We start from the raw sequence: 72,089 nt of genomic DNA, 5'->3' as shown, positions 1-72,089 counted from the left end.
GCAACTTGAGCATTTCTTCCCTTTCTTGTGTATTGCATGCTTTCCCTATTTGGACCATCCTCGACTCTTCTTTAGTTCCCAAGTTGTATTCATCACACTCCTCAATAAACTTTTTTTAGATTGTCCTTTCATTAAGTGCTAATTCATCACGATCAAAAATGCATTCTAAGTCAACCATCCCCTTGTGAATAGTGTTAGTCTTTAAATTCAAGATCCCATTTTCATCTTCAATTTCATCATCCTTAGGCTTGTCATATAGATTGTCATCAATTTCTTTCCCTTTAAAGTGACCATTGCACATGATAAATTCAAGTATGTGTTGATCATCCTAAAAGACTTGAAATTTTGTAATATTTTCCAGAATAGATGGGGCAACAACCAACTCTACCAAAAATCTTTTCAACTTTGTTCTTCCAACTAGTTGTAATACACTTGTTGAAATAGTGAGAGCATTTTCCACCATGTTCTTCCTACTTGGAATGGATCTTATGTTTAAAGCTTTAAAATCATCCAATAAATCCCATACTATCTTCCTGTAAGAAAGTAACCTTTTGTCACTGCAAGAGTATAATGATTTTACTTTCTGAATAACCAGCTGAGAATCCCCTTTGATTATGAGAGTTGTGACTCCTTTCTTGAGTGCAAAGTGAAGTCCTTGGATCAACACTTCATATTTTGTAGCACTATTAGTACATCTAAATTGTAATTGATATGCTACATAAAAAGATTTACCTTTTGGATTAACCAATTCTATACTTGCTCCAGCCCCTAATTTGCATTTAGAATTGTCAAAGTGAAGTGTCCAAATTAGATCTTCCTTGGGCTTCTTAACCTTGCATTTCTTCATTCTCATCTTCTCTTTGATCTGAGAATTGAAGGATTTTTTCTTGGGAACCCATTACAACTTCTCACGGGGTAGACTTGATGATTCCCCTTTATAATCTATAGATAGAGGAAGTATATGTTTTTCTTGTTTATCGTAGATTTCCCCTATCAATTCTTCGATTTCCTCAACTTTAGGTTTAGGATAAATGACTACTGAAGTCCATCCTTTACCTTTCACATATTACCTTCTTCTTTGGACTTTAATCATCCCTAGAGGAGGAGAAGACAAACTCCCCCATCTAAAGAGTTATCACTATATGACACATTTAGATCTTCAATTTATTCTTCAATTTGCCCTGCCGACTTAGTTGAGTTTATATTACTTTTATTTCCCACATATCCCTTTCTGGAATGTGGTTATCCTTGCCTTGCATTATATGCGTTAACACCTTTAGAACTACTTCTTGGCATGATGAGCATTCAAACTTAAAGTGACTAATTTTGTGTAATTGACAAAATTTGGGGAGAGGTAAGATGCTAGGATTAGCTTCTTCTCCCAAGCATTGTAAATTAGTCACCCTATTATCTATAGATTATATCACAATCTCATCCTTTGGGATTGGTATCTTGAGTTCCTTATCTTAATCTTGGGATGCTTTGATTGGAATAGAGTCAAATGCCATCACCTTGTATGAGCCCAAATCTGATTGTAAGAATACTATCTCATTCGAGGCATTGTAATCTATAATCATCATTTTCAATTTGGGTTCTACATCTATCTTGATTTGATTGTTCAATCTTTTGCATAGTAACCATAACTGAGTGAAATCCATAGAAAACCATCCTCTTAGGAATTTTGTCCATTCTCTACTCAAGAGCAACCCATACGTCTTTGGAATGTCCACCACATGTATATCAATGACATATTTTATTTGGGGATCAACTATCAGCTATATTCAAATGTCTTTCAACACACAAATGACTCTCACCTTCATTTTGTCCAACTGTATCACTATCCGATTGGAAGGTTGAGGACTTACCCCTAACCTTTATGCTATTGATAGTGGCATGACATTACATGAGGCTCCTAAATCAATCAAGCAATTGTGGAGATTCTTTCCATATATCCTGATGTTGAGAAAAAATGAGGGTAATTAAACTTTGTCTTTAAACATAGTAGGCATCATTTCTGCAACATTGGCTTGTTGAGATACTATCTTTTGAGCGACAATATTCATGTAATGGGGTACCTTTGTCCGATCTAGAGTCTTAATAAGTGGTTCTCACTATTGTGGACAATTTTGTAGCATGTTGAACATGGAAATATTTATGTTGGTTCATTTCAAGTGTTCAACAACACTATGCTTATCAATATACCAAGCAAGATTTTTTAGTATTGTTGGTACATTCACTTGATTCTAAATTATTTGTCCTCCATATGGTGGCCTGATTCGTTTTGGATTGTTAATCACTCTTGGATCAGAAGGAGTTGGTTGTAAACCTGGAGGAATCCCATTTGTCAAAGGTTCCTTTCTATTTCTCAGATTATATGTATTTTGATTGTAATTGCAAAAAGCAAACATCTCATCCTATTGAAGATCAGGTTCCTAACTGAATGGAAAAGAGAACTCTTTGCTAGCTAGTTGTTTCACAAACACATTTTGTGTAGAATCATAGGATTCTAGTAGCATAGTGTTAAACTACACAAGAGGAGCATTATCATTCGCTTGTGAACTTTGAGCCATCTCTTGATTCCCATTGTAATATGAACCATCATTGTTGGGTGCATTCTAACCATCATCATAATGATTGATATTTTCATACTAAACATTATTATTGTGTTGTTAGTAGGAATGCTTCCATTATTCAGCTGAGTGTTCCATTGTTGGTTCTATCTTTGGAGGCCATTGTTATGATTAGGAGGATTGAAATTGTTCCCCCCATTGTTGTTCCCTACAATATTGTTGTTGTTTCCACTAAAGCTCTTGTTATAATTTTGGCCATAATGTTGTTGTAAGGACTACTGTTGTTTCTTTGGAAGTTTTTGTTCTATCCTTGAGACAACCTAAGATGAGTCAGTTCGTTGTTCATTTGATACATAGTCTTTTTCATCTGACCAAATTTGGAAACAAAACCATTTTCTGCTTCAGCAGGTGCTATTGCCTTTTCCTCAAAGAAGGAAACTTTTAGAGGTTCAAACCCTAGATACATTAGAGAAAGATTTTGCAAATTGGGTGCCTATTGTAGTGGAACTGGATTCATAGGTATGAACTAACTAGGCATTGTGGGTACCCTAGCAGGGTATGTTGGCATTACTATGATATATGGAGCTGGAAGCATTAATCCTCCTCCATTAGGATTAACTTTCTTAGTGAAGGTAATTTCCTATGCGAAGACTTTATCCAATGTGGCAATATTTTATGTAAGAAGTCTTCTCAAAAAAATCACATTAAATGGTCCATAGCATTTAGATAAATATGAATAGCGGCTTCAAATAGTATAGTGTATGGAATCTCTAGCTTGTGATATGCCATATGAAAGTGATGGTCGAAGCAGGAAACTATCTTAGTTGGGTCCTTTTTTATTGATATGAATTGTTGATGTATCACAGCTAGGTTGATGAATGTTTTGAATTGTTCCAAGAACAATTTTTTGAACGTGTCCCAATCTCCAATACATCCAAGTGGAAAATTGACATACCAATTAAAGGTAATTTCCCCCAAAGAGTAGGGGAATAAATGAAGAACTATGTCCTCATTAACAACCTGCTTGTGGTTGCAAATTTCCTTGAATACCTTAATGTGATCTTCAGCAATTTGTGTCTTACCATAGATGAATCTTGTGCAAAACTTCTCGAGATTCTTAGGTAGGTCATGGAGTGCACCTCTCAAGTTTATTGGCGAGTCCACAACATTTATGAAAAAGGCTATTGGAGTGTTTAGAAAACCTAATGATGGTTGTTGATGAGTAGCTATTGGAATATGTGGTGGTCCACCAGGTGGTTGGAGTGGAGGTGGAGTTGAAGAAGATGATGAAAGTTTTAATGGAAGTGGTTGAATGAGGGCTATTCCCTTGTCACTACATGGTTTGCAGAAGTGGGTAAGCTCAAGAAACTTGTGTGCACTTGGCGTAGACCTTAATGCTTACTAAAATGGGGATTTTGGATCAATATCCTCCAGTTTGCATCAATTTTGGAAAAAGTGCACCTCTGTAGAAGTTCACTTTCTTACCTCTCTAAATTTTGTGCACCATAAAGCTTTGCAATCCTATGCACCTGCAAAGTTATGGATCTACTGACTTGCATACCTATAGACCTACATACCTATCAAGCTATAGAGCTGTGGACTTGAATTTCTCAAAACTCAAAAAAAAAATTGAACTTGTGTGAAGCATAGATTTTTTGCAAAAGGTACAGAATTTTGAAACTTTGGCAAATTTTACACTTTTCTACAAGATCTAAAAGCATTACCCTACTTCTAGTGCCACTTCTATTGAGCTATCATTTTACACGATGCTAAATGGAAGGATTCTTACAAATTCCTCTCTTGAAAAGCTAATTTTGTAAAATTGACTCCAAGGTTTTTGGTGATCTTGCGACCTATTGGAACCCACCTAGTTGAAGATAAATGTGAATCTTCATGAGGAGACCTTTGCTGGTTCATTTTTATTTTGGTTGGAATGTAGAATCTGCACACTGTTTCAAAAATAGCACACAAAGAACTATATTTTTGTATTTTATTTTTTTATGAATGCAATCTAACAATGCAACTAATAAGAGCTCCTATTCTAACAAGGGGTTAGCAAAGAAAATAACAGAACTTAAAAGAAAATAACATGAAATTAAAAGAAAATAGTGTGAAATTGAAATCCTAACAGACATAAACTATAGAAAACAACACATTGCAAGTTAAGCCTTCAAAGAAATCAGTGGCTAACCAATGAAAATAGGAGCAATGCTTCCTAGATTCCACTAATACAATCGTCGATGGGAAATTTCAATAACCAAATGATGTTTCACTCTTCATCAAATCGCAAGGCTACAAAAAGTGTGCTCATGTGAGACAAAGAGTTATGCAGGCACAATTTGGTGATTTCTACTTGAGCTTGATATCTTAGCAGAATTTGTAAATCTTTAGAAAACACCAAAACTAAAAGATCACACAACTAGAAACAATGCAATAAACCTTTGGCTCAATCATAATCTCATGAACAAAATTCAAAAAAAAATGACACATTCAAGAAAGAATCACTACATTCCAAATGCGAGCACCAAAAGCATAATTTTATTACATAATAACAGAAACCCTTGTTACATATTCCTCAATTTGTGTGGAGAGTGAGAGATATTCTTCATGAAATAAAATGCTTTTGAACAATAAAACAAACTAAATATATACAATCTAACAATCTAATTGGTGCTTAGTAGGACTCCATCTATATTTTATTCAGTAATTGGATGCATGAGCCTTCTACATGTTTAAAACAAAGAATATATGAGAGAAGAATGAGGAGGAAAGCCCTCAGTCGAAGTAGAAGTCTCTTAAAGTGCCAAAAATAGAAGTTGGTCCTTTACTAGGCATGTGTTTATGTTAAACTATCATCAAAATGCATTCTCGATGCATTTAAAGTACTATTTTTGGAACAAGATGTTAACTATCGATCCACCTCTAAATTATAGAGCTACGGACCTATGGACCTATGCACCTCAAAATTTTACTAAGTGTCAAAATTGAAATTCTGGCATCTGGGTTTTGTTCTTCTTCATCCCAAAGCTATGTGTGGATGTTTACCCTTGAATTTCTCTATCATCTTGGTAATCTTAGCTACATCTGGTAGATCTAAAGCCTCATATTTATCTTTAAAATTTTGTTTTTAATTGAAGACCTCAATTCGGGTATCAGCAAAATCCCCAAGTTTGGTATGCAATTCTAACAAGGCTTCTTCTATCCTAAAGTCTTGTCAAATGTCCTCATCATGAACAACCTCCACAAAAATATTCTTGAAATTGTCAATTACTATCTCTATAGGTAATAAATTTTCTCATTCCTCATCTTCAAAAATATCCAAGCATGCATCACTATAGTGTCTCTCTGCTTCCAAAATTTACTGTCAAGCTTGGTCCTTGAGCTGATGAATCTCCTTCTGTAATGTTCTGATTACTTTATTACTATTTGTTATCTTTTCTATCCAGTCATCAATCATATCTAATTCTTGTTCGGTATATACATCAATCAAAACCCAGTATCTTTGGCCCTTTATGGCTTGTAGAGTTTGCAAATCCTTACTCTAGGCTTGTACTTCATCCATAATATTGAAGTCCTACTTCAAAATTGCTATGATTTTATTCACATTCTCCTACATAACATGTAGTAATTTCAAATTCCTTGTGATGATCAAGATACCTTCCTCCTCAAAATTTTCCCACCACTGCTAATAGACTTTCAAAATGGATCAATGTGCACTACTCCTCCTTCTTCGAGAAAAGTATTCAAAGTCTCCTTAGGGTGTTTAGGATCTAGAGGACCAACTACTTTGGTTAGATATCCTTTTACGATCTCAACCTACCTTTGATGTATTTGGAGTTTAGCCTCATCTTGCTCCATGTTCTTAAGGACCTCTTTGACCTCCATGGTCATCATCATTCAAGTTGAATCTCTTGTAGGCCTTCCCAACATAACATCCTTCAATTTTTAATCCTCGAGACCAAGATATTCTGCATCTGTGTCTTCTAGAGGGATAGCCACTTGTGCAAACAATTCTTGGCTCTATGTACTAGTGAAAAATGTCAATGGTGTTGCCTCATGTTATGTAGACTTAGGTTTATTCAAAATCTTCACAATGTCACAAATGTCTTCTTCTGAAGCATGAAATTGAGGCTTAGTACTCCCCATTCTTTCCTTCTAGATCCACCTAGGGATGCACCCTACTATGGACCTAGCTCTTGATGACAAAGGGGTATGTTCTGCAACTTCCTTCCCTTTGTCACTCCTGCTCAAAGTTGTCTCCTATTGGGAGGGCTCCTCTTCTGTAGCCTCAGTCTCACTAGGCCCTATGGCCTAAACCTCAATATCTTGGGAAGGCAATTGAGAATATTCCACCATTTGTTCCTCCTTAAACACTTCATCAATCACCATTTGTTCTAGTCTCTCCTCCCATGATAATTCCTTCTAAACCTACTCTTCTTCTGAACTCTGAGGTGGAGGAGTCACTGAGCCCTGTTCTACCACTGCAACTCATGGTGGAGATGGAGGAGTAAGATCAAGACCCTATGTATCTTGTGACATTTGCATCTAGTCTTCCTATTGAGGTTCACCTATAGAAATGTCCTAATATTATCCCTAATCAACTCTATACCCATGGGCATAAAATCAAAATTTGATATTGAAAAACTATCATCACCCCCTTCACTCTACTCATCCACCCACTCCTATAGTTCATCTTCCAAGGAACAGAGTTCTAAGTGTTCTGCTTGGGTGGATGGTGAGGTACCTGTGGCACTCTCTCTTCTTTGTAATTTTGTGTCTCTTGCTAGCTGACTTCTTCCATATAGGGGCACTTGTTCCTCTTCCTCTTCTGATTCTTCTTCTTCTTCCTCTTTTTTTTTCCTTCAGAATGCTTTTAGGAATAGATGGGGAGGCACCAATCTTCTATTCATCCTTTGCCTCTTTTTCATCTAGATCTTAATCCTCCTCCTTTGTTTCATGGAGGTAGAAGGAGAAGTTGGTTCTTCTTGCACAAGAGGAATGGAGGCCTATGGAATCTCTCCCTCTTTTGGTTGGCTAGGTACAATGGGAAACAATTGAGGTTCATCCTATTCTTGAGTAGCTCTAGTATCTTCAAACCCTTGTGCACTTTGTTCTTGCTACTAGGGGGTACTTTTTCTTTAACCTATTCTATCTAAATCTTCTAAGGGGAGGTCCTCTTTCTTTTGTTCTTTCTCTTCCTCTCTAGATGGTGATAATATCCTACTAGGCAATCAAGCTAGTACATTGTGTTTTGGCCTGATAGGAGACTAGGCCATAAAGGTAGGAATTGTTACTTTCTTCCCTCTACCTCTTTTTGGGTGAGCATGTGAATGGCAGATTGCTATATTAGGAATTGGATCAAGTGGAAAGGGTTTCTTGATCCAATCCTTTGTCATTCGGATGACATGCCTTGCTTGATGATTAATATCATCTACCTCCTCCCTATCAACCTCAGCCTTCATAACGGGTCTTTCTCCTATCTTGTCTGAGTTGAATAGGGGGTCTAGTAGCTCCTTAGAGTCTTGTTTCCTTATCACCTCTGAGATATTCAACTGGACAGCCTTTTCTACTAGATACAAAGTACCTACAATAATCCCTTATGCTGACATCGTAGTCATTTGTGGCATTCATCCAATGATATTCAACAACATCCTCATGATGGAAGTCTTTTCCTACTAGACTCTCCACTCTCTCAACATTGTCAAAATAGGGTTAGGGAGAGTTTTCTTCTTCAAGGGGATAGTTCTCCCACTCCCACTCGAATGATAGAATATCTTGCTTCCGCTTCACCTGATATGGTCCTATGACCAATAGCCATGCCCAAAAAGGTCTCTGTTGTCTCTTTATCTTCTCAAAGGCTGACTTAACTTGCCGACCAATCTCCAATAGTACTAGTTTGTCACTTGGATATCTCAAGAGCCTCTTAGGATTGATAGATGCATTAGCTACTCATAGATATGTGAATGTCTTGAACTGGATGAAGTAGGCTCTGAGAACTATAATTTTTGCTTTGGATTCATTAGATAACCTCTTTCCATAATCCTCCTTAGTGAATCAAATGATTACAAAGATGAATGCATGATTGACAATTCTATACTTCTTTCTCTATGTTGAGAGCTTCTTCTTCACCAACTGAGGTTAGACTATGTATGGCTAGGCATTGGGATCCTACATACTACCCCTCTTGTACAAACTAGGGAAGTTTTTTTCCCTCACTGCAAGCAGGTATACCATGTAAGAAGTCATGTAAAACTTCTTCTTGTACTTTACCATCCTTAGTTGCTCACACAAGTTTTCACTTAGTGTGGTGGCCTAGTCTAGTGGTATCTTTGCTACTCTAATGGTCTCAATGAAGTGACTATGAAAGTGCTGAGGTGGCCTACTGTGGGTAGACCCATGACTCTTTTTAAAAGAATGATAAAACATCCAATGTCCTCCTTCATGTATCCCTAAGTCATGCCAACATTATCTATTATTCTTCCCCAAGGAGGCTTCTCAATGAGGTAAGAAGATTGTATGATGTCATTTGCCTCCTGCTGGTGCTCCCTATACCATCTTTATGTTGTTTCATATGAGATCCTAATGAACTAGTCTGCTCTTGGAAGATGGAAGACCCTCTCAATTTTATCGGCTCGTAGATCCAACACAACCTCTCCAGTGACCGTCTTGAGCACTCTTTCCTTAGATATAGAGCATTGCACCGAGGGTATAATTAATTCTGTTGATTGTACTGACATGGGATGTGATGTTGCATTCACCAACCCATAATGGATCAATGAGGATACTAATGAAGATCTCTCAGTTGGTTTGTTATAGATTCTAATGAATTCCCCTAGATCTATGTGCCCTAAATCAATATCCCTAATTTTTGTATGGTCATCATGAAATCTTGACTTCTTGGGAATGCCTTGGAATTTGAAAACTATGGGCTTGGGTGCTACTCTAGATGTAGTTTCCTTTTGATCACCTGCATGTCATTAAAAAAAATGCTTGTCAAGTCAACAATAAAATTTAGAAATAAAATGTAAAAGCTTTGAATTTTAAAGAAACAAAAATGAAATGCCCAATTTGGGCATTTTACTTATTTATTATTATCTTTTTATATATGTTATGTGTGTGTGTGTGTGTGTGTGTGTGTGTGTGTGTGTGTGTGTGTGTGTATTTATATTTTCCATTTTTTATATTTTATCATTTTAGAAAAGAGTGTCTGTGTATGGCACAAAAGCATGCATGGAGGAGAGTGTGCACACAATGGGTATGAGGTGCCATAGGCACAGAGCAGAGGCATAGGAAGTTCCATGTTTGAAGTGGGTGCACGGACGCTGAAGGGCATGCACACATGGCCTATGGCACACAATACAAAGGGGCATGCAGCCTATGACACACTGTGCCAAGGGGCACATGGCCCGCAGTGCGATGCCAAAAGGCACACGGCCCATAGTGCAGCACCAAAAGTTATGGGGCTTGTAGTGCACGGCTTGTACTATTTGTGCAGCTCAACGGCACCAACAAGGAGTGTGGTGCCTACACATTGCATGACACGATGGCACCAAAGGCACGAGTGGAGGATATGTGGGCACAAGGTGTGAAAAAATTGAGTGTGTGTGTTGTTTTGAAGCATGTGGCACTTTGGGCTATTGCATGGGCAAATGAAACTAGTTCGAAGGGTGGGGCACTAAAGAAAGACTCACCTTGCATGTGCCAAAAGCTCCCCAAACTCAGTTCAAATAAAAAGAAACAATGAAGTATGAGTGAGGGGGGCAAGAGGGCTTTATAACCCCCTCACAGTAGTGGACCCGTACAGGTGCGCGAATGTGCAGTGTGCACTTGTGGGCATGCACACAACAATTATTCTATTTAATTTATTTCTTTTATTTTAAATTTTTTAATATTTTTTGAATTTTTGAATTTTTTCATCTTTTTTTATTATTTCAATTTTTTGATTTTTTTTTATAATGATTTTTGACTCTAACACTTTTTCCCAATCTCGAACTGTGAGTTCAGGAGTTTGAAAAAAGTAGGGGGTCCCCATTCCTAGCAAGGAATGGGGCATGTGTTGTGGGACAACAATACTGATTGACTTACATATATGGGCATTCAAGTTCCCAATTCCATCTTTATTTACTATGGTAAAAAAGTGCAATAAATCATTCCTAAAATCCTTTCATGTATTCATGTAAAAACCATATTTCCATATGTTAGAATTTTTTTTAAGGATTACACTAAAAATAGGTTTTGAGGGGACCAAAAACTCCATACAATTTTTTTTTTTTAAATTGATAATTGAGCTAAAAGTTCCACTAGGTTTTACAAGGATCTGGAACATACAAGTATGGAAACAAGCAAAAAATAGGTTTTATAAGAATTAAAACATAAATATAGTCAAATATATAGATCAAAAGCTAGAATATAAAACCTACTAAGCATCCAAAATTAAGAGCAAGGACCTGACACCCCGACGAGCAAATAGAACCTACAAAAAAAATAGCAACCTTACACCAGCTCCTTTGTTGTCTTAGCCAATTCATTATCATTATTAACAACGTCTTGAAGTAGGTCTTTGACAATTAAATAGGAGCAACATCAATAGTCCTTTTTTTACTTTTCCTTGTCCTTTTGCATAGGCCACCAATCAACTGGGCATCTATAGGGGAAATAATTTCTTCATTTCTTCTCTGTCTAATTCTCATCACTACTGCACATAAGCTAGAGGTAACCATGTCCTTAACTAGTTAACTCAATACTTCTTTATAGGCCACCAGATTCTCTAGGATGTTCCCATCTTTACTCTCCATCTTGATTCTTTTGGTAAACAAAATTTGCCTGCTAATCTTCACCTCCCCATTATTCCCATCAATCATATTGTCCTTGAGATAATCAATGTCCTCTTGGGCACCTTTAGGCATTAACTTTCTCTCCCTAGTTGGGGCCTCTTTATCATCTTCAACCTTCTAATCCACAACATCAATTTTTGTCTCATTGTTTTTCATATTTTTTTGGTCATTTATAGTTTCCATAGGATGCCTCTTCTCATGACCAAATTTCTCTTTAATAGTTATGTTTTTGTCCATAGATGGGTTTAAAGACCCAGTCTATTCCTTTGTCCCTAAATTTGGAGAACCCACATTTCTTTCCACGCCATTGAATCTAACCGAGAAATCATCCTAATTATGAGAATATCATTCATTGTGCGAACTATAATCCCTACTCTCTATCTCCCTCTCCTCTTCATTATCATTCTCCTTCTCTAAAGTAAACTTCTCATCCTCTAAAACTTCTTCAGGTCTGATACCCATCTAACTTCTTGACTCTATCTTCCTTCTTACTATTCTTATTTTTATTTCTCTTCACAAATTCCTCATCACCTTTTGAGTCTCTATTCCACTATATTTTTGTTCCCTCTCTACTTATCTCCTGAATCTTTGCATTATGAGTCTTTATTTTTTTCACACTAGACTTGTTTAGATTATTCCAAAAAAAATTATTTATTTCTCTGCCTAAAGGAAATGGCTCACAACATTCTCTTTATAATATTTTTCAATTAATAGAAATAAGCCTTCCTGAAGGATGGGCCTACAATATTTTTTCCCATGAGCACTAAGGTTGTTTAAGGAGGAAAATTTTAGATAAAAGGGAAAAGAAACCCTATCCTTGTATTTGAAATGATTAAGAATAAAAAGTAGAAATTATACACACATTTTGACCACCCATCTAGAATGAACTGCTCATGAATTCATAATAAAAAATCCTACCAAATTTCCTTAATCTAGTCATGATCTAAGAAATCCCCCTCCTTTGCCAATTTATTTTCTTGTTTAGGGGCTTTCAGGCATTTTTTAAGTGCAACATTCAAAAGTTTAGTCTCTTTTATAAATTTAAGTCCCCCCATTGGAAGCTGATTTATTTCAGCTATAAACTCTTTGAAAAGAGACATAGTAAGCCCATGCAAAGACACTTTCTCATGCCTAACCAATTCTTGAAGAAATCCTTAGTGATTTGATTTTAGAACCATGTAGTTTCTCAAGGTAAACAACAACATAATGTTTCATTTGCTACAAGAGAAATTTATAGAAAATTAATCAGAGATTGATATTGTACCTTCACAAGCTCAACTATTGATGTTATTTTTACAAAATCACTACATTAAAAAACATTTGAACATTTTCAAATATTATTGGGATTTATCTCTCAAAATTTACTTGGTTGAGCTATGCATTTAATATGGGGGAGCCTTCTCTCCACAAGTCTCAACTAAGTTTACCTCTCTTAGATGGAGACTTGCATGATTAATAATTTGTTGGGGTGCATTGTATTTGTTAGTAACATGTCTACTATTAATAAGCAGTAATGCTCTTTACGAGAAGTACTATGATATTGTTAAATAAGTTTTGTGTAATGGAAAGAAAAGTTCTAGAAGGGTTCATTTAGTATGAATATTTTGTCATGAAATAAAATGAAATCTGTTGAATAAGTTTAATATAGGTTTTTCTATGAAAAAAAATTATTATTCAAGTTTCATTGTGGAAGATTTTGAAATTTTCCATTGCCTACACCTTATCCTAATGCAAAAACTATGACATTGTCTAGTTCAAACATGGGTTTATTTTTCACCAAACATAAATATTTTATGAAGAAAAACAATTTAAACAAATTATGGTTGACCTAACTCAAGGGTTTCTTTTGAAGAATCTTCTTGAGATAATTTTTTTTTAAATGGTAATTTATTAAGATAGGTTTAAGCTATTTGGAATATGTGGAAAACCAAGTTGTAAAATTTAGATGTAAAAGTGACATTTTATTATTATTATGATGGGTTAACCATAATTTATCTACGAGTATATGCATGAGAATTTGGTGTAAGTACATGTTTATGTTTTTAGGTAAATAGTTGTGTCTATTGGATTGATTCAATATCCCACGATGATATGTTTCCATTGGTCTTTTGATTGAAAAGTATAAATGGATTTGTGAGATGAGTAGTATTTTGATATTGTAAAAATTGTAATCTTGGAAGTTCTTTGTGCTCTTTACAGAATGAGTTCGTAAATATATTGTAATGATTTGAAGCTTAGTGAATCAACAAAGATACATATTTTTTCTTTGTTTTTTCTTTTGATGACAAAGCCTTATAGGCTTTGAGGGTTTCCCTCTTAGAAGAAAGTTTGTGTTATATGTCTACATTCTTTAAATTGTATTTAAAGGTTATGTTCATGATATGATACTTTAGATTATCTTGTTCATTCAATTTCATAATCTTCAAATCAGCAAGATCCATTTTCCGAATATTCAAATTGCCAATATTTTTTGTCTTATTAAACTATGAGGTTTTTATTAATATCTACATTGAAATACGTTATTGAAAATCATCAAGGGGAGATTATTTTTCACTACCAAGTTAACTATTTTACTGTGTGCATAAATTTTAAAAATATGATTCATTATTCATCAAGATTGCTAATATTCTATTCAATCCATTGACCCTCTCCCCCTGCACCCCCAAAAGAGTAAATCTACTTCCAACAATCATTTGAGAAATAATTAAATACATTTTAATAAAAACATAAATGCAAGTGTAAGAATGGCTTTTTTTATTCAATCTAATCCCTTAAACATTATATCAATGTTCCATGTTGAATATGATTGCTAACATCACATCACAGGACTAGCAACATAGAACATCCATCCTAGCTCTATCAAGATGATATGAAATATTAAAATTAAAGTTTGCAAATTTTTATTTAAAATCTCAATATTTGTGCAAAACCAATAAAAGAAAATGTGAACAAAAACTACATCTAGTGGATCTAAACAAAAAAATTCTAGCTAGATGGTTTCAAGGTTAAAGTACAAAGTTGTGTGACCTTTCACACTAACTTATCAGAATGACTAAATTTCACTATTTCTATCCAAAAATTAATATTGTTCAAAAATGTGATCTAGATAAATTCATTCTAGCCAAGTTATATATGGTCTCACACTTTTCTAATTGGAAATGTTTATTAAATACATGTTTTATACTAGTTTGTTTCCAATTACTAAAGAAATAAAATTATTGTAGAAAATGGACATTTCAATAACTCACTATTTTTTATGATATTTTTATTGACATAAACACCATTTTATAGAGTTCAAAGTCAAGAATATTCTCATATAGATTTTATAGTGTTTTAATTAGATGTAGTTATATTGTAATTAAAAAATTCTACAAGCACATATTTTAACAATAAAAAAGGTGCCAATTTTGAGAAAGAAAAAAATATTAAATCATATTATAAAAAATTAAAAGTTATATGACATTCTAAGGGAGAGAGTCATCTTTTAGAATGTATAATTTTTCTTCTAGTTAGAATAGATTTGTTCTAAAAAATATGGTGGGAGATGAAAGCTATCATTTTAGGTGAGTTGAAATTTTCAAATCATTATAAAAGAGAAAATATAGGTCTAAAGTCAATTTTTCTTTTGAATAGTTCTTAGCTATATATATTATCTATAACATAGTCTAAGTTCAAATGGAAATAGGTTTATTTCCATATAGTTTTATGGTGGGAACTAAAACCCTAATTTTCAACATTTTTCATAAACTAAAAAATTATCTATAAAAAATAGGAAAATATATCAATTCTTGTTCAAAATAATTATTAAAAATTCTAATTCTAAACTTCATCCATTTCTACACATTTCATTAGTTTACTTCATTTTTAAATTCTAGATAATAATACCTATTTTATTTCATTGAAAGTGAACAATTATACATTTTTCATCCTTTTCCTTTACAAAAGGGTGACAGAGATTTGTACTTTTACCTCTTGAGGAAACATAAAAGTTTCAAGCTATCCCTTCTGACTTTAAAACTCATCAAAGTTTAAAATTACATAACTGATTGAAAAAAAGAAACATATAAACATTGTGACTAAGATTAGCTACATGAAGGTAGTAGAAGCTATGTGAAGACTTTTGTCCAAGTTGCACTAACAAAATATGATAAAAATCTAAGTCAAATTACAAGTATACTTTCCCAAGGCTTGGTTGATCCAAACTAAGCATTCAATTTGACTATTTTGTTACTCAAATAAAGTAAACATCGAAACATGAATAGTTGATCTATAAACAAATACAGTAGACAAATAAAATTTGACCTTTTTCAAATAATAATTATCACACCATTTAAGATCTCATAATATGGTAGTCTATTAGAATAATAACATAATATATTGGTTTCTATAAAAACTAGGCTAAAACCTAATCTATTATATATTTAAAAGTGGTAGATTATGTGATATAGATCAAAATATGATAATTTAAATCACGTTTATTTATAAGGATGAGTAGGGAATGTTATTTAAACTTTAAGATAGGGAATATAAACCTAAAATAAAGCATAAGGAGAAATTAAACAACCATTTGATATGAAAATGTACGAATTTGAAAAACAAACAACTATTTGCACCAAACAAGGGGAAACAACTCTACACAACAATAAGGCAAGAAATCAGATATGTTAACATTAAAGTGCTAATTTTCACTCTTTTATGTTTCCTTTTATTTTATCATGCACAATTTTATCAATAGGATGTTTTGACTTTTGGAAAGGCAAATTAAAAATGTGATGCTACATATACAAGACTTGAGTGCATCTTCCAATTTAGTTTTAAAAAAAAATTGTTAAAGTTGAAGTGCAAATTTTCACTCTCTTTTCTTTCATTTTATTTTACTATGCATCATTTCAGCTATACAGTGTTTTAACAAATGTGTAGGAAAAGCAAACAATGATGTAAAGCGTTGAACATCTTTGAATGAAGACATATTTCATGAAATAAAAATCAACCTAACCCTCCAAATAAATATACTAGCGAGGATCTATGTAGTTTTCTAATTCTATTCAAGTTCAACACAAGTGATCATATAGTCTTTGTCATTCATAGTTATAAAAGAAAGTCTGATTAAAAATTGTGAAAACTAGACTACATTCAAGCTATGATAGATTAAAAGAATAAAAATATTGTGAAGGCAAACCACCAATGTCATTTTAAGAAAGCATTTTGAAGAGATGCACTACATTATCTTTTCTATTTTCTACACATTCAATTGAATATTACACTTTGAGGATCTATTTGCTAAACATGTTTTTTCTTATTGTAATGAGGTAAAAAAGAATTATTATTATTACTAATGAAAAGAGAAATTTCATTTTCTATAATTATTTAATCATATGATCATCTAACCATCAATCTTTGTAGTGGATTTTAATGTTAGATCATTGAATTGTCAAACTAAAATTGTATTTAGGAAAATTCGTCTTGAATAAAAGAAAATCATAAGATTTTATATAAATCAATAGAAAGAATCTAAAGAAATTAATTATGGTAAGACATGCAGCTCCTAATGAAATAATCAACAACCCCTACAACAATCGTAAATATCAAAGGCAAAAGTGAGCATGGCCTAGATTTTAGTTTGCACAAGCTTCTTTAGTATGTATCTTATGTGATTACTTTATTCATTTGTTTGAATATATATATATGTATGAATTCTGACTTTTTCTTGCTTGGTTTTTCCTTCACCCCATAATTATAAATGGCTCATATTGGCTTGATCCATCACCTCTCCCAAAGATTTATGTTAGGTGTTCCAAAAGACCAATCTACAATTTTTGACAAAAGAATAAGTCTACAAAAGACAAATGAGCCACTCGTGTAATGTCATAGAATAGAGTAATGGCTCAAACATTTATATGAGCAGATGTTAGAATTGCATGTGAATACTAAGTTCGAATGTATGCACTACACCATCGACTGGTGTTAATCTATGGATTGTGTAGGAGAACGAGTGAGTTGATAAGGAAAAGCACATGATGTTGTTTTGAAGGGACAAATATGAAGATGCCACCTATGAAATGTTCGCGTCTTGGTTGCAGCATGGGTATGATTAATTTCTCCATACATTATGGTGGCTCACTGCTATCTGTGCAGGCCTCTCTCTCTCTATATACACCTGCTCATGCAAAACATGCAATGTTAGTTGTGAAGCTCCCTAATTACATTCTTCATCTTTTGAATTGAATCAATATTTTTCATAAGGCATCACATTTATTCATTCCAGCACACACTGTCAAACACTACAAATCATCTTCATGGATCAGAGACTCTGTATGGCTGCTTACATGATACTGGTGATCATTCAGGCCACCACCTTGTCTACATCCATTCCCTCATACAATGTGGTAGACAATTTCTTGAGAAGAGATCCAAACTATGTTGGAAATTAAATGTTGAGAGCCTACAAGTTGTCCTTGAGCCCCATGCCCATCTACCCTGCCAGTTTGTTTCTCGCAGGAATCTATGGATGACAGGCATTTATTTTGGTAGGTGATTTTGAAATTTGAACGTTGAGAGGGAAAATGGAATATGACAAAAGGAATGTTTTCTACATTCATTTTTTCAGAGAGTCAGTTTAGTAGAGCATAGAAGATAGAAGTTGTAGAGTACAGCAAAGTAAAAGGAAAGAGATCAGCAGATCCAATTGGCATGTGTTTCCCTTGTTCACTCTGTAAGTTTTCTATTGTTGGTTTTGTCCTATTGAAGTAGAGATTTCTCTAGGCACCAGTGTATGCTACCATTAGAACTATAATTTTAAAGTTCATTGAAGTTTGAATTTTTACCAATTTAGGATTATTTTAGTGTTTTCTAGTTGAAGCCGAATGCTCCTAGATTTTGAATTTTTTTTAATCAAAGTTGAATAGAAAGCAAGTAGGCATACTTGAATCCATTTCTCTTCCTCTATTCCTTGCATTTGAGAAGTTTGTTTAGAAGCTTCAAGCTTTGGCTCTCTAGTTTTAATGGTGGAAACATTCATGTTGAAATTACTCTAAGTTATAATTTTTTCAGTCTGAGCCAAGCTCACTCAGCATCCATTGTTGCTTGGCATTCCCCTTTTTGTGCTGAGCTCACTTGACTTCTTTGTGTGCTGAGCTTACTCAACTCCTTCTTCTACTGAGCTAACTTGGCACCCATTGCCTGTCACTCGGCACTTTCACATGCCAAGGAAACTGCCACATGGCTCCTTAAGGTGCTGAGCAAAATGGCACTCGACAATAGTTAGTGCTAAGCAAATTGATGCAACAGCATCCAAAGGTATAAGGGCAATCTCGTGTCACCCAAAAAATGTACTTAGACTTAGTTTATATTTCATGTGTTTTCATTTTTGGACACCCATTTGGGTCAAATAAAGGTTCCAACTCTCACAGTTCCACTATCAGTGTGCTAGAAAATCCTAAAAAAATAGGAGCATGTAATTGGGCCATCATTTTGGTAAACTAGAAGGTGTGAATTGGCTAGATGAATGTAATTGTGATTTAGAACATTCCAGAAAATGAATCAGGTCAAAAGGCCCCACGGTTTGAAAGTTATTGCAATTTTTTGAGTTTTGGAGACCTCCTAAAAATGATTCAAAGTCAAGTTAGGGGCATTAAATGATCTCAAAAAGGGCCAAAAAATGAGGGATGAGTGAATCTTGTCCATAGGGCTATAGAGCGCTTTCCAAAAATGTAAACAATTCATCAATCGGAGCTACGGTTCAAAAGTTATGCCTCCTGAAAGTTCGGTTACCATTTTTGGATTCTTCTAGATTTGCACCGACTTATAATGCAGCTTTTGGAGCCTTCTATTTGGTTGGTGGATGCCTACTAGCACCTTCTAGAATGTATTCCTAGTCCTTAACCCTTCGAGGTCTATTTTAGGAGATTCATGGCATTGTAAAAGGCAGTTCAGAGTGGAGTTTGAGAGGAGGTACTGAAAGGAGAAATTATCTCCACATTTATGCTATTGTAAGCCCTTAGGGCATGTTTTGAAGTTTATTTTCTTTGTATTGAATGTACTAGCTTATTTTTTAGTTAATAAAATTTCCCTTTTCTATTATGTCCATTCTGTTCTTCGGTTGTGTCCCCATCAAGAGGTATTAGAGCCAATTTTCCTGAGTGTGTAGACAGAGTGCCGATTGTGAGGCAGTTTGCAAAAAGACTGTGTGGTTGTGGGTTTGAGTTAGAAGATGCCTCCATGAAGAGAGTGTGGCAGAAGGGCTAGAGCTATTAATCCTAAGGAGGTTAGAGCCCTCCAAAGGTAGGTAAAGGCATTGCAAGAGGAGCTCCGTAGAGGAGCAAATGTTGCCACAGGTGACGACAGTGAGGATGATAATGAAGAAGAAGAAATGGGACCAGAAGGGGAATTTGATGGGGAAGTTCTAAATCATGCAGAGGAAAGGCTTTTTAGTGCCATTACTAAGTTTGGGAAAAGACCTACCATTGAAGTGGGTATATTTTTAAGAAATCTAAAACCAGATGAGTTGATCGATTGGATCAATGAACTAGAAGAATACTTTAAGTATGAGGATATCAAGGACCCAGATAGGGTTAAGTTTGCAAAGGCCAAACTAAAAGGCCATGCCAAAATCTGGTGGCAAGAGGTTCAATTAGAAAGAAATAGAATAAGAAAGGAGAAGATCACAAGATGGGATCGCATGGTGGACAAATTGAAGAAGCAGTTCATTCCTATGGACTACAAGCTTGATTTGTTTAAGAAGATGCATGGGTTAAAGCAAGAAGGAAGATCAGTCCAAGAATATACAGAGGAATTTTATTGACTCTTGATTAGAGCAGGGCATGCATAAGAAAATAAGGAGAAGGTTTCTCGTTATATCAGTGGGTTGCGACCTAGCATCCAGGAGGAATTAAGTCTGGTAAGAATGACCAGTGTTGAAGAGGCATACCAGTTTGCCCTACAAGTTGAAGAGAAGCTTAATAAAAGGTTTGAAGGAAGACAAAGAGGGAACAGTCAAGGAGGAAGGGGAAGCGGTAGATCACCTAGAGGCCACAATGAAACCCAAAAGAAAAATGAAGATGTGGGTACTAGCAAGAACTAGAGGAATGAGGGTTTCAACCGCTCCCATGATCAAGACTTTGGAAATCAAAGAGGAAGAGGTAGAGGATATGGACAAGGAAGAGGAAGCTTTTGTGGTACCTGTTTCCATTGAAATGAAGAAGGTTATCATGCCTTTGAATGCCCTCAATGATAAGGAAGGATAGATAGGAGAGCTGAGGGCCAAGCTAGGGTTGCTCATGTGGATGAGGATGCATAATCATCACATTTAGAGGATGCAGAAAGAGAAGAGACCTTGGTAAATGAAAGAGTCCTACGAAGTGGTGAGATTGAACCAAGATAATGGAGGAGTTTTTTTTGTACCAGATGCAAGTGTGAGGATAAATGTTGTGACGTGATCATTGATGGTGGTAACATTGATAACTTGGTATCAGAAGAGATGGTCTCTAAGCTGAAGCTCAAGAGGGAGAAACATCCCCAGCCCTATCAAATTTCTTGGGTAAAAGATGATCATAAGGTCCTAGTAAGTGAACAATGTTTAGTGAAATTCAAAATTGGGAGTTACCATGATGAAGTTTTCTATGATGTTATTCTGATGGATGTTTTCCATCTATTGTTTGGTAGACCATGGTAGTTTGATAGACATGCAGTACATGATGGGCATGCAAACACATACTCTCTGACAAAGGATGGAGTTTGCCACAAATTGAAGCCCATGAAAAAGGAAGATGAAAAGGTACGTAGCAGTGCTAGGATTTGTCTTGTTGATGGAGGGAATTTTTTAGATTGCATGAAACATCAGCATATGTGCTATGCTTTGATTCCTATGAAAGATAAAGAAGGTAGTAGTGAAATACCACTTGAAGTTTCAGATTTACTAGGGGAATTTGGAGATATTATCTCTGATAATGTTCCAGATGGATTTCCACCAGTAAGGCAAATCAATCATCAGATAGATCTGATTCCAGGAGCTTGTTTGATTAACAAGGCTGCGCACAGGATGACTCCTGCTAAAACAAAGGAGCTAAATAGACAGGTTTAGGAGTTGTTGAGGAAGGGCTTAATTCGAGAGAGCTTGAGTCCATGTGCAATACCTATAGTACTCACACCAAAGAAGGATGGAGAGTGGAGGATGTGTACAGATTCTCAAGCTATAAATAGCATAACCATCAAGTACCAGTTTTCTTTGCCAAGGATGGATTATCTTATGGACTGCTTGAGTGGAGCTCAGTACTTCACAAAGATAGATCTCAAGAGTGGCTATCATTAGATACAAATTCGAGAAGGAGATGAGTGGAAAATAGCCTTCAAGACCAAGGAGGGTCTTTATGAGTGGTTAGTCATGCCCTTTGGATTGATGAACGCCCCAAGCACCTTCATGCGGCTCATGAATGAGGTACTTAAGAAGTTCTTGGGAAAATTTGTTATTGATTATTTGGATGATATTTTAATTTTCAGCAAGACTTTGGAAGAACATTTACTACATATTCATAGTGTCCTTGAAAGGCTAAGGGAAGAGAAATTGTTAATTAATCTAAAGAAGTGTGTCTTTGCAAAAAGGGAGTTAGTCTATTTGGGATTTGTTATATCACCTGAAGGTCTCAAAATGGATCCAGAGAAGGTAAAAGCCATCTTGGAATGGCCTACTCCGAGGTCTACTACTAAGGTAAGATCATTTCATGGTCTTGTTATTTTTTACAAAAAGTTTATTAAGAATTTTAGTGGCATATGTGCACCCCTAACTGATACAATAAGAGGGGATAGAAAAGAGTTCAAATGGACAGCAACAGCTACGAGAAGTTTTGAATTGCTAAAGAAGAAGGTAATAGAACAACCTGTGTTGGCACTTCCAAATTTTAGAAAGGTTTTCGAGGTGGATTGTGATGCCAGTGGCAGTGCTATTGGGTTTGTATTAAGCCAAGAAGGTAAGCCTATTGCATATTTTAGTGAAAAATTGAATGATGCAAAGAAGTATTTTGTTTATGATCAAGAGTTCTATGCAATAGTTCAGGCCTTAAAGAAATGGAGGCATTATTTATTGCCAAAAGAATTTGTTTTGTATACTAATCATCAGGCATTATAGTACCCAAATAGCCAAGGTAAATTGAATCAGAGGCATATGAAGTGGGTAGAATTCTTGCAGAGTTATACATTTGTGTCGAAGCATAGAAGTGGAAAATCTAACAGGGTTGCAGATGCACTAAGAAGGAGACAGTTGTTGCTTACAATAATTCAGGTTGAAGTAGTTGGGTTTGATGAGGATCTTGATTTTGCTGAAGCATGGAAAGCTTGTAAAGAACTTGTTGTTGTAGATAGAACCAAGTGGTTAGACTATTTGATTCAGGATGGCATGTTGTTCAAGGGTAGTCAATTGTGCATTCCAAGGAGTTCCATGAGGGAAAATCTGATTAAGGAGAAACACAGTGGAGGGATGGCAGGACATTTTGGTCGAGATAAGACCATTGCCATTCTTAGAGAACATTATTTTTGGCCTCAAATTTCACAGGATGTGAAGAAGTTTGTACAGAGTTGCTAGGTTTGTTAACTTGCCAAGGGGTTTAGTCACAATACTGGCCTATATCAGCCATTGCTTGTTCCATCAAGGCCATGGGAGGACATAAGTATGGATTTTGTTCTTGGCTTGCCAAGGACACAAAGGGGTAATGACTCAGTATTCGTGGTGGTTGATAGGTTCTCCAAAATGGAACATTTCATTGTAGTGCCTCTCCCATTTGACTTTTGTAAGTCATCCTGATGGATGCACCCTTGCTGATCTTTTGTTGTGATTGATCATGATTGTGACCCTGAGTGGTCTACACTGTCGAGGTGTTTGGATTTATATTTTTGTATCAGTTTCTTTATTTATGCTTTTGACTGATCTATGAGATTATGATGTGATTTTTGGTTCACTGAAGTTTGTGCCAGTGGTTACCAGGATCAATGTGGTATCATGAGGTTGTTCTATGATTACCCTAAGATGTGTGTAGAGATTGCACTATGTACTTTTACCATGCTACACTGAACTAGGCTCCTGTAGTAGTGGTTAGTCATGTTTATGACTGTGTTTTCTTATGTGTTTTAAGTGCCCTTTTTAATGCAGTGTGATCAACCATTATTAAATGCTTAAGTAATTAGAATGGATTGTTCTTATTGGATTATTTGGTTATGTGCTATGGACATTTACCTTGTTTTATTTTGATCTGAAAGATATTTGTTCTCATGTTATGTTTACATTTGAGAGGACTCGAGGGTCAGATGTTACTCTTTGATTCCAGTATCATAGATTTTAGACTACTATGTTGTTCAGTTAATCATATTGCATTATGATGCCATTTTGAGATGACAGTGTGTTTTATGATGATATCTGGTTATCTAGTATTTGGACATACCTCTGATTATGTTATGTGATGGATTTAATGCTATGGTTATTTACTTCATTCCTACATTGTTATGCTTTATGCGAATGTGAGTGATGTAAATAGATTATTTTAATATAATTAATTAAATGGCTAAATTAGGTTATTTAATGCATTTATTGCTTCGGCTATGTTATTATATGCAATTGCACTTGATCATGTTGTTTAGTGTGCAGGATTTATATCCTTGGCAGTGGCACATCGAGTTAGTGATTCAGTCGTTCATATTTTACCAATGTCACCTTTGTATGGTCGACGTATCCTTAATTAAATGTTTAATTTAAACCTTTCAGTGATTATTAAATCCAAACTCATTTGCATTATGTGATTAGACTAGTAAGCGTGTCTGTGCATTTAGAGTTTCACTTTGTCGCAAAAGTTGTTCAGGAGATTTATGTGTTTTTGGGTTTTTGAGCTTTTTAATTGATTTATTTTAATTTCAAGTAGCTTTTCCATAGATGAATTCCTATTTATAGGAATAGCCTATTTTTGTTTGGGTCAATTCGGGGTTTAACTAGTTTGGCCGGTTAAATGCCCTAATCGATTATTCACCTAAAAAGTGAATAAGTATTTAAAAATGAATTTAATTCCTCACTTCTCACTTTTGAATTGGAAAGTTGGAGAGTAAAACCCAAATTCCTCTTCATGAGGATTTACTGTTTTGTTCGTTGTGGGAGCTACGGGCGTGGGATCGTCACAAGGTTGGGCTCGTTGGATCCAGCTCGGGGAAACCTTGGATTGCCGCAATTTTCAGCTACTTCTGTGGGATATTTATTTTATGGTTCAGATTCTTGTTTTGCCCTTTTGGCTGTGAGGTAGGGCTTTCTTGTTTTATTGTTTCTGCTCCGTTTCTGCTTCTTTTTTTTGTAGCCGTTTGTTTGGAGGCTGAGAACTAGTGTTCCCCTCCATTTCTGTATGCTAGTTCTACCCTGTTGGGTGGGTATGAAAATTTCCCTATTTTTTGGGATGAGGGTTTGTGATTTTGCACCGTTATGCTGGCTGTTTTTGCATACGGTGTTCGATTCCATTTATTTTTGGATTTTTGGGGTTTTTGAACCCAAAGGCCAAATGGGTTTTAATTTTGAAGTTTTCCAAAATTTTGCGATTTTTACCTCATTTTGCATGCCATCCTATTTTCTCGAGTTTTCTTGGCACAATGTGGGTCGTGGACCTTGATGATCCGTTTGGATATCAGTCAGACCAATTTTGCACTTTTATGTTGCATTGGGATGCATGTTGCATCCGTACTCCTGATGTTGTGTTCGGTTGGGTGATTTTATACTTGTTATGTTTTTTGGTTAGACCTTTATTTTTGTTTTGTGAACGCTAGGATTGGTGTAGAATCCATACTCTCAGATTAAGGCTAGTTGAGTGAGTTCATGATGTTTGGTCTTGTTACATCATTGGGATTCATGTAGAATCCATGCTCTCAGATTGAGGCTGATTGAGTGATTTCATGATGTATGATTTTATTGGCTTTGGGATTCGTGCTGAATCCATCTTTCTCGTGTTGCTTTCAGTTGGGTGTTTTCTTTGCATTATGTTCTCATTCCTATCCTTGTGTTATGATCTTCGTGATGGTGGTGTGCCACACATGAGTATGTGCGTGTACATTTGTTGGGTGACTTGCGAGGCCCGATCTTTCATGGATTTACCAGAAGTTATGATCATTTGGGTTGGGATGGGAGTATGCATGCCCACGGGCACTTGTCATAGGATGAGCATGGGTAGGGTAGGGTAGCATATAGAGGGGGCTTCTACCTCGTAGCCTAGTGATCATTGTGCCCAGAGGGTTGGCGAAGGAAGCTTTAATTAAGTGAAAATTAAATAAAATGTGTGACTGGTAATAAAACTTAAGATAATAAAAAGGTTTGGGGTGCAAGAGCCTTTCCGTTGAGGGATGTTGAATCTGCGCAAGTCCTAGCTTGGGCTTTTTGATGCCAAGTGACTCTCCATGATGTTGGTCCCTACATAGTAGCCTATTGAGTGTCTGACCAGGACTTGTACTCCTTGTATTGTCTTAGGTTCTTGGTTGCAGCCATCATACTGTCTGGCGTGAGTGTTAACCATGGATGTTGTGTTTTATGTGTGTTTGTGGTTGGATCATTATCTCCATTAGCATGGGGAATGTAGACCTATGGTTTCCACATGGTTGGGAGGCGTAGCTACCTTCACCACTGCTAGGGATCAGTGTACAGAGACGATCTTGTCCTAGTGCGATCGTTGCTAGATGTCTTCACTTGGTACTTCAAGTTTCAGAGCATGCTTTCTTGTGATTTATGCTTTCATTGGGATGCTTATATATCATGTTTAGATGATGTTATTTTATTTGGCGCATTCCCTTATTATGATGTTTAGCATATGATTAGATGATGTGATTTGCTTTAGTAGTATATCTGTTGCTTACTATTTTTTAGCATGTGATAGGTGATGTTATCTACTGTAGGAATATCTTATGCGTTATCACTAGCATGTTAGATTTCCTTGTGCTTATATTGTTGCATGTTTTTAGTAGTGACATCCCTATTACGGTAGTACCGACAATTTGGTCGGTGGCTTGGGATGTTATGCGCGAGGGATGGCTAGAATCACAATGGTCTAATGATGCTATTGACAGTTGGGAGGAACCGCGCACTTATTTGGTTGTTTAGTTCTGAAATGTATTTTTGTTCATTGCGATGTTTATTTTAGTATGTGCTTTGCTTTTATGTTTTAGATGGTTAGATGTTCCTCTTTCCTTGTTGTTAGTGCTCTCGAGTGTTCATTCCTCGATTTATGTGGATTTGATACTCCCTGGTGTGGAGGTTTCCTTGTTTGTTTAGCTTTTTGTTTGCATTTTGTGTCGCGCTGATTTGTTTCCTCACGCAAAATTGTATTTTCCTCGCGTGACACTGTTTCTTCCTCATGCGAAGGAATACACTTCCCGCACGAGATTGTAAATCTTTGTGCGATGCGTAGGGAATCCTCACGTGAGAATGTGAATCCTCGCGCGAAGCTTAGTAGTCCTCGTGCGAAGTGGTAAAAGATCTCGTGCGAAACTCAAGACCAGTTTTCTTTCTCGTGTGAGAAACAAGAGCTATCTAGACTTGTCAGATGAAAGTTCGAAAGTTTTTTTTGGACACCCTTTTGGTTTTTACACCTTCCTAGTTGAAAACAAATTTCCTAGGGGTTTAAAATATATCATTTAATTATAAGTTGACATATATTTAATTCCTTATACTTAAGATATATTTCAATATATGCAACAAATTGTTTGAGATAGGTTTCAGACCTCTCAGAGATAAGTTATGGATTCTAGGAAATTTCAGGGCTTCAAAAATCCAGACTTAGCCAATTTTCAGTGCTTCAGGATTTCAAGCTTAGCCAAATTTTAGGATTTTGCATTTTACCCCAGCTTAGTGTTTTGTTGATGAGTGGTTGTTCTTGAACCCTCATCTTGTTGTGGTGGTTGTTGGCTTTTTTTCATGTTTGTCTTTTGGTAGTGGCATTTGGAGATTCGTTGGTTGCCAAGATTGTGGTGAAGTCTTCCATTGCAATCTTTGTGATCCCTGTATGATGTTGTCATGTACATTTATACTTGTAAAAATATATATATATATATATCTTGGCTTGATTTGAATCCTTGTTTCAAAGGATCTCCGAGCGGGGCATTACATTCATTCCATGCCACAAAACTCATGATGTTGTCCATATTGTAGACTTGTTTTTCAAAGAGGTGGTAAGACTCCATGGACTTCCAAGGAGTATAGTTTCTGACAGAGATACTAAATTTGTGGGGTATTTCTAGAGGACATTGTGGAAAAAGTTGAGAATAGACTTGAAATTCAATTCCACGCATCACCCACAAATTGATCACCAAATAGAAGTGGTAAACATAAGTCTGGGCAATTTGCTGAGATGTTTAGTTGTGGATAAGCCCAAGGGATGGGATTTGATTCTACCACAAGAAGAGTTTTCTTACAATAACTCTATAAATAGGAGTACTGGAAAATCACCATTCCAAGTTGTATATGGGAATAGCCCAAGGACTGCACCAGAATTGAGGAAGATAGAGCAAGGGGAGAGGACAAGTGCTAAAGCGGAAGAATTTGCTGAACATATCAAGCATCTACATGAGGAGGTTTAGGCACACATTACCAAGATGAATCAAGAGTATAAATCTAGGGCTAATCAAAGGAGAAGAGATAAGGAATTCCAAGTAGGGGATCTAGTCATGGTGCATTTACAAAAAGAAAGATTTCTAGCCGGTACTTACAACAAGCTGAAAATGAAGAAATTTGGCCCCTGCAAAATTTTGAAGAAACATGACTCAGAAAATGCATATGAGGTGGAGCTGCCAGATGGTATTCACATTTCTCCCATTTTCAACATTACAGATTTAACAGAGTATCATGATGATGGTGCAGATGAGGAGCTGGTGTTAGAGCCATGTCCAATTCCTACTTCTAAGAAGGAGGAGATAGAAGACATTCTAGATCATCGTGTGGGTAGGAGTACCAGAAACAGGTAGTAGGAAGAGTATTTGGTCAAATGGAAAGGACGATCGATCGAGGACTCAGCTTGGATTTCAGCAGCTGAGGTTTCCCATTTGAGATTTCCTCTACCATTCATAAAGTGACAGGGTCACTTTTCAATCTACCCTGGGTGTCTGATGCAGAAGCATCTAGAGGTATAAGGGCAACCCTGTGTCACCCAAAAAATGTACTTAGACTTAGTTTCTATTTCATGTGTTTTCATTTTTGGACACCCATTTGGGTCAAATAAAGGTTCCAACTCTTAGAGTTCCACTATTAGTGTGCTAGAAAATCTTAAAAAAATAGGAGCATGTAATTGGGCCATCATTTTGGTAAACTAGAAGGTGTGAATTGGCCAGATAAATGTAATTGTGATTTAGAACTTTCCAGAGAAATAATCAAGTCAAAAGGCCCCACGGTTTGAAAGTTATTGAGGTTTTTCGAGTTTTGGAGACCTCCTAAGAATGCTTCAAAGTCAAGTTAGTGGCATTAAATGACCTCAAAAAGGGCTACAAAATGGCGAATGAGTGAATCTGGTCCATAGGGCTATAGAACACTTTGAGAGCTTTCTGAAAATATAAACGGTTCGTCAATCGAAGCTACGGTTCAAAAGTTATGCCTCCCAAAAGTTTAATTACCATTTCTGGATTCTTCTAGATTTGCACCGACTTCTAACATAGCTTCTGGAGCTTTCTATTTGGTTGGTGGATTCCTACTAGCACCTTCTAGAATGTATTCCTAGTCCTTAATCCTCTGAGGTCTATTTATGGAGATTCCTAGCATTATAAAAGGCAGTTCGGAGTGGAGTTTGAGAGGAGGTACTAAAAGGAGAGATTATCTCCACATTTATGCTATTGTAAGCACTTAGGGCATGTTTTGAAGTTTATTTTCTCTGTACTAAATGTACTAGCTTATTTTTCAGTTAATACAATTTCCCTTTTCTATTGTGTCCATTCTGTTCTTAGGTTGTGTCCCCATCACAAATTTAAAGTGTTGATTTATTTCTCACATGGTATCAGAGCTTTGAGGCTCCACATTGACAGTAAGTTAGGGAATTTTTTTTCTTGGGATATTCGACATGGTAGTAGATATGGAAAAGATATGGCAGCACCCACCATCCTTTAATGGGAAAAATTATGATACATGGGCAAAGAAGATGAAAACCATAATGGTTAAAAATGATTTATGGGAGTTTGTTATAAATGGGTTTAATGATGTGACAGACCCAACTCAGTATGTTGCCCTCACAAATGCACAAAAGACTCATTTGAAAGAGTCAAGGAGGAAAGATGCAAAGGCATTAAGTTTGATTGAAGCAATAATGACAGAGGTAGTATTCTCGAAGATTGTAGCAGAAAATTATGCAAACGAAGCATGGGATATCCTTGAGACAAACTTCAAGGAGACTAATAAAGTCTATATAGTAAAGCTACATAATATAAGGAGGGAGTTTGAGAACCTTTAGATGAAGGAAAATGAATTAGTTGCAGATTTTAGTTCAAGGACCTCCAATGTGATTAATCAACTGAAATCAAATGGAGAAGACTATCAAGAGTAGAGGATAGTGGAAAAGATGTTGAGGATTTTACCTGATAAATGTGACAATTTGGTCATGACCATAGAAGAGGCAAAAAACTTCACTATTTTGGCAATGGATGAGTTGATGGGTACTCTTCAAACCCATGAGCATAGGATCAAGAGATCTGCCTCTTCTTCTTCCCAAGAGAAAGCATTCAAGGCTCAGTCAAATCCAAGAGGAAGGGGGAGAGGAAGAAATGCCTTAGGCAGAAACTCTAGAGGTTGAGGCTGAGGTAATGGAGGACAAAGAAATGTTGTAACAGAAAGCTCAGGAACAACAAATGGTGCAAGTAGCTCACAAAATTCTTGAAGAGGAGGTAAGAAAAACTACAACTCAAATAGGAGTAATGTAGAATGCTACTACTATCATAAATATGGGCATTATGCAAGTGAATGCTAGAAGAAGAAAAATGATCAGTCAGGACAAGCAAATGTGGCTGATGTGAACATGGGAAGTGGAAACAATGCCACTACCTTCATCATGTGTAATGTTGGTGAAGAAGAAATCCCTGAGGTTTGGTACCTCACTAGTGGATGTAGTAACCACATGAGTGGTAATGCAACCTTGTTTTCATTCATTGACAAGAGTTTCAAATTTAAGATTAAAATGGGTAACAATGGAACCCTACTAGTAGTGGGAAAAGGATCTATTATGGTCCACACCAAGCAAGGTGAGAAGAAGGAAATACAAAATGCATATTTTTCCCCTAGTATGAAGCACAATTTGATGAGCATTGATCAGCTCATTCAAAATGGATACAAAGTGTTGATGGAGAATGACACATGTGTCACTCATGAAATGGATGGGAGCAAGAACTTACTTGCAATAGTTCAAATGGAAAAAAGAAAATGTTTCCCTTGAAGATAGAGACATGTTTCTCATCTCAAGTTAATGTTGCACCTCACACAAAATCAAGTCTAAGGAGTGTGATTGAAGACCCCTCACAGCTATGGCACCTCAGGTATGGTCATCTAGGCTATGCTGGTTTAAATTTGTTGTCAAATAAAAGAATGGTAGAAGGTTTGCCATGTATAAGAAATTCATGTGACAAGGGTGAGGCTTGTATTTTTGGTAAGAAACATAGGCTTCCCTTTAATTTTAAAAATTCTAGGAGGGCTAGATATCCATTAGAGTCAGTGCATATTGACCTAGTCAGTCCTATGCAAGTAACTTCCATTGGGGGGAGTACTTATTTCATGACATTTATTGATGATTTAAGTCATAGGACATGGTTGTATTTCTTAAAGAATAAATTTGAAGCATTTGATAAATTTATAGAAGTTAAAGCCTAGGCTAAAAGATAATGCAGACACTGTATCAAGGTCCTAAGATCAGATAAAGGAGGGGCACATACCTCCAATTATTTTGTAAATTTTTGTAGGAAACATGGTATAAAGAAAGAGCTCATAGCCAAGTACACACCACATCAAAATGGAGTGGCTAAAAGAAAAAATAGGACCATTGTCAAAATGGCAAGGAACATGATGAAAGAGAAAGGTCTCCCAATTGAAATTTGGGGAGAGGTTGTGGCAAAAGTAGTTTACCTAATTAATAGGTGTCCTAGAAAGGTAGCCTATGATAGAATTCTAATTGAAGCATGGTCATGAGGAAGATGGATAGTTGAATACCTAAGGGTGTTTGGATGTGTTGCATATGCAAATGCGCCTAAAGAGAAAAGGCAAAAATTGGATGAGAAAGGTGTGAAGTGCATATTTACAAGGTACTGCTTAGAATCAAATGCATACAGATTGTATGACCCATTGAACAACAAGATGATTCTCTCAAGAGATGTGGAATTTCTTGAAAATAAGTCTTGGTATGGATAAAATGATGAGTCACCCAGCACCTCAAGTAAAGTACCAATTATGATTGAAGAGGATGCTGATGAATAGCAAGAAGGAGCAGATAGAAGAAAAGGCAAGTAGCCTCAGTCATTGTTGAGCTCCTATAGGCATGACTAAGTGTCAGTGCCGAGTAACAGTGATGACCGAGTTGGTCGACAAAGCAGCAGCAGTGAAGATTCTAATCTACACTCTCCTCCCTATTACTAAGAAAGACCAAGAGTCTTAGGGAGATATACCAAGATGAAAGGTATGAAGATTATGATGAGAGTGTTAATTTTGCATTGGTTTCCCATAGTGATCCAATATATTTTGAAGAAGCTATTAAGGAGAAGAAATGGTGTAAGGCCATGGACGAGGAGATAGATGCTATAGAAAAGAATGAGACATAGGAGCTAACTGATTTGCCTTCCAAGAAGCAAGTGATTGGAGTGAAATGGGTCTACAAGACTAAATGCAATGCTAAAGGAAAGATTGATAGGCATAAGGCAAGGCTAGTAGTCAAGGGCTACAAACAACAGTATGGTAGAGATTATGATGAGACATATGCCCCAGTTACAAGAATGGAAACTATGTGTGCTATCATAGCAATTGTAGCTCAGCACAAATGGAAGGTATATCAAATGGATGTGAAGTCTGCCTTCCTAAATGGTATATTAAAAGAAGAAGTCTATGTGGAGCAGCCACCTAGTTATGAAGTTGCAAGTGAAGAACACAAAGTATATAGATTGAAGAGAGCTCTTTATGGGCTCAAGAAAGCTCCACAAGCATGGTACAATAGGATTGACTCGTATTTGATGAGAAATGGCTTTAGCAAAAGAAATGGTGAGCCTACTCTCTACATCAAGACAGAAAATGGAAATGTGTTGGTTGTTGTCTTGTATGTAGATGATTTAATTTTTACTAGTAATAACAAGGCTCTAATTGGTGAGTTCAAAGAGGCCATGAAAAATGAGTTTGAAATGACAGACCTAGGTCTCTTAAAATACTTTCTAGGCATAAAAGTAAAACAAATGCATGATGGCATCTTCATCTCTCAAGAAAAATATGCAAGGCAGATCTTGGAGAGATTCAAAATGCAGAATAGTAAGCTAGCCCCCACACCAATAGCATAGGTCTAACGTTGAGCAAGGAAGACTCTAGCAAGAGAGTGGATTCAACATTATACTAGATTATGGTTGGAAGTTTAATGTACTTGACTGTAACTCGACTAGACTTGATGCATGCAGTAAGTCTAATTTCTAGATTTTATGGAAACACCAAAGGATTCCCATTGGCAAGTGGGAAAGAGGATCCTAAGGTATGTGAATGGTACCAAGGGATTTGGAATTTTGTATATTGCATCAATAAGTTTCAAGTTGGTGGGTTATACTAATAGTGATTGGGTTAGAAGTATAGATGATAGGAAGAGCACTTTAGGATATGTATTTCATATGGGATCAGGTGCAATTTCATGGGCATCTAAGAAGCAACCTTTTGTTGCTCAATCTATAGCAGAGGCTGACTATATAGTAGCAAATGTAGTAGCATGTCAAGCAATTAGGATAAGGAGGATCTTGAAAGATTTGAATGAAAGGCAAGAGGATGGAACCACAATTTATTGTGACAACATTTCATCAATTGCATTGTCCAAGAATCAAGTCTTCCATGTGAGAAGCAAACATATTAAGATCAGATATCACTTTATCAAAGAGTTGGTGGAGAATGGGGATATCAAGATGGAATTTTTTAAACTTTGAGCAACAACTAGTAGATATTTTCACAAAGCCATTAGGCATTGGAATTTTTATACACCTAAGAGAGTATCTTGGTGTAGTTGATTTGGGTTAGTATTGATCCTTATTTGTGGGTCTCAGGGCAAAGGGGGAGTGTTGGAAATTGAATGTTGAGAGCCTACATGTTGTCCTTGAGCCACATGCCCATCTACCCTATCAATTTGTTTCCCACAAGCATCCATGGATGAAAAACATTTATTTTGGTAGGTGATTTTGAAATTTGAGTGTTTAGAGGGAAATTGGAATATGACAAAAGGAATGTTTTCTACATTCATTCATTCAAAGAGTTAGTTCAATAGGGTAGAGAAGATAGAGGTTGTAGAGCAAAATAAAGCAAAAGGAAAGAGATAAGTAGATCCAGTTGGCACGTGTTTCCCTTGTTCACTCTGTAAGTATTCTATTGTTGGTTTTGTCTTGTTGAAGTAGTGATTGCTCCAGGCACCATTGTATGCAGCCATTAGAGCTACAAGTTTAAATTTCATAAAAGTTTGAAATTTTACCAGTTTAGGGTTATTTTAGTGTTTTCTAGTTGAAGCCGAATGCTCCCAGATTTTGTAATGTTTTTAATCAAAGTTGAATAGAAAGAAAGTAGGCATACTTGAATCCATTTCTCTTCCTCTATTCATTGCATTTGAGAAGTTTCTTTAGAAGCTTCAAGCTTTAGTTCTCTAGTTTTAATGGTGGAAACATTCACGTTAAAATTTCTCTAAGTTATAATTTTTTCAGTTTGAGCCGAACTCACTTGGCATCCATTGTTGCCAAGCATTTCCCTTTGTGTGCCAAGCTCATTGAGCTTCTTCATGTTCCAAGCTTACTCAACTCCTTCTTGTACTGAGCTAACTTGGCACTTACTACCTATCACTTGGCACCTTCATGTGCTGAGCAAACTGCCACTCAGCTCCTAAAGGTGCCGAGAAAATTGGCACTCGGCAATAGTTAGTGCTGAGTGAATTTAAAGTTGTGATTTATTTCTCACAAACTTGGTACAAAGTAGAATGAAGATTGTAGATTGTGGTGTGGACTTTGGGAGTGCAACCAAGGGAGGCAAAGGAGGAGAGATGTACACAGTCACCACTCCAAATGACAATGCTATGAGTCCCGAGCCTAGGACTCTCTAATATAGAGTTATGCACGATGGTTCTTTGTAGATATTCTTTGCCAGTGATATGAAGATAAACTTGGAGATGCCCCTATTCATGGCCAGCCACAAGACTATTGACACAAGGGCCTCAATTGTTCACATCAAAAATGGGCCTTGCATATGCCTCCTCAATGTTAGCAACATTATCATCCATAATTTGAACATCCATGACTGCAAGCCAAGTTCTACTAGAGTTGTTCTCCTCTCGCAATCCTTGAGCCATGAGGCCATAGATACTCAACATGGAGATGCAATTTTGTTCATTTCTTCGTGAGACATTTGGATAGATAATAACAACCTCTCTAGCTGCGCAGATGGGCTTGTAGATTTAATGCTCGCTTCCACCATTGTTACCATTTCTAACAACCGCTTCTCTCACCATGATAAGATAAGATACAAGATTATATGTATACGTATAGGTGATGCACTTATTCATAGGGATGAATAAATAATCTTCTATTTACTGCACAAGTGATGCATCTGGGACATAGTGACAATTATACAACTGATACAAACATGAGAGTGACTTTTTCATTGAACAAATTTTGACCTGGCTTATTGGAGTGCGTGCCTAGGTAATTGAATTTATTTAAACTCCTTATGTTTAACCAAAAAACTCTAATCTCCAACAGTCAAGTACCCAACTCATGTAACTTATATGATTTGGTTTGTTTCTCTATTCAGGTGTCGGCATGGGTATGCACATGTTGCAAACAACAACTATGAGGCATGGGGTATATATGCCATTGGAGGGAGTGTGAAGCCTATCATCAAAAGTGAAGGAAATCACTTTGTGGGCCCCAATGAGGAGTACAAGAAGTAGGTTACATGGTGCGAGAGCTCTGATGGGAAAAGTTGGATGTGTTAGTTTGTGAAGGACACATTTTTGTATGGAGCATACTTCCTTCCATCTGGGAAAAGAAAAGAACTTCCCCTCTACCAGATAGGATAGCAATTTAATGTTGCTGATGGAAGATCAGTGCTCATATTGATCCAAAGTGCAAGAGTTCTATCCTACACTACCTCAGGCCCTTGTCTCTAATTTACTTATTAAGTCTCACTGCTATTCTTGTACGGATTCTTTGATCATGCTTTCATTCAGTTCTTCCATGCTTCAAAATTGCAATTCACTCATTCTTGCCTTGTATTAAAAGATTAAAATTCATTCTTAAAAGCATTGGGTATCAAAGCTATTTTGAGTACTTTTATTTATTTTGTATATTATGTACTACAAATTTATATTATAATAAATTATATTATTTCTAAAGTGGACCTTATGGTGATTTAAACTGAAAAAAAAAATGGGTGTTGATCATTCTATTAAATGTGGGACAGATACAATGAAACCTTATTCTACTTGTGACATATATATATATATATATATATATATATATATAAGTAGGTTATCCACATGATCAAATTAGTGGTATGTACAATATGTCAATATATTAATATAGTCTATAACTGTCTTATGTCTATTGATATATTTGAAGAGTTATACAATAGATTTAGACAATACTCACAACCTTTATATATATTAAATCCCTAATCTTAAATATTGACTACATAAAGAATTAAGTAAAACACTACCAATGGTAAATGAAGTGTACTCAAATAAATGAGAATAAAAAGTTCTCATATAATGCAGTAGTGATGACAGTAATTGGAGGGAGTGTGATGCCTATCATCAAAAGCAAAAGCAATCATTTTTTGGCCACTAATGAGGAGCACAAGAAGTAGGTGACATTGCACGAGAGCTTCGATAGAAAGAGTTGGCTGTGGAAGTCTGTGAAGGACATATTTTCCAATGGAGCATACTTCATTCCATCTAGGAAAGGAAAAACACTTCCCCTCTACTAGACAGGCCAACAATTTAAAGTTGCAGATGGAAGATCAGTGCCCATTTTGACCCAGAGCGTAGGAGTTCTATCCTACACTGCCTCAGGCCCTTACCTCTAATTTACTTGTTAAGTCTCATCATTTTTCTTGTAAATATTCTTTGATCATTCTTTTATTCAATTCTTCCACACTTCAAAAATGAGATTCACTCATTCTTGGCCTATATTTAAAAGATTAAAATTCATTCTTTGTTCTTTCTTAAATGATACTTTATGTAATTAAAGCTAATCTAATATATTCTTTGATCATTCTTTCATTCAATTCTTCCATGCTTCAGAAATGAGATTCACTCATTCTCTCCCTGTATTTAAAAGATTAAAATTCATTCTTTTTTCATTCTTGCATGATGCTTTATGTAATTATAGCTAAACTAATCTATCATTTTTCAATACTTTCTAAGGAGAGACATGATAGAATGTTGGGAAATTCAATTGTTAATTTTTTTCCCAGATCAATTTCTAATTAGAATGATTCTAAGATTTATAAAAAAAATGATCAAGATTTCTTTATGTGCTATACAATCTCTTTATGTACCATAGAATCTAAAAACAAGGGCAAAATAGGGCAAAAAAAAGAAAATAAACAACATAATATTTGACAGGCACACTTCAACTGATATCTTTTTCAATATTTGATAATCAACTTGATTATGTTTTTTCTATTCATGAAAACCAAGATTTTTTTACAAGTTCTAATGCACCTTGATTATCAAAAAATAGAGTTGATGGTTGACCCTCTGAAATTTCCATAATGGACAGGATGTGAGGTAACCATATCGCCTTAGGTAATACTTCTTGTGGAGAATAATATTCAGCTTCTGTAGATGAAAGAGAAGTAACATTTTTCTTCCTACACATCCACATAAAGCCAAATCCAAGATGAAAGATGCACAATGATGTTGATTTGCAATCATCTAGAGATCCAGCATAGTTTGAGTGTGCATAACCCTGTAAGAAAAAACTATCATTATGTTTATATTCAAGATCATGCTCAAGAGTATCTTTGACATATCTCAAAACAAAGTTGGCTATCACCCAATGATATTTCTCTACCTCAAGCATAAACCTTGATAGATAGGTAACAATAAAACATAAATCTAGCATGGTATAAGTGAAGTAAATGTGGACTGCCAATAAGTTATCTATAGAGAGTTGTATCTACATGATGTGAATCCTAGAAGCAAGAGAGTTGTAATTGTTTAGCTGTCATTTTACACGATGCTAAACAATAGGAATTCTTGTGAACTCCTCTCTTGAAAAGCTGATAGGAATTCTTGTGAACTCCTCTCTTGAATCAACTCCAAGGTTCCAGGTGATCCTGTGACCTACTAGAATCTAGTCAGTTGAAGATAAATGTGAATGTTCATGAGGAGGCCTTTGCTAGTTCTTTTTTAGTGTTATATTGAAATAGCATGCAGATTTGGTGCTTGCATTTGGAGTGTAGTGATTCTTTCCTAAATGTGTCATTTTTTTGTGAATTTTGTTCATGGAATTGTGATTGAGCCAAAGGTTTATTTCTTTCTTTCTAGTTGTGTGATCTTTTAGTTCTAGTGTTTGCTACAGATTTATGAATTTTGCTAACGTAATGAGCTTGAGAAGAAATCATCAAATTGTGCTTGCATAACTCTCTGTCTCACATGAGCACACTTTCCATGGCCTTGCAATCTAATGAAGAGTGAAATATCATATGATCATTAAAGTCTCTCACTGACAATTGCATTAGTGGAATTGAGGAAGCACTATTCCTACTTTCATTGGTTACCTACCAATTTCTTTGAAATCTTATCTCGTAGATGTGTTGTTTTCTATAGCTTATGTCTGTTAGGATTTTAATTTCATGTTATTTTCTTTGAATTTCATGTTATTTTCTTTAAAGTTCTTGTTATTTTTTTTATTAACCCCCTTGTTAGAATAAGATTTCATACTAGCTACACGGTTAGATTGCATTCATAGAAAACATAAAAATACAAAAAAATAGTTCTTTTTTAGTGTTATTTTGAAATAGCATGTAGATTCTTCATTCCATCCAAAATAAAAATGAACTAGCCAAGGCCTCCTCATAAATATTCATATTTATCTTCATATCAATACCTTGGATAAAGTCTTCGCAGAGGCAATTACCTTCACTAAGCAAGCTAATCCAAATAGAGGAGGATTAATGCATCTAGCTCCAGCTATCATAGCGATGCCAACATCCCCTGCCAGAGTACCTATGATGCCTAGTCAATTCATACCTATTAATCTAGAATAGGAATCCACTTTGCAAAAACTCACTCTAATGTACCCATGTTTTGAACCTCCAAAAGCTACCTTCTTTGAGCAAAAGGCAACAGTGCCCACTAAAGTAGACAATAGTTTTGTTTTCAAATTTGGTCAGATGAAAAAGATTATGTCCCAAATGAATAATGAACTGACTCATCTTAGGTTATCTCAAGGATAGAACAACAACTTCCAAAGGAACAACATTGGTCCTTGCAACAACAATTATGGCTAGAATTATAATAGGAACTTTAGTGGAAACAATAACAACAATGAAAGAAACAACAATAGGGGGAACAACTTCAATCCTCTTGATTGTAACAATGGCTTCCAAAGACTGAACCAATAGTAGAACACTCGACCAAATAATGGAAGCATTCCTGCCAACAACAACAACAATAACAATGTTTAGTATGCAGATAATAATCAGTATGACAATGGTCAAAATGCACCCAACAATGATGGTTCATAATACAATGGGAATCAAGAAATGACTCAAAACTCTCAAGTGAATGATAATGCTCCTTCTATGCAATTTAACATTATGTTACTAGAATCCTATGATTCTACACAAAATGTGTAGGTAGAACAACCTGCTAGCAAAGAGTTCTCTTTTCCATTTAGTTAGGAACTTGATCTTTAGTATGATGAGATGTTCACTTTTCTTAATGACAATCAAAATACATATAATATAAGAAATAAAAAAGGAACCTTTGAAAGATGGAATTCCTCTAGCTTTACAACTAACTCCTCTCGATCTGAGAGCAAGTAACAACCTGGCACCAATTAGCTCACTGTATGGAGGACAACAAAACCAAAACCAAGTAAACATGCCAACAATATTGAAGAACCCTACTTGGTCTACTGAAAATTATAACATCATCGAAGACTTGAAATGAACCAAAGAAAATATGTCCATGTTTAACATGTTGCAAAATTGTCCACAACAATGAGAAGCACTCATGAAGACTCTGGATCATATAAAGGTACCCCATAACATGAGTATGGTCCCTTAAAAGGTATTATCTCAACAAGTCAATGCTACAAAAGTGATGCCTACTATTTTTAAAGATAAGGTTGAACTACCCCCATTCTTTCTTAGCATTAGGATATATGAAAGAATCTCCACAATTGCTTGATTGATTCGAGGGCCTAATGTAATGTAATGCCACTATCAATAGCACAAAGGTTAGGGTTAATTCCTCAACCTTCCAATCAGATAGTGATATAGTTGGACAAAATAGAGGTGAAAGTCATCAGCATATTGAAAGATGTTTGAATACAATTAAGAGTTGATCCTCAAATTCAAGATGTCGTTGATATACATGTAGTGGACATTCCATAAATGTATGGGTTGATCCTAAGTAGAGAATGGGTGAAATGCCTAAGAGGATGGTTTTCTATGGATTTCACTCAATTGTGGTTACCATGGAAAGGATTGAACAATCAAATCAAGCTAGATGTAGAATCCAAATTGAAAATGATGATTATCGACTACAATACCCCAAATGAGATAGCATTCCTACAATTGGATCTAGTTTCATACAAGGTGATGGTATTCAACACTATTCCAATCGAAGCATCCCAAGATCAAGATAAAGAACTGAAGATACCAATCACTAAGGATGAGATCATGAAATAGTTCATAGATAACATGGTGACTAATTTGCAATGCTTGGGAGAAGAAGCAGATCCTAGTATCTTGCTCCTCCCAAGATTTTGCTGATTACACAAAGTTAGGCACTCTAAATTTGAATACTCGTCATGCTAAGAAGTAGTTGCAAAGGTGTTAACACATATGATGGAAGGTAGGGATAACCAAAATCTAGAAGAGAGACTCATGGGAGATCAAATTCATATAAACTCGACTGAGTCAATAGAGAAGATTGAAGAGGAAATTGAAGATCTAAATTTATCATATAGTAATACCTCTTCTAATGGTGGAGGTTTGTCTTTTCCTCCCCTAGGAATGATCAAGATTCAGAGAAGAAGATGGTACATGAAAGGAGAAGGGTGGACTTCAGTTGTCATTCATCCTAAACCTAAAATAGATGAAATTAATGAATTGATAGAAGAAATTCAAGAAAAACATACACTTCCTCTATCAATATTTTACATTAGGAAATCATCAAGTCATCCCCAGAGGAAGTTGTAATGGGTTCCCAAGAAACAATCTTTCAACTCTCAGATCAAAGAGAAGTTAAGAACGAACAAGCACAAGGTTAGAAAGCCTAGGGAAGATCCAATTTAGACACTTCACTTTGACAGTTCCAGATGCAAATTAGGGGCTAAAGTAGGTATAGAATTTATTAATCCAAAAGGTAAGTCCTTTTATGCAACATATTGATTGCATTCTAGATGTATTAACAATGCTGCAAAATATGAAGCATTGATTTGAGGACTTCTCTTTGCAGTCAAAAAAAGGAGTCACAACTCTCATAATCAAAGAAGATTTGCAGTTGGTTATTCGCTAAGTAAAATTGTTATACTCTTGCAATGACAAAAGGTAACTTTCTTATAGGAAGAGAGTATGGGATTAACTAGATGATTTTGAAGCTTCAAACATAAGGTCCAGTCCAAGGAGGAAGAACATGGTGGCAGATGCTCTCACTATTTCAGTGAGTGCATTACGATTAGTCAAAAGAATGAAGTTGAAAATATTTTTAGTAGAATTGGTTGTTGCCCTATCTATTCTGAACAATCTTACAAACTTTCAAGTCTTTTAGCATGATCAACACATACTTGAATTTATCATGTGCAATGGTCACTATAAAGAACAAGAAATTGATGACAATCCATATGAAAAGCTTGAGGATGATGAAAGCTTGAGGATGATGAACTTGAAGATGAAATGGAATCCTAAATTTAAAGACAAACACTATTTCCAAGGGGATGGTTGAGTTAGAACACATTTTTTATCACAATGAATTAAAACTTAATAAAAGAATGATCCAAGAAAAGGGTATCGAGGAGTGTGATGAATACAACTTAGGAACTAAAGAAGAGCCAGGGATGGTTTGAATAGGGAAAGCATCCAATGCACAAGTTTCTTACTGAGTATAATGGTGTCATCACTTGGAGCTATGAAGAATTAAAGACATATGATCCCAAGATTATAACTCATGACATTCCATTGAAACCAAATGCCAGACCTTTTCAACAAAGGCAAGGACCTGTCAATCCCATCCTCAAGCCCCTAATAATGAAGTAAGTCAAGAAATTGCTAGATGCAAAGATCATATTTCCCATTCACCATTCTACATGGGTGGCTAACTTGGTTCCCATGTAGAAGAATACTAGAGAGATTCATCTTTGTGTTGATTTTCATAACTTGAAACTAACATCTCAAAAGGACAATTATCCTCTACCCTCACTTGATGAGGTTCTAAAAATTGTAAATGGTTCAAAAATGATGGCTTCCCTAGATGGATATTTAGGATATAATCAGGTGATGGTTGAAGAAGAAGATTGACTAAATATAGCTTTCACAACTAAATGGAGAACTTTTGCCTATAAGAGAATGCATTTTGGACTAATTAATGCAGGGGCTACATTTTAGCAAACCATGGATGAAGCTCTTAAGGGATTGGTAAATAAGTGTATAGTCATCTACATGGATGATTTAACCATCTTTTCAAAAGATCAAAGCACTCACATTTCTGATTTAATGAGGTTATTCAATAGATGTTGCAGGTATGGCATATCCCTCAATCCCAAGAAATGTTCATTTAGGGTCACTAAAGGTAAGCTTCTGGGTCATATCATTTTTGAAGCTGGGATCTCAATCAATCTTGAAAGAGTTGAATCTATTCTAAAGTTGTCAAACCCCAATAGTTGAAAAGAACTTAAGACTTTATTTGGGAATATAAATTTTGTGCAAAAATTCATAAGCAGATTTATAGAAATTGTTCATCCCCTTAACGATTTACTCAAAAAGGGGGCTAAGATGGAATGGGTTCTAGAGATTAAGAAATCATTTGAAGATATCAAAGTGGCCATTTCAAAAGCTTTGGTCTTTGTAAGTTCTGATTATGAGTTACCTTTTAAGATATATTCGTTTGCTTCAGAACACTCTTGTGTAGGGATCCTGACATAGAAGAAAGAAAAGGAGGATGAAAGACCAATCACTTTTATGAGTTTCCCTTAAAAGAATGCCGAGTTGAATTATTTGAACCTTGATAAACAATCCTTTGTGTTAATCAAGGTAGCAAAGAAGTTCCACCATTATATATTAAGAAGTAATGTGTATGCAATTATACCTAATCTAGTAGTAAAGACACTTTTGATGTAGAATGAACTTGGTGAAAGGAGAGGTAAATGGATCGCCATACTTCAAGAATTCAATTTTAAAATTCAATCTATGAGATTAGTAAGAGGTCAAGGGTTGTCAAGAATGATAGCTAATAACTAGGACAAAGATGAAAAGGAGTTCAAGTTTAATAGTGAAACAAATGAGGATGATCAGAATAAAATGATTGTATCTCAAGTTGATCTTAGTCAAGGTGTGGTGATAGATGTTTGGTATCAAGACATTGTTTATTATCTTTTATATAACTAATGTCATAGTTGGATGAATAGTTCACAATGTAGGGGACTTAAAATGAAGTGTCAATCCTACATGCTAAGTGACAACAAGTTCTATGAGAGGAACTATGAAGCGATATATCTGAAATGTTTAGGATGTGAAGAAGCAAATGAAGTCTTAGAACATTTTCATGACATGTATGGTATAGGACATGGTTCAGCAAAAGCAACAACCCACATGATTTTAAGATCAGGTTATTTTTGGCCCTCGATATTCAAAGACACTTTTGAGCATATATGTTCTTGCCATATCTATCAAACTAGTGCCACTAGAGAAAGGAATCTGATAATGCCCTTATAGCCTATGTATGAGATACACCCCTTCGCAAAGTGGGGGATGGATTTCATTGGTCCAATCAATTCACCATGGTAACCTAGACATGCATTTATTCTCATAGCTACAGATTACTATATATAGTGGACAGAAGTAGAAACATTCAAAAATTGCACTACTAAGGTGGTAACAAACTTCTTGGAAGAACACATTGTTACTAACGGGTTTGCTTTTGCATTAACATTCCTGACCCAATGGGCATTTGAAAATAAAGACATTATCAAGTTCTTTTCAAATTATTACTTGCAAGGAAATGGGGTAGTAGAATCTACAAATAAGAGCTTGATCACAATAATAAGATGATTGTTGAAGGAGAATCCTAGGGATTGGCATACGCAACTCAAATAGGCCTTATGGACAGATCGAGTGAGAGTCAAAAATGCTTTGGGAACTTCTCCATACTTGCTTGTTTACAAAGAAGAGCTAGTATTTTTACTCAACTTCAAAATTCCTATTTTGAAGTTCATGAGTGGATATGCTGAAGATGCTGACAAAGTAACACTAGTACAAAAACAACAATATAGTACTAAATAAACTACTAAATTTTTTAGATATGTGACTAATTTTGATCACGTGACCAATGGTAGTTTATTGCCAGACATTTATCTCCCAACCAAATTTATGACTAGACTATTTAAATCATTGATTTAGTCGTTTATTGTTGTTACTTGGTAGTTTGTATGGTAGTTTATTTGGTAATCTTGGTAGTTTATTTGGTAGTATATTTGGTAGTATATATGGTAGTATATTTGGTAGTTGATTGGGTAGTATATTTGGTAGTTTTTCGGGTAGTATATATGGTAGTTTATTTGGTATTATATACGGTAGTATATTTGGTAATATATTTTGTAGTTTATTTGGTATTTTCTTTTATCATTAGTTTAGTCATATTAAGGCACAATGGAATTGAACCACCACCCTCCTACTTATAAAGTAGGTGCTCTTCCATTGAGCTAAAGTAGGTTCTCTTCCATTGAGCTACTACCCTTTAACGAATAATGCAAAAAATTGACAAATTTATTTTCCCAACATTAGATCTACCATGATCATGGTCACTATAACATGATATACTCTTCTCAAAGAACACAAATTTTAGTTATTATGAAAAACAATAACCTAAATCTTTATCAATAACAATTCAACAATTTTAAATTCTTCTATTCAAGCATTTTAAAATTATATTTCATGTTAATTAAACTTCTCTAAATTATTGTAGTGATAAACTCTTATAAAATATAATTTGGAGCACTTTGGCCACACACAAGTATTGTTTCTTGTGCTAACTTCTCAGAAAAAAGATACTAATGATTATGCAATTATGTCAAGAAAATAGACCTTTGCATTAAATAAAAACATCAAACCCCATTAAAAAATCACATCTATTAAAAACTATGAAACAAAATCAACAATTCTAGATGTAATTTTCTTACCCTCTATTAGTTTTTGCTTGAATGGGAATTTAAATTTTGTATTATATTAGACCAAGATTTTGATACATCACTCTTGTATCCATATAGAACCAGGTAGATATGATGACTTTGTTTATCTCTTCATGTTTACAAATGATCACATATTCAAGAAATTGTTAAGTTTATAATATTTTAGGTTTTGGTTTTTCTTGGATTGAGCAACTTGGTAGTAAAATTAAGAAAATTCCTTGGTTATCCTTTTATGTCATACATTTCAATCTGATGATGATGTTGATTCCTCCTTCAAGTCTTCCTTACACAAAATTTATAAGAGCTATTTTCAGCATAAAATCTTCTATTTCACTTCTAACTAGATGAAAATGATTGATATTTGAATTATGAAGCATATTCTACCCTGAAGGCCCTAAAATCTTTGGCTTGAACCTTAACATATCTTTGACTAGAGATTTTAAAATATCAATCCTAAGCTTCTATCAAATTAACCAAAGCATCCATTTCATCTGTAAACAAACATGAATGATCTCTCTCTCTTCTCTACAAGATACTGTATAATCAGCATGACTATCATAATGATGATATGGACAATCAAGTGATATGATATCCTAGGTACATGTGCCATCTACCTGGAAAATCCTTGATGTGACTCCTCAAACCTGACCTTTGTTATGGAAAACAACAAATGCATTGTTTTAGGTAATACTTTTTGAACACAACAAGGAATTGTTAGTTTAGTGAACATTTCTCCTATGAGCACATAGATTTTTTTGTACATTATCTAAATGTAAAACATGCCCATAATATTTTCATGGTTTGATGTGCTTCCTACATTTCTATAGTCTCCACTAACTTCTTAAAAAACATAAATATGTAGATTTGAAAATAATATTGGGTGTGCAATAGATGTGGAATCAAAGAAATACTTAATCTAAAATGACATTTTGGGTTCCTTTTAAGGGAATGAGTTTATTTATGTGCTTGAGTTCCATGTGCAAGGAATAATTTATTGCAAACAAATAAAATTGTAAAATTTCCAATTTAAATTATTGATAGGGATTGGGAGGAGATTGGCTATTGAAGGTCATGAGTGTCATGAATAATGCTAAATATGTGGAATATGGTTTGTAATATATTAAACACCACAAACAAATAACTTATAAGAATGCAAGTTAAATGGGTTTTAGTTTTCCTTGTATTCTTGCTTAATAGTAGAGTCAAAAGGGGATTTTATGTTTCCATTCTAATTGTTGAATTGGAATGTGGTAGGGGTATGCATATGATATATAAATGAAATTGTATATACTATTATTGATAGATTCCCAACCAATTCTATACACCAATTTCTTTAAGCTTTTCCAATAACATACAAATAACATACCACTTCTTAGATTGCATTACTGTAACTTACAACAATACAGAAGTGAGATATTTTTGGCATAATAATGTCTGGATCTCAATTATCTTGATTCAAGCCCTTATTTTATTCAACTTACAATCAATAGTGGAAATAAAATGATGAAGTTGAACTCTATTCATAATAACATCATTCATAATATCATTGATATGATTTACTAAATAGTTAAAGATGTACCGCACATGAAGTGTCTGTAAGAATCAGAGTTGTGTGTTTACCTTAATATATGACTGTTGAATATGGCTGCCCCTTGAATTCAACACCGTTCCTCTCTACAAATCCAAATCTCAAATCACAAAAATGCTTCTACAAATTCATTTCCTTCAATATATTAGGGAAACAAGATTCAAAATAATGGAGCTTACAATTTGTGATATTTCATGTAATCTAGCCTATGTTGCCTGATGATGCTCAGAATGTTGGTACTTGTCCATGAGAGTTTGGGTAGCTTGGAATGTCATGATTTTGTCCAATCGGTCATCTGATCTCTCAATCTAATGTTCACATGAACAAAATCTCATCTTCATTAAATAGACACCTTTCAATGAATTGTAATATTCACAAAATCAATTAAGACACAAGATGTGGAAAGTACCTGCAATCTCATTGGTCCCTTTAGTGTAGCTTTCACTTTGTCAAAATATGAGTTAATACATCTCAGAAAGTGATCAGATGGGTTTTGGAAAGGTGGGCAAGGAAATCCTACTTGCTCAAAAAACTACAAACATCACAAAAATTCTTATTTGTGAGAATCCATGAATCTAGTTCAGATCAGTATTCCATACCACATGAATCATCAATCAAGGTAGCAATTTTTCTAATGGGGAATTTCATATCAAGGGAATTATATAAGAACATTCTATCTAGAAAAAAACATATATTTAAAAATAATAGTTTAGTTGTCTAACTTTGTTGTATTTATTTCTATTTTTTATGCTCCAACCTTAGCTGGGTCACCACTCTATAGGTTTAAGTTTTCTCTAGATGCTTTTTCCTTGTTAATGTGTACTATTATTTTATAAATGGTAATTTGATTTGAGTTATATAATACAAAGAATTTTTAGATAATATTAAGAGTATTTACTTTTGTAACATAAGTATGTATATAAAGAACAGTCTCAGTAATATGATTGTTGATCATCATTTATAAGACTATTTGTTTGTACTGATTCATTTCAAATAGTTTACAAAATTGACTATCATCTTGTCATTTTCAAGTGAAAAGGGAAAATAGTTTGATAAATGAGGGAAGTCATTGCATAGTGCATAGTGAGCCTTAGAGTTTTAGTGGTATAGAAACATTTAATATCCATTGAATTCATCTACCAATGACCTCAATTGTCAATAGAAATTACCAAAGAAATCCTTTGTGATACAAATACTTTCCATCAACTTATTCTTCAACTACACTCTGATCCAGCTTGAACTTCTCTATAACTTCAAAAAATCTTGTTCCTAGATAGGTAGCAATAACTCAAATACCCTAAAATACAACAACCTACCATCTAACTAAGCCTAGTGACAATAACTCTAGTATTATTAAATATGGAAACCAACCATTATAGCATAAGAAAAGAAAGCTTACCTCACATGCCTGAGATGCCTTGCCAAAGTAAATAGTTTTCCCTCTAGAGAGCAAGTAGAGACTCTCAAAGAGTTCAAACACCTTGCTTCTTGGTTGATGAACTCAAGCTACATAGTATGCCCATCCCTGGCTAGACTTCTTAATGTTTGGGTAAAAAAAAAGGTAGATGCACTGCAATAAATAGTTCACCACATATCAATTCATGTAATTTTGAATTAGTCATAATCAATAGTCTACCCAATTAGTCATAACCACTAGTAGTTAGTATTTTGTTGTCTACACAGAACATTAAATTCATTGATTGAGTCTTATGTGGTCTATGAGGAAAAATATAAAATCATTAAAATACTCTCTAATGTTATTATGGATTGAGGATCTGCCACTAATTAAGTATTAGAGTGACTAATTCTTACCTATCTTAACCACTGGTTGGTTCATCCAAAAATAGCAATCTCGACCTCATGAGGATTTCTAAGCCAATGCTAAATCTTCTCTTTTCTCAACCACTAATTCCTCTCAAGTGCCAATTTCTAATGTGAGTGTTGGCACATTCTTGAAGATCCATTTCAACAAGTGTAGACTCCATTGGTGCTAATTTCTCTGACTGTGAAATCTTATCAAGAAGTCTCAAACAAGAAGAGTATGCTATGGTTTCCATCACACTCAAGGTCCCAATCAAAGTATCATCTTGAGTTACATGTACCTACAAAAAAACATAGGAGAAAAGACATATAACATTAAACATTAAGAATTCACCCAAAAAGAATAACTCCTTTGAAGGAAAGGCCCCTGTTAAGTACTATTAATGAGCATGTTATTATCAAAATCATACTACTATTATGAAGGAGAGCTTTTTCTTTCAATCGTTTAGATTGATAGATCCAGACTGAAATGCATTAGCTGCCAATCTACCCGATTTCCACACAAAAAATAAAAATTGTAAAAGGAATCATCAATCACAACTCAAGTATGAAATTTATCATCTACCCGATTTCCACAATTTTTTTTATAAAACTGTATGTGGATTCATGAATCACGAATCAAGAATTGAAATTCATGATTTGCTTGATGGGTTATTACCTACAAGGGCATCCAAGAGAGTATATTTTCCAGAGCCAAAGGGCCCCATGAGAGCCATCAAGGTGTAAGGCTTGGCATATCCAGTAAAACCCTGAAGAACAATTTGAGTTTCATGACTGCTGAAAGAAATTGTTACACTCAAATTTTTCCATGTTAGCCTTGTTCATAGATCTATTCCTTTTGTACTAGTTTTTTCATTCCTCAATGTCTCACTAAGTGGACTCAGCCCTGCTACCATCGCCTAAACCCTACTATTTCCTTTCTCTATTTCCATAATAGCATGGTTATCACCACTAGATTAAACCATTTTTTGAACACTTGGTTTTTATTTTTGGATCAAACACCACTAATCAAGATAAAAAGCTTTAGACCCACAATCTTATATACCTACCTTTCAACTAATTGTAGACCTTGGAAACTAGAGATTTATGTTATGTTATGATAGCAAAAGAATCTGTTAACCACTTAGAGAGAGCTCATGTGAATTGTGAAGGTGGCATGAAACTTTCATGGTAAGGATCATATGTTTGAATGGTTTGTGTGTTCATACTATTGGCCTCCTATCCTGATTGACTACACTAGAAAGGAGGAAATAAGAATGAAGAGCAATGTCAGCAATGCAAGCCACACATGACAAAGCTGGTTATTAGAAATATTATTAAGGAATCTGTTGGGTATTTCATTTTGGCATGATTGATAACTCACTTACTTATCCCTTTTAACTTATCAAAATAGGGAGGATTCTGGTGAACATTTAATGACTTCCTTCAACAAGCACCACCTCAATCTGACATACAACACCCTATTCTTTTTGCAATTATGATTCTTCCTCAATCAACTCAATTTGTACAAAGCAACTGGAAACTACTCACTGTGCTTCAGATGTTATCTGTTGTTGTTAAAAGTTTTTTCTATTGAAATGTTTAACTTTTTAATTGGTTGATTAAAAAAAATATTTATTATGGATTAGTCGTAATAGATTTTCTCAATCTTTTTGAAATGTAAAAATTTGATTTTGTGTTTTTTTTATATCATTTGATTACATTATAAGAAGTTGTGATTCATTATAAGAATGAGAGAATACAAGAATGGAATAGTTAGTTCACAAAAAAATGAGTAACAATATCTCAAAATTTGTAACAAATCCATGAGTTGAACATGTTAGGGAGAGTAATAAACTATCCAATTTGACAACAATTTGATGGAAGTCTTTCCTTTTGTTAGTGCATGTGAACTACCTTTTTTTGGATGAATGTCCCAAAGATTATTATTGTCAATGAAGGATTTAAAATCTTAGATAGTTCTTATTAGCAGATGAATGCAACCAATCTTCTCATCCAAGGAAGAATTAGCATTAAAATCACCAACAAGAACAATTTTATTCATTCCTAAGAATGTTTCCAACCAAGAGAGCTAGCTATGACCAGCCTCTAGATTTATGTTTAAACTTGGTAGAATGACACAAGTTTTGTTTGGGTTTACATACCTGAATATTTATATGCGGAGTCATTGAGATCACTAATATATCTCCAGATTTTTATGGGACTTAGGTAGAGAGGCATGCAACACAATGGATCATGAATTAAAATGAGAAATTAAATTTGTAGTTGTACCATATGCCAAGAAGAAAATACTTCCACTAACCAGTTCCCCTCCTTGTAGAGTCCGAAGATAAGATTTTGCAGACTCTAGATCCATCAAAAGTGTTGATGGAATTCACTTTAAAGAGGTCAAGATAGTCACATTAGAGGACATTTAAACTTCTAGTGTTGCTAAGGATAATATAGGCAAATTTTTAATAGGTACTTTCAGTAGCAGTTATTATTATGACTCAAATATTACTTCAAAAGGATCTAAATTTAATTTGGGTTGAGTTGAAATTAATTATTGTTTTATTGTCATGTTTGATCGCTAGGTGAGTTTGTTTGATAGCCACAATTATCTTGAAACCCTAGATCACATCTAGTTTAATGCTGGCACTGTGACCATTTTTCCTAAAAAGCATTGAAATTCTTGAGCTATTACTTTATCCTTTATAAGAACAACTGGGTAATTCAAGACTCTTTGAGTTCTAGGAAATACATTGTTCTTGTCCTTTGAACCTTTCCAGCGAAGGTTAACTGTAATTGGATGATGTTGATAATAAAATATGTTAATTTATGGTAGGTAGATTTTGGGATGGAGAGAAAACCCTCGTTGCAAAATTTTCTTCTTGTTAATAGTTTTGTTTAAACCCTACCTCATAGTAATGCTAACACTAGCTATCCTTGTGCTATTTTTTGTGAGTTGAATTAACTGTACTATTCTTGAAAAGGCTTTCTTTTGTTAGGAACCCTAACCATCTAGGGTACTCATTATGGATTATATCTAGTGTCGATAGTGATATATCGACTACAATATTATCTAGGGACGATTCTTCACTAAATATAGATTTACTTGATTGAGTGCCTTTTTGTTGATATATATTTCTCTATGTTGAGAAAGTATGAATACAACTTAAATTCATATGCTCATATTATAGCATACCTAATTGACCAATATGTAGAAGGTGATTCATCAAACAGTGCATTTATCTAGATCCATAGCTCCCATACATGTTTAACAGAGCACAAACCACACTTGAATTAGATTTAAAGCTAGATCCAATCACCTGAGCATATACATTGCAATAGATTTTGATAAGGCTAGAAGCCCTCAACCCATAAACAAAAGCCCTAATTTCTTTTAGATACATCATCTCACAAAATCATCTCGACATCGAATAGCCATCTTTGATCTTGAAGCCCATAACACTAAATTTATCTTTGGAATTTTGTCAAGCACGTGTCACGCATCATTTATTCTTCCACATTTGTTATACATATTTATTAGTACTTGTCAGTAGGCTCAGTACTATTGTAATACTTTTTGGATTTTACGCTTTAACTAGTGATTAAATTATTTGGTTTCTATGACTTTAAAATTAATTGATTTGAATTTTTTTTTATCAAACTAATATGTTGCATAGCATAGATGCATGATTGTTAACATTACAATTTTAAGAGATTTTTTTTAAAGATTTGATTGGTTGTATTCATTTAGCTCTTATACTGGTGGTGGATTGTAAAACTAAATATTTTTAATAGTTGGTTTTTGTGAAGTGAATATTATTCATTAATGTTTAATAATTTTAATGTAAATGATTTGGTTTAATTTTTTTATATTTTAATATTGTAGTTTTTTATAATATAATATTTGTCATTCAATTAAAATTACTAAAAAGATATCTTTCCTATATTATATAATAGTTTAAGAAATATTATTATATTATTAAAAAAATATTATTATTTTCATATTTTAATAAATTTCTAATATAATATTTATCAATGACATATATACAATAGAACATATATATTAATAGGTTATTTATAAATAAAATTTAAATTTAAATTATAATTATTATCATTATAGAAAACTCTAACTATCTAATATTTTTATTAATTAAAATATTTTATAAACTAGAATAAATTTATTAAATTAAAACTATATTTATATAAAAGCTAAAGGCAAGTACTAAGCCACTATGTGGCAGTTGTTATAATAATTTTTTTTTATAAAATCTTGTCTAATTATTAATTATAAATTGATGGTAAAATTTATTTTCAATATAATATTTGCATTTAGTGCTACAATATCAATAAGATACATATTTAAGTAAGTAAAAATAATATTAGTAAATATAATTTATCCTAATTTATATTGATATATTAAAAAATGAAAGAATTGTTCACACAATAATAAAATATGATCAAAGCCCTCGTATGATCAAAAATGGAAATGCAATTTAAATATGAGATTTGAGAATAAAATGAAAAATTCAAAAGTTACCACTCTCTATAGGAAATGTTAGGTTTATATAAATAAATTTAAGGAAAATAAAAGAATCTCTTACATAAATATTGGAACACATGTTTTAATTTATACAAAAATATGATTCATAATATTTATTGTATAAATCTTTAAACTTTCCTTAACAAAATTCTATGTTGTAAGGAGTTTGAAGAATAAATGATGTCACATAGTCATATAATATAACCTAGAATGTTATTGACACTAGATAACATATCAAGGTTAGTCAAAGTGAAATGTTTGAGACTTCAATTTATTCATGATATGAAGTGGTGGGAAACAAACATGCCTAAAATTGAATTTGAAAATGAAAGGTTCAAGGGTTCTCAAAATTTTCAACTTAGTTAGATCACTTTAACACATTATTACAAATACCCTATTGAGAAAAAGAATTAGGTGAAACTAAAAGATAGAATTTTTTCTTGCAAATATTTGTGCAAATGAAAGTGAGTATAAATCAAATGTGCCAACTCTTAGTTGTAATTATACCACTCATTACATTAAGTAAACCCACTCTATAAATCTTTATCTTTGGAGCTATATTTAATTATTATGTGAATGACATTATAAATAAAGAAATTTAAAACCAAAACTTATAGTATTGAAACTTTAAAAGAAATGTAAGAAATATTGATTCTTGAATGTTGAAGTCAAAATTTATATTAATAAAAATTCAAAAAATATTTAAGTAATACTACATTAAATTCCTACCATCTTAATATTTGTATCCTTATGAAGTAAAACCTAATTAAATTCTACACAAAATTCACAAGAACCTATAATCTTATTTACATTTTTCAAAAATTTAAATCTAAGGAGTTCATACATAGATTTTAGGAGTTTGAGTGTAGTTTGGTGTGATTTTGAGCTCATGGGTAGTTTAATATCAATTGAGAGGACATTCAAGAAAGCTAATAGATAAAAATGAATTGATAGGACAAAAAAAAAATTTAGCAATAATTTTTTTTTAAAAATTTTAAATAATATATTAATATGATGAAAAAATTATTGATCATTCATTTAGTCATTTGTTTTGGTGACTAATATTTAGTGAGCAATTGTTTAGTCATTTTTTGATCATTTATTTAGTCATGTGTGCTTGTCTAACCTTTAGATTTTTCCTTATGACCAAATTAGTCATTTATTTAATCATGTGTACTTCTAAATTATAAAATATTACTAGAATTTGATCACTTTTAGTCACGTGACTAAAAATCTTAGTCTCGTGACTAAATATTTTAGTCACGTAGTCATTTATTTTCCAAAATTCTACTAGATTAAAAATTAGATTGAGGAATCTTTTAGGGATGGATGAAAAATGGACAGCTGCATTGGAGCACATGGCTAAACATCAAGCTGTCATGAAGAGATGGTTTGACAAGAGAGCCATGATAAAGTCATTTAGGATTTCTGACCTTGTTCTATTATGGGATAAGGTGAAATTAAAGTTGGGTAGTCATACCAAGTTTCAACACTTATGGATGGGTCCTTACCAGATCCCATAAATTCTCAGAGAAAACACTTTTAGGCTTAGTTCCTTACAGGGGGAATTTCTTCCCTTACCCATAAATGGGCAATTTTTAAAGCATTATGTTGAAGCCTAAAAGAAAAATAAATAAAATTTTTTGAGATTTTTATCTATATTTAGCCTAGATTTTTATTTCTACTAGTGTGTTTATTTTCTGCGATTATGTTTCACTTTCATGTTGTTTGTTTTCTTTTAGTCATGTTTTATTTTTCAAAGTTGTGTCAGTCTCTGGGGGTAAGGTGTACTTGAGATTCTATCTTGAGATATTTCATTAACCACTCTTTGGTTCTGATTTCAAGAAGAGGTATTTCTTTGTCAAAACATCTAGATGACTGTGTGTCTTATACAAACTGAACAATGGATGTTGCTTGTAGAAATAGGGAGGCTTTTAGTCCTAAGTTAAGGGTTCTGAACCAATGAGCTCTCAACACTTTGCAAACTTAAGAATTGACATCTTAGGTGTTGTGGAATTAAGGTCAAAGGAAACAAGGAATGATTCGAACTCTAATTGATTCAAATAGGAGGGGTCTCCTTAACGGATTGCTAAGATCATTGTTGGGTGTGAGAGTTTTGAAAAGTTCTAAAAGAGGAACACAAGGGATGTTCACAAAATATTGGATCCAAGAAACAACACTGATGTCCTAGCTACACAATCTAAGCATAATTAGGATATTAAAAAAAAAACAAAAAAGTAGAAAAGGATGGTGTTAAGACTGAACGATTCTAAAGATCTAAAATGGCAAAAGATATGTTTTCAAAATAAAGTATCTTGTATACAAAACATTTCTTCATCAAAGAGTGACATTGTGAACTACATGGAACAATTATTTAAATTTGTTAGAAAGCATAAAAGAAAGTGGCATCCCACTAAGAGCCCTCAAACTGATTCTCTCATCTAGTCAAGTAGTGATTGATAAACAACCTTCGTGAAAATTTTGAATGGATGGCCCATGAGGAGTGGAAGATTATTTCCAAGTTGTCCAAAAAACTTTGATAGACTGCATCCTAAGATGTCAAAGAGAATGAACACGTGAAATCACACACTAAGCTTTAAGGTTTTGAATTCTGGAATTTTGATCATAAAGTCCTCCAAAATAGGCTTGAGATGTTCAAAGTTTGATTGGTGCTTGAGACATATTCTAAGGATATTTTCTGATGAAGAAATACCTTCGTCATTTTTTTTATTTTTTTGGGGGGCTATTTTTTGTGGTTCCACAATACATGCCCCATTCCCTACTCTAGAATGGGGACCCCCTCATTTTTTCAGGCTCCCAAACTCACAGTTCGAGATTCAAGAAAGTGTTAGAGTCAAAAAATAAATCATAAAAGATCAAAAAAATTGAAAAAAAAAACCAAAAAATTTAAAAATTTAAAACTCAAAAAAATCAAAAAAATTGAAAATTCATTATATATATATATAATTCAAAAAAAAAATTAATAATAAAATTTTTTGAATGAAAGTGAAGTGTGCACCACATAAGGCGTGCATGCACTAAGTGGGCGAGGGTTATAAAACCCTTGGCCCCCCTCCAAAGATTCATTTTGATCGTATAAGTTTGCAAGAGTGTGTTTCAAACAAAGGTGCATTTTTACATTGTTTGGTGCAGCATGCATATGACATTGTGCCTTGAGCTCATGGCATTGCACACTTTTTATGTGGCATTGCATATTACATTGCACCACGCACCTAATAATACATGGCACCATGTGCACATTGTTTTGCACCATGCACATATGACATTGTGTCGCATGCCCATGGCATTGTACGCTCATTATTTTGCACTGGTAAAATATGACATGGCATTGCATGCCGCACACCAAAAAGCTTATCTCCTCCTCACCCCAGTGCAATGCATCACTCATCACCACGCTCGTGCACATGTTTCATGCTATGCAACTCATGCTCACACCTACACCCATGCATGGTCAACATAAAACCCTAACCGCCTCACACTCCCAAGCACACTGTGCCTACACATGTGCCCACCTCTGAGCCATGTAGAGTGTGTTTTGCACCACGTGTGTTTTTGTTTTTTAATCCCCATTCATTTTAACATAAACCCTAAAATTCAAAAAAAAAGTATAATAGTAACTTAAAAAATTAAAAATAAATAAATAAATTATTTAAAATAAATGAAAGCACCCAAATTGGGCGTTTCATTTTTGTTTTTATATTTTTTTTCATTAATGAAATTTAAGGCATTTGAATTTTTATTTCCAACTTCTCTATCTTTTGAGCTGATAAACTTTTTTTTTCGTGACGTGTAGAGATTAAATGACATCCACATCCAAAATGGCACCCAAGCCCATCATATTCAAGGCATATCATCAAAATCAAGGTTCCATGACAATCATGTAGAAATTAGAGATACCAACCTAGGACATATAGACCTGGGAGAATTCCTTAGTATTTGCAACAAACCAATGGAGAGGTCAGTGGTAGTATCCAAATTGATTCATTCTAGGTTGGTGATCAGAACTTCGCATCCCATATTAGTACAGTCAGCAAAATTGAACATGGCTCTAGCACAACATTTTGTTTCTAAGGAGAGAGTGGTCAAAAGCATAACTAGAGAAGTTGTGTTAGATTTATGACCTAACAACATTGACAAGGTCTTCCATCTCTTGAGGGTAGATCAATTCATCAGACTTTCCTATGAAGCAGCAGAGAGATGGTACAAGGAGCACCAGAAAGAGGTGACTAAAATTATCCAATCATCTTACCTCATTGAGATGCCTCCTTAGGGTAGGATCACAGGAAAGGTGGACATGACTAGGGGATACATGAAGGATGACATTGGGTACTCCATTATCCTTTTGAGTAGAGTCATGGTTTTACTAGTAGCTGGTCACCTCAGCGCTTTCATGGTCAACTTCATTAAGATGATAAAGATGATAAGGATACCTCTAGACTGGGCTACCACACTAAGTGAGAACTTGTGTGAGCACTTGGGTGCAGTTAAGGAGAAGAAGTTCTATATGACTTCTTACATGGTTTACCTACTTGCAACAAGAGCAAAAAACTACCCTAGTTTATATAGGAAAGGTAGTATGCAGGATCCTAATGCATGCCCTTACATTGTCTACCCTTAACTAGTGAGGAAGAAGCTCTCAACATAGAGCAAGGAGTACAAAATTGTGAATGACGCATTCATCTTCATAGTCATTCATTTCATTGAAGGTGATTATGCAAAGAGGTTATTCGAAGAAGCAAAAGCATAGATAATATCTCTTAGAGCCTACTTCATCCAATTTAAGACATTCACATAGCCATGGGTAGCTGGTGCTACTATCAACCCCAAGAAGCTCCTCAGATATCCAAGTGATAAGTTAGTTCTATTGGAGATTTCTTGGTAGATTGAGTTTGCATATGAATAGGTGAAGATATAAAGGAGACCCTATTAGGGATGGCCCCTAGTCATTGGACTGTATTAGGTCAAACAAAAGTAGGATATTCCATCTTTCAAGTGGGAATGGGAGAATTATGCCCTCAAAGAATACAATTCCCCTCAACTCTATTTTGACAATATCAGGAGAGTGGAGAGTTTGGATGACAAGGAGTTCCATCACGAGGATGTCATAGAAGATCATTAGATGACCACCACAAATGACTATGATGTCTGCATAAGGGACTATTGTAGGATGACTTTGTACTAAGTAGAGAAAGCTGTAAAACTAGACATTCTAGAGGCAGTAAGGCAACATGATTCATGGGAGTTGCTACACCCCCTATTCAACTAGGACAAAATAGGAGAGAGGCCCATTATGAATGCCAAGGTTGATAGGGAGGAGGGTGATGATATTAATTATCAGGTAAAACATGTAATTAGAATGACTAAGGATTAGATCAAGAAGCCTTTTCAGCTTGATCTAATACCTAACACTGTTATCTTTCATGCTCAAGCCAACCCTGAGAAAGGTAGAGGAAGGAAAGTCACAATTCCTTCTTTTGTAGCTCAGTCTCCCATCAAGCCAAAGATAGTATACCAACTTGACCACCCAGTTGGATACTACCATCCTTTAGAGAGGAAAGGAAAGAACAAGAGGAAGAGGACCTCCCCTTAGAGGATTCAAGAAGAATAGGGAAAAGTGAAGGGTCTGAGGATACTAGAGCTCCACAAGTTTAGGATGAACCCCAATTGCCTCCCTTTGTGCCTACCCAATCAGAAGAGGGAGAGATTCAACAAGTTCCCATTCCTCCTTCACAAGAAGAGCTAGCATCCTCTTCTGCCTTCATGAAACCAAAGAGGATCAAGATCTAAATGATGAAAAGGAAAAGGGTGACTAGGAGAATGGTACCTTTCCCATCTATTCCTAAGACTATTTCGAAAGGGTAGGAGGAGGAAGAAGAGGAGATAGATGAAGAAGAGTAGCTACTCTTGTAGAAGAGAACCCAACTAGCTAGAGCCACTAAGCAATAAAGGAGAAAAAGTATCATGGGTACATCACCATCCACCCTAGTTGGACCCTTGGAAGTCTCTTCTTCGGTAGATGAAGTATAATAGTGGGTGGATGAGAAAACTAAAGAGGGTGATGTCATTTTTAAAATGTCAAATTTTGTTTTCATGCCCATCAGTATAGAGCAAGTTGGGGATAAGATCAGGGATACCCGTATAGGAAAACCTCAACAAGAAGACTAGACATAGATGTTGCCAGATTCATAGGGTCCTAGTCTTACTTTCCTAGCTCCACAAGTCACAGTGGTAGGTAGTAGCTCGGTTACTCCTCCAACCAAAATTTTAGAAGAGGAATAGGTTCAGAAGGAACCATCACAAGGAGAGAAAATAGAACAAAGGGCCATTGATGAAGTTTCATAGGAGGGACAAATGGTAGAGTATTCTCAATCACCTTCCCAAGACATTGAGGTGCAAACTACAAGGTCCACTAAGATTGAGACCATAGAAGGAGAGCCTTCACAAAAGGAAACAACTCCAATGAGTAGTGATAAGGGAAAGGAGGTAGTGGAACACACCACTTCATCCTCAATAAGAAGGTCTTTAGCTAAGCACATCTGAAGATGGCTCCAAAAATAAATTACAAGGATTACAAGACCTCAATTCCATGTTATTGAGAAAGACATTTATGATATTTTAAATAAAGTTGAGTCCTTGTCACACAAGGCAACATCATTGGTGTTTGTAACTAGTACACGAGGCCAAGAATTATTTGCACAACTAGTCATTCCTCCTTAAGACATGGATGTAGAAAGCTTTGGTCACAAGGATTATCAATTTAAAGAGGTTAGGTTGGGAAGACCTACACAAGATACAACCTAATTGATGGTGACTATGGGAGTCAAAGAGGTCTTAAAGAGCATGGGACAGAATGAGGCCAAACTCCAAACACTTTGAAGGTAGATGGAGATCCTAAAAGGATAATTGGCCGAAGTGGTTGGTCCTCTTGATCCTAAGCACCCCAAGGACACATTGAATACCATTCTTAGAGAAGGGGAAGTTGTGCAATTGGATCCATTTTTGAAAGCCTATCAGAAGTAGCGGGAAAGTTTTGGAGAGAAAGGTGTTTTGATTATCATGGGAAATTTGAAGTTACTACATGCTATGTAGGAGAACAAAAATAAAATCATAACCAATTTTGAAGTAGGACTTCAATATTTTGGATGAAGTGAGGGCCTAGAGCAAGGATTTACAAACTTTGCAAGCCATAAAGTTAAAATGATACCAGATTTGGATAGATGTATATACAAGAGAAGAGTTAGATATGATTGATGATTGGATAGAGAAAATAACAGATAGCAATAAAGCAATGGAAATATTACATGAGGAGATTCATCAGCTCAAGGACCAAGCCCGAGAGAAAAGTTTGGAAATAGAGAGACACTATAGCGATGCATGCTTGGATATTTTTGAAGATAAGAAATGAGAAAATTTACTACCTATAGAGACAGTACTAGAGAATTTCAGGAAGATTTTTGTGGAAGTTTCTAATGATGAGGACATCCAACAAGGCTTCAAAACCAAAGAAGCATTGTCAAAATTAAATACCAAACTCAGGGATTTTTTTGACACTCGAATTGAGGTATACAATTATAGACAAAAATTCAAGGAAAAATATGAGGCTTTGGATTTACCAAATGTGGCCAAAATTATTGAGATTATAGAGAAATTCAAGGGCAACCATCCAAACATAGCTTTGGGAAGAAGAAGAACAAAACCCATATGCCAAAATTTCAATTTTGACACTCAATAAAATTTTGAGATTTTGGACCAATTTGAGGTGCGTAGGTCCATAGCTCTATAGGTGCACATTTTCAAAAAAAAAATTATGATAGTTAACTACCAGTTCCAAAAATAGAGCTTTCCATGCATTGAAAACACATTCTGACGGTAGTTTAACTCCTGCAAACAACCTGTGAAGGATTAGCTCCTATTTTTGACACTTCCACTTTGACTTTGATATTTCTCTTTCTCTCTTCTCTCATATTTATTTTTTTTAAACATGTAAAAGGCTCATGCATCCAATTAATGGATATAAAATGGATGGATTCCTACTAAGCACCAGTTAGATTGTAGTTTGTATATAATTAGTTTATTTTTTTAATTAAAAAAAAAATTATTGCATGAAGAATATCTCTCACTCTCAACACAAATTAAGGAGATGATTTCTTATAAATACCTCATTGTAATATGTAATGAGGTCCACCATTATTATGTAATAAAATTATACTTTTGGTGCTCGCATTTGGAGTGTAGTGATTCTTTCCTGAATGTGTCATTGTTTTGTGAATTTTGTTCATGGAATTGTGATTGAGAAAAAGGTTTATTGTATTGTTTTTGGTTCTACAATCTTTTAGTTCTAGTGTTTGCTAAAAATTTATAAATTTCACTAACGTAATGAGCTTGAGAAGAAATCATCGAATTGTGCTTGCATAACTCTTTGTCTTGCATGTACTTTATGTGGCCTTGGTATCTGATGAAGAGTGAAATATCATATGATCATTAAAGTTTCTCATGATGATTGCATTAGTGGAATTGAGGAATCGTTGCTCCTACTTTCATTGGTTACGTACCAATTTCTTTGAAATCTTAACTCACAGATGTGTTGTTTTCTGTAGCTTATGTCTATTTGGATTTTAATTTCATGTTAATTTCTTTGAATTTCATGTTATTTTATTGAAAGTTCTTATTAATTTCTTTATCGACCCCCTTGTTAGAATAGGATTTGATATTAGCTGCATGATTAGATTGCATTCATAAAAAAACATAAAAATACAAAACATAGTTCCTTTTTAGTTTTATTTTGAAATAGCATGCAGATTCTTCATTCCATCCGAAATAAAAAAAACCAGCAAAGGCCTCCTCATGAACATTCACATTTATCTTCAACTGAGCAGATCTAGTAGGTTGCAAGATAGCCGAGAACCTTGGATTTGATTCACAAAATTAGGTTTTCAAGAGAGGAGTTTGCAAGAATTCCTACCATTTAGCATTGTGTAAAACAACAGCTCAATAGTAATCAATATTTCATTTGAGCAGACATAAGCTTACAATCTATCATGCCAAATGTTTATAGGGGTTCCTTGGCATATTTCATGTGAGAAATAAAAATATAATGCTTTCACTAATAGAACATTAAGCCAATACAATAGCGTAGTAGGTCTAAGTCAGTCATATCAAAAGCTTTATTTATTTCATGCTTGACAGTATCAATGAGAGTATCTAAAATCCTTGTAATGATAAGATCATCCACATACAAAAAAAGTATGACAATCTCCACTCCAACCTTTTTTTATATACAAATTAGGATCAAAAGGGCTACAAATAGAACCATGTTGCAATAGGTGACCATTTATTTCAATGTACCAAGCCAATATCAAGACTTTATTTGATAACATACCTTGAGAGGATTATGATCATCAATGAAACCTTCAAGTTAGACCATGTAGACTTCTTCTATAAAAATACCATTTAGGAATGTACTCTTCACATCCATATGGTGAAGCTTCCAACCTTTTTGTGCAGCTAGAGAACACACAACTCTTATGGTTTTGAGCTTTACAATGGGTGAAAAGGTTTCTTCATAATCTATCCCCTCATATTGGGCATATCCTTTTACAAAAAAAATGCACCTTAAATACTTTTCAGTAGATCCATCAGCCTTATCCTCAGTTTTGAAAACCCACTTGTAATCAATAGGTTTCATTCATGCTCGTAGATCAACAAGCTCCCAAGTACATTTTTTGACCAGAGACTCATGCTCAACATCTGTGGCATGCTTCCAATGTGGTTAAATGAGAGCAACATGTAGTGTCTTAGTTCAAGTTAGAATCACAAAGTGTACTCTAAACCCATTTAGGATGAGAGTATTGTTTTCGCTGACCAAAACCATCCAAAATACCCAAATCAACATTTAGATCACCATATAACTTTTCTTCTCCCTAGTTAAGAAGAGTTCTCAATCTCATCATCAAAGTGTGAGATAGTCTTATGAAAAGGTATAAGAGAATTATTGCATAGTTTAGAATCAAAAGAATATTTATCAAAGAACACAACTCTACTTACAACAATATTAGAAATTTTAGGATCCATAAGAGAGTATACTTTGGAATCTAAACTGTAGCCCAATAATATACAAGCGAGTGAATTGGAATCAAACTTCTTTCATTTTTGAGTTTGGATGCGCATATATGGTATACATTAAAACACTCAAAAATGTGAAACTGATAGTTTATGGTCACTCCATACATCTTCTCATGTTTTATTTTTGAAACCATTAGTGTGAAATCTATTAAACAAGTATAGTATGTACAAACATCTCCTACTTTGAACTGTTCACCCATCTTTATGGTAGCTATAGCATACACCAAGTCATCTTGAAGACAATCCACTTGTGTAGCTCTAAAATACCATTTTACTAGGGTGTATATGGAGTGGTCAAATGTTTCTTAATGCTCAAATCCTTCAAAAAGTCTAGAAACTCGATAGTAGTAAACTCTCTCCTATGAGCTCAAGAGAGAATAATTAGAGGCTTCCAAGAATCTTGAGTCATCTAAGAATAAAAGACCACAAAAATGAGAAAAATCCTCACTCTTCTTTTGAGGAAAATAGATTAAATTCCATCAAGATAAATCATCTAAAAATAACATGAAATATTAGAATCCTTGAAAAGAATGAGGAAGATGTCCGCAAAGATTGGCTGAAATAAGAGCAAGTGGTTTTGGAAACTGATACATTCTAGACTGAAAGAGTCTTAATGTTGTTTCCTTATGAAATAGTTAGAGAATGGAGATAAAGTAGACAAGGATAATGAAAAAAGACCTCATACTATCATATGAGAGTTCATCTATGAAAGTGGCTGAACAAAGAGGTCTCCTTATCTATAATGCTAGAGATATGTAGATGCAACAATGGAAGAAGAAAAGAGCAACACTAGATGAGGAAGCAGTAACAAGTGCCAAGATATGCCCCTATTTGAAACCTTGAGAAATGACTATACCATATTTTAAAATAATACAAGATTTATCAACATCCTAGACTCGATACTCTACCTTGAGCTAATGATTCAAAAGTTGACTAATAGACAAAATATTTCTAGTGAAACTAGGAATTTAGTGAATATTTGTGATAGGAAAAGTTACCAAGGTAAAAGGTATCCTAACGATACTAATTCCTTCTACTATATAATCCATATCATCAACAATATGGATGTGATCATTAGTGGGTGTAGGATTGAATGTAGTCGATGCAAGTAATCTTCCTTTTCTTTTTCCACACAAAACTATTAGCAATTCCTAGTATAAAAGGCCTATTAGAAGTAAGAATTTTGTTAATGTACAAGTTAAGGTTGAAAGAGATATTTATTTTTATGCTTTTATTAAAATAGAGACATCCATGTGGAAATAAAGACCATGATCAAATCAATTTTTAAAAAATAATTATTTATAATAAAACTTTAAGAAATATTTTGTGAAAATCAAAGTCACAAATTCCTAATGGACTAAGAAAAGTAAAGAAGGATTGATTGGTGTTGGACTTTAGTCATATCAATGATTAATGGTTGTATTATATGATCATGAAAATTTAATTTTCTCCCATATTAATTAACACCAAGCCTTACTAGTATATTTTTCAAGGCTTAGTTGGTCATAATTGATCATTCAATTTAACTATATAATTACTGAATTAAAGTAGACATTGAAATGTGAATATTTTTAAAAATGTATTGGACATATATTCTTCAATCATTATACCATATATTACAATGAGAACATAATATATTGTGAGTTATAAAATGTAGGGAAAATCTTGGTCATATATATATAATGTGATCTAAACTTTTTGATCAAAATGAGCACAAAATCCATGTGTCCATCAATAATATGAAAGAGAAACCCAAATGAATCAATGAAGAGAAAACCAACAACCATTTAATATTAAAATATAACTATCAAAATAATATTGAAATTAAAACAAAGTGAATATTTTCACTCACTTTTGTTCCATTATATTTTATCATGAACCTTTTAAACAATATGACATTTCTAATAATGTGTAGGGAATTAAAATAGCCATGAACAATATCCAACATCTTTGAATGAAGAGACATTTTCTAAAGTGAACCAATACCTAACTCTTCAAATAGATAGACCATGGGGAATATTTTAAGTTTTATAATTGCATTCCACTCCTCTACAAGTGATCATCAATCCTTTTTCATTCATAGTTTAAATAAACAATCTAATTAAAAATCATGACTATTGGACTACATTCACACTGAGATATATATAAAAAATGAAAAATAAAAATGTGTAGGGAAACCATCAACATCATTTTAAGGAGCTATCTTAAAGATGCACTCCATTATCTCTACTATTTCCAACACATTCAATGCAATTTTACACTAAAAAAAATATTCACTAAACAATTTTTATTTTTATTATGATGAGGTAGAATAAGCTTTTTATTTTTAATGTGGAAGACTCAACTCAACCACACATGCATTTTGGGTAATGCTTAAATGTCACTACCTAATTGTGAAATTCTAAAACTTACAACATGAAAAAAATATTGGCCAATATTAAAACTATATGAAAAAATTAAAATTATGAGACATGCAATCATCAAAAAAATAAGCATAAGTCCATGAAATTTATTTATCCTATTATTCATTTATAAGCTCTTCAAGTCTAACCATGACCACATGGCCATGATGACCAACCTTTTTCAAATTGATAAAAACTATCACACCATCTTTAGTTTTGGTATTGATTAATGAAATAAAGAATTTAAATACCATGAAGTTGCATCAAATACTACTTAAATGACTTTGTTGAAATAATGAAAAACATAAAAATAGCACAATGCATAAGAATTTTCTATTGAGCTCATCTACTTGTTGCAAGTCTAAAAATGACTATTGCATAATAGAAAGGAAACAACTTAATATTTTCTAGGATTTGGTTCATCTTTTCTAGGATTTTCTTCACTACCATTAGAAATTGATTGGTGCTCTATGATTTTTCTTTGCATATAGAGTTGGTTTAACCATGGAAAAAATATCATATTTAATCACATTCAAGTTGCGCAAATACTATTATGGTTGACCTCATAGGAATTCCTCATGCTTCACATATGTGAGCATCATAGGTAGATCCAATAAATTCTAAGTGTTCCATTTATTCTCATCGGAGATAGGTTTGTTTGAGCCACTACTCATAAAATATGAGTCAAAGAGTTTAAATCAAAAAAGTACATAGTTAAATCCTGATAGAAACATTACAAAACTCTCTGGACTTTGAACATTACATGAGAAATGAAACCTTTGGTTGAGATGTTAAATGGTTTGTCCTTCTCAACTATTCCCTTGTTTTCTTCATTTTTCTCCACAAATTCATTAGAAATTCCAAAATCTATAATCTAGTTTGACAAAAGCAATAAGAAACAATTTCTCCTTTATTTATTAGTTTTACATTTGATAGGTGGAAATGAAATTTTCATCTTTTACAAACTACAAGAAATAGGGTATTTCTCAAAAAATTTCCACACTTTCCTAAGTTTCAAAGGTTGTAGGAGTTCCATAATTTTTTGTTGGGAGATTAATGTTAGGTGTTCCAAAAGACAAAACTATAATCTATGCTAGTTGTAGACTAAGTCTATGAGATATGAGTGATCATCTGCTTGTGCAACATCATAGATAGGAGAAATGGATATGACATTTAAATGAGAGGATGTTAGAATTATATAGAAATTTTTCCAAACACAAACATAAATTATGGACTATGACATCCAATAGTCTTAATCAATAAATTTTGGAGGACAATGAGTGAGTTAATAAGGGAGAGTTGGTGGCCTTTCAAATGTCCATGTCATGGTTGTGGCATAGTTATAATTAGTTATCATCCCAATTGCTTCATACATGGGTAGAAATTATGGCACCTCATAGTTACCTATGGAACCCTCTACCTCTCTAGACATCCAGTGTTGGTCCTAAAGCTCAAAATTATTTGCTTCATTTTTTAATTAAATCAATTTACCAAGGAATCATATTTTAAATCAATTTCACAAGGAACCATATTTTGAATCATATTAATCATTTAGGCCACCACCTTGTCTACTTCTATATCCTTATACAATGTCATAGACAATTGCTAGAGAAGAGATGCAAATTGGGCAAAAGACAGAATGAAACTTGAAGATTGTTGCATGGGCTTTAGAAGCCTAGCCAAGGGAGGACAAGGGGAGAGATATACACAAAATCTCTAAATGTAACATTAATGATAAGAACTATTATTAATATAATACAAAATTTCTAAATCATTTACCCAACATTGTTATGATACTCTACCATAGAAATATCATCAACATTCATATTGTTTTGGATATCTTAGAGCTAGATATAGTAAAGAAGATGTGGGACACCATTCTAAATCTTTACTAGAATGCTATCACCAATTGGAAGATGATTCTCAGAGAGAATTTGAAGAATACCCTGATGAACTAGGGAGAAGACATCACAAGTTACCTCACTAGGCTTAGACTTGTCAAGGACAAGTTAGTAGTTGTTTGAGATAGCCCAAGTGATTATGAGATAGTGAGAATAGCCCTAAATGGGTTTTCTAAATAGTGGAGAATCTTTTTTCAAGTTTTCAATGGATGAGATACCTTATTGAGTAGGGATTGACTATGAACTGATTTCACTCAGGAGGAGTTTAGACTAAGTCTTTTTAGCAGGTGAACAAGAGTCAAAAGAGTAAGGTGGAACAAGAGAATGTTGACCTAGCAGTGAAAGGGATAGAAAAGAAGGGATCTAGCAAAGGATCAAATTCACAAAACAAGAAGAAGAAGGACTTTTCTAAGGTTAAGTTCTTTGGATTTCATGAGTATGGTCACTATGTTAGTGATTTCCTTAAAAGGAAGAAGGCAAAGAAGAAAGTAGCAACTTCAAAAAGTGTAGAAGAACACTCTAGTAGACTAGAAGATGAGTTTGGACTTATAGCTTGTATAGTGAGCTCAACCTCATAGACAATCTGGTATATAGATAGTGGGGCGTCATTTCATATGACATGAGTTACAGAGTACTTCTCAAGTTATAAGGAGTAGAACACCAATATCCAAACTTCTATGGGAAACTTGTCCAAACTCAACCTAGTTGGTAAAGGGAATGTTCAATTTTAAAGGGAGAATGGAAAGATAATTCTAGTTCATGATGTGTTACATGTGCCAGGATTAGGTATGAATTTGATTTATGTATCTATTCTTTAGGATAGGGGGTATAATGAATGCTTTAGAGGGACATGTGTTGATTAAGCACAAGGATTGGAAATCACCCATAATTATTGGATTTAGGAGTGGTCGCCTTTATAGGTTGTAGTTTGATACTCCTAAGGCACTCATGCGAAGAAATAATCCTAGATGTCTTGGAGAGATATCACAGAGGAGGATGGGCCATATTCATCATGGAGCACTCAAATTGCTTCATGATATGGTGATAGGTATTTTGGAGGTAAGCATAGAGCATGATGATGTATGTAAAGGATGTGTGTTGGAGAAGTTTATGAAAGCATCTTTTCCAAGGAGTGACAGCAGATCTAAAGGTGTTCTTGATCTAGTGCATTTAGATGTATGTGGACCGATGTCAACAAAGTCTATTAGAGGATATGAGTATTATGTTACTTTTATCAATGATTTCTCTAGGAAAACTTGGATATACTTCTTAAAGACCAAGGATGAGGTTTTTATCAATTCCTAGAGTTCAAGGCTCTTTTAGAGAACTCGAAAGGAAGGAAGATAAAGGTTCTTTAGTTAGAAAATTAAGGCAAGTACAAAGGAAATTACTTCTAGGAATTTTGTATGAGAGAAGGAATCAAGAGAGTGGACTATCCTTACAATCCACAGTAGAATGGAGTTGCTGAGAGGAAAAACTATTCTATATTAGAGGTGGGTAGATCTATGCTACATGACTAGGATATGCCTCACTACTTATGGGAACAGAAATTTAGCACAATAGTCTACATTCAGAATAGGGTTGCACAAAAGGTGCTAGGGAGGATGACACCAAAGCAAGCTTTCACAGGTAAGAAACCTAATGTTAGCCATTTTAGAATATTTGGGAGTTTGGCATATTGTCATATTTTAGGTGATACACATACCAAGTTAGATTAGACTATAGAGAGGGGATACTTTGTTGGGTATAGTGAAATGTTAATGTCATATAGGAATTTTATCCCTGGGACTAGAAGAATTATTGTCAGACATGATTTTAAGTTCATGGAGGAGAAGGCATTTAGAAGGTCTAGAGATTTTCTAGTAGATGATCAGAGTGAGCAACTAGTAGAAGCTCCAAGGCCTAGTCAAGGGCAACAAAGCACAAGTATAATTATTAGTACAAGTGTAAGCTTAGGTCATGAAGATTCAAAAAGAATGAAGAAATAGGTGCAATAGGAAATGCATCTAGAAGACTTGGATGTTGATATTTCATCCTCTACAATTGGCAGCAAGAACCACAAGGTTCAAGAGTCACTAACAGATATTCAATAGTTTGTGAAAGCTCCTAGGAAGAGTAATAGACAACAGAGACAACTAGCCAAGTTCAATGACTATGTGGCATTAGTTAGTCAGTTGGTAGATAGTGAACCTTCTAGCTACAAGAGGATGTACAACATCAAGAATGGAAGGATGCTATGGGCGAGGAATATAACTCAATAATGTAGAATGATGTATGGAAGGTAGTGCCTAGAAGAACAGATAGGGAAGTTGATGGATCACACTAGATCCATAAGATAAAGCATGGTGCAGATGGTAGGATCGAGAAATACAAGGAAAATTTCATGGCCAAGGGGTTCTCTTAGAAGGAGGGAATAGACTACGAGGAGACATTTTTTCTAGTGACTGAATATGGTTCTATATCAGCTATGATCTTGTTTGTAGCATAGATGGGATGACAGATCCATCAAATGGATTTAAAGAAAACATTCCTTAATGGGGTAAGTGCAAGAAGTTAGGTCTCACTTTTGGACAAAAAGAGGAAGTGTTTTTTATATTTTTGAAATTTCTTGTCAATCAATGTCAAAATTTGGGGCATTTAGATATTGAATATAAAAAAACTTTAGAAAAAAAATGTTAGCATTCAAAGTCTAGTTTTTGAATATGTAATTTATTTGTGTACCCATATGATAGATTTTATTTTTAGTATGGATCTTTAAAAACCACTTTTTCAAAATACCTATTTCAAGACCATACCACACGTGTACGGACACCATAATTTGACACAAATAAATGAATTTTTGTAAATCCTTTTAAATGGAGTTACCTAGCACACCTAAGATTGATGACAACATTTTTCCTTAATTTTAATTGAATACTTTTATTATTATTAATTATTAATTGGCTATAAATGTAAATTTTAAAACATCTCATGTATGGACACCATAATTTTTCAAAATTTCTTTTTTTTTTTTACCTCAAAAGAATTGTACGTAGATTGGTGACATATAAATTAATTTAAGAAAAATTATAAAATAAAAAAGTCATTAAAGTTTTAGTAAACCTCACTATTTTACATTTAGGTACCACCTTTTATTAAAAAATAATGCAAAAATAGTAAATAAAATCATAGCACTGTAAAATTTATATTTCTAAAACTAGGATAGTGAGATCTTAGATGGGTTTTTGTTTCATAAAAAATTTGATCAGGAAGACCCTCTAAAAATTATGGCAAGGCATAAATTTGTTAGTTCAATGCCTTAGCCAAATCTTGAGAGGTCAAGGCATATGCTTGGTCTCACCAAGCCTATCCCAAACAAAAATCTGAGGTAGGAGAAAAAATTCCTAACCAATGTTGTAAGAAACGATTGCCCGTTATTTGAAATTCAAAAAATGGTTACCTGTTATTTAAAATTCAAAAAATAGGTACCTATTTTGAAAAAGTCAAATTGGTGTGTCAAATCCCCCCCAAAAAAGAAAAAATTTAAATTTTTAAAAATGGTTTAAAAGTAAAAAATGAGTACTTGTTTCTAAAAAATAAAAATTATTTTATGTTTTCCAAAATGGGTACCCATTTTTGGAAAGTAAAAAATGGGTACCCAATTTTTAAAAAATTGAGTGCCCATTTATTAAATTTCATATCAGGTGCTCGATCCTAGAAGAGTGTGATTTAAATCCATGGACTTTCACAAAATTGACACCAAACTCCTTGCTTCTACCCAATGGTGAGTTAAAGGAGGAGGTATACATAGAGAAACCAAAAGGTTTTGTAGCACAAAATAAAGAGACCCACATGTGTAGATTGAAGAGAGCACTGTACTAACTCAAGAAGGCTCCTACAGCATGTTATGAGCACATTGATACATACTTCTAGGAAATGGGCTTTGTGAAGAATGAAGCAGATGCTAACCTCTACTACTTGGTGGTTAGGGGTGAGATTCTCATTCTTGTTCTTTATATGGACAACTTGTTTCTTACAGGTTCAATAGGGCTTATAGAAGACTACAAGGGGGATCTTGTAAAATAATTTTAAATGAGAGACTTAGTACTTATGCACTACTTTCTAGGCATGTAGGTGTGGCAGATAGATGAAGAGATTTTTCTTGGTCAAGGGAAATATTGCATTGAAATATTGAAGAGATTTGAGATGGAGGATGGCAAAGCCATGTCTACACCCATGATCACAAATTGGAGGAATGTAGATAAATTTAAGGAGAAGGATGTATATCCCACCTTATATAGACATTTGATTAATTTGATTATGTATTTGGTCAATACTAGTCTAGATATAGCATTTGTAGTAAAATCTCTTAGCCAGTTCAAGTTGAACCAAAGATAATGCATTGGATAGTGGCCAAGAATGGATTGTGTTACTTGCATGATACAGTTGAGTACGGGATCATATTTTTTTGAGGTGAAGGTATCAAGTTGATGGGCTATACTAATGA

General features: G+C 34.3%; 1 pseudogene; it reads right to left on the bottom strand.

Annotated features, from left to right (window-relative positions):
* Positions 1 to 37,267: 37,267 nt before the first annotated feature.
* On the bottom strand, positions 37,268 to 49,525 carry LOC149559155 (ABC transporter G family member 11-like; annotated as a pseudogene).
* Positions 49,526 to 72,089: the final 22,564 nt, after the last annotated feature.

Source organism: Cupressus sempervirens, chromosome 5, assembly GCF_028749045.1.
Source record: "Cupressus sempervirens isolate cs-2001-9-10 chromosome 5, ASM2874904v1, whole genome shotgun sequence".
In the NCBI taxonomy this organism is placed as follows: domain Eukaryota; kingdom Viridiplantae; phylum Streptophyta; class Pinopsida; order Cupressales; family Cupressaceae; genus Cupressus; species Cupressus sempervirens.
This window is presented reverse-complemented; position numbering and strand designations above follow the sequence as displayed.